Source organism: Trichomycterus rosablanca, chromosome 25 (assembly GCF_030014385.1).
Source record: "Trichomycterus rosablanca isolate fTriRos1 chromosome 25, fTriRos1.hap1, whole genome shotgun sequence".
Classification (NCBI taxonomy): Eukaryota; Metazoa; Chordata; class Actinopteri; order Siluriformes; family Trichomycteridae; genus Trichomycterus; species Trichomycterus rosablanca.
In genome coordinates, this window is record NC_086012.1 from 9675570 (window position 1) to 9737497 (window position 61928).

The 61928-nt window shown below is 40.4% G+C and overlaps 3 protein-coding genes across 6 annotated transcripts; 1 reads left to right on the plus strand and 2 right to left on the minus strand.

Moving 5' to 3' along the window:
- Positions 1-7096: 7096 nt before the first annotated feature.
- On the minus strand, positions 7097-8292 carry LOC134302212 (C-C motif chemokine 20-like). Its single transcript, XM_062987246.1, has 4 exons — positions 8211-8292; positions 7956-8055; positions 7792-7869; positions 7097-7100 (listed from the first exon to the last, which is right to left on the minus strand). Exons 1-4 carry the CDS (start codon positions 8290-8292, stop codon positions 7097-7099), a joined length of 264 nt encoding a protein of 87 aa, XP_062843316.1.
- Positions 8293-17201: 8909 nt separating this feature from the next.
- On the minus strand, positions 17202-19607 carry LOC134302896 (C-C motif chemokine 20-like). The gene is made up of 4 exons (XM_062988148.1): positions 19526-19607; positions 19271-19370; positions 19107-19184; positions 17202-17320 (listed from the first exon to the last, which is right to left on the minus strand). The coding sequence occupies exons 1-4, from the start codon at positions 19605-19607 to the stop codon at positions 17272-17274; spliced, it is 309 nt and encodes a 102-aa protein (XP_062844218.1). The 3' UTR covers positions 17202-17271.
- A 15959-nt stretch (positions 19608-35566) lies between these two features.
- capn10 (calpain 10) lies at positions 35567-58538 on the plus strand. 4 transcript variants are annotated; one of them, XR_010007559.1, is made up of 15 exons: positions 35567-36066; positions 38321-38463; positions 39985-40116; positions 41014-41210; positions 42008-42204; positions 46055-46196; positions 47028-47194; positions 49731-49981; positions 50183-50385; positions 51787-52027; positions 53172-53365; positions 53532-53586; positions 54071-54180; positions 54866-54911; positions 56918-56937. XR_010007559.1 is itself a non-coding variant. In XM_062987810.1 (14 exons), the coding sequence occupies exons 1-14, from the start codon at positions 35785-35787 to the stop codon at positions 56945-56947; spliced, it is 2031 nt and encodes a 676-aa protein (XP_062843880.1). In that variant the 5' UTR covers positions 35567-35784; the 3' UTR covers positions 56948-58538. The 4 variants fall into 4 exon arrangements, 3 of the variants coding, with proteins under 3 accessions (XP_062843880.1, XP_062843879.1, XP_062843881.1); XM_062987810.1 differs by lacking the exons at positions 53532-53586; positions 54071-54180 and having other exon boundaries at positions 35567-35802; positions 35997-36066; positions 56918-58538; XM_062987809.1 differs by lacking the exons at positions 53532-53586; positions 54071-54180 and having other exon boundaries at positions 56918-58538.
- The last annotated feature ends 3390 nt before the right edge of the window (positions 58539-61928 follow it).

Consider the following 61928-nt stretch of genomic DNA (forward strand, 5'->3'; position numbering starts at 1 on the left):
GAAGGAAGGTGGTCATAATGTTATGCCTGATCGGGGTGTACATCAATGCAAGTAATGATTCAAAAAGAACAGCAACACAAATACAATTTTTAGACGGAGATCTATAGCAGTGGCGGCTGCTGGTCTTTCAAAGAGGGGAAGCTCATTGTCGGCTTACATCATAAAATTTGTCCATTTATTTATACATGTCAAGTCAACTTTATTTCTATAGCACTTTTTACAATAGACATTGTCTCAAAGCAACTTTACAAAATCCAGGACCAACAGATACAAAAACCCCTGTTGAGCAAGCCAAGGGTGACTGTGGCAAGGAAAAAGTCCCTGAAAATTACATCCCATCCTTCTTGGGTACATAAATTCTGCCCTCCGTTCCTTTTTAAGAAAATGGCCTGGAATGGGTTGCAGTTTGTCTTTTGACTTCACTCGCAAAATCCGCGATGGGACTGAAGCTCCCAGTGATTAATTGATGGTGTAGATCTCAAAATAGCTGTCAATCAAAACGGGATTCAGCCTTTCGACTGATCCTCCAATCTTGCAGAAGCTCCGCGTCCAGACCCGCCCACTGCTCCATTCACCCCCAGAGACGCTCAGCGTCCGGGGGCGGGACAAAATCGTGGCATTTATCCAATGATCCTTCCATGCAGTCCCGTTGAAGTGAAGAGACGCTCAGCTTCTGCGGGCAAATGCATTGACGCTACGGGAATGTATGAGAAGTTCGAGTCAGTCGATTTGTGATAAGTAGCTGATTCTGAACGAACTCGTCTTTGAGATGAACGTGTTCTAACGCATTTGTAGTCAATGAAATGTTAACACAACTGTACATATTTGACCATTTAATTGTTGACATTTTAGGGGAAGCTGAGCCTCCCTTGCAGTCTTAGAGAAATCGCCACTGACTATAGTCACTAGTGCTATTTCTAGAACATGCCCTGCGGGCGACTCACATGGTCCCTGCAGGTGTTGGTAACCCCTTTTCTAAAGCAACCCATTTTTTTTGCCAACTTGTTAACATTTTTAAAAAGTCTGAAACAAAACTAAATAAAGATTTAAAAAGCTAAATAAAAAAGCATTGACTGCATTTTGGAATAAAGATTGAGAGCAGAATACCATACAAGATACACTAATAAACATGCCTCAGAGTTTAGTTTAAAAAATTTTTGATCAACTGATTATTGGTTTTCCTCTTTTTTCACCCAACCCAGTCATGTCCAGTTGGAACTAATCTCTCTTTTGCTGCTGCCACCTCCCCCACAGCCGATCGAGAAGGGCAGAGCCTGTCAGGGCCTCACAGAGCACAGTATTGTGTGTGAAGAGCCACACACTGTCATCCATGATCAGCCAGACTCCACCCCCCCACAGGTGCCTCAACTGGTCAGCAGATGTCGTAATCTCCCGTGTCAAGAAAGGTGCCCGGCCAGCTGCCAGTTTACAATTTAATGGAGAAATTATGAAGTGGATACAAAAAAAAAAATATAACCAAACTTCATTGGTCATTTAAATAATCTAGAACATCATTCATTGGAATGGCAACAGTAACACCAAGTTGCAAAGATCAGAGGACTGATGATAAAGAATATCCATGTTACACTAAAGGTGGTTCTGAGAGTTGCAAGGAAGTTGTAGGCAGTTGTAGTCTAGTGGTTAAGGTACTGGACTAGTAAAACGTTTAGTAAAACGTGTCTGCTAAATGCTGTAAATATAACAAAGAGGCATTTACTTGGGGGACTTACATTGCTTAGCTAGAAGAATTTATTTATTTATTTTTAGAGTATTTGTGAGGTCAGGCACTAAAGTTGAACAAGCAAATCTAGCTTGCAATTGACATTACACTTCTAATGATCAGAATGTTTTTAGGTTTCAAGGCTTTGTGCAGGCCAACTGTTCTAACACATTAAAATTAAGCCTTTACTAGTGGAGTGCTGCCTGCATGGTTGTTCTTTTGATAGGTTCTTCCATCTCCACAACGATGCGCTGGACCCCTGTCAGTGTGACCCTCTGGTTCCTGCTTACCTCCCTGGCCAAGGCCCGTCTTCTCCGACCGCTCGGTTTGGCCGGGCGGCCAGGTCTAGTTAGACTTTTGGTGGTTTCAAACTTTATCCATTTATGAATGATGGTGGCCACTGTGCTCTTTGGGAGCTGTAAAGCTGCAGCGATTATTCTGTACCCTTCTCCAGATCTATGCCTTGACTCAATCCTGTTTCTGAGGTTTACAGATAATTCCTTTGACCCCATGGCTTGGAGTTTGCTCTGATATGCACTGTCAACTGTGGGACCTTATATAGGCAGCTGTTGGCAATCCCCAACCATTTCCTAATCAATTGAATTTACCACAGGTGGACTCCAATTAAACTGTAGAAACATTTCAAGCAGTATCAGTGAAAACAAAATGCACCTCAGCTCACTTTTGGGTGTCATATCAAAGGGTGTGCACAGTTGTGTACATATTTTGATGATTTTTAATTTGCACATTTTGTTTTTTAATACATTTGCACAAATGTCTAAAAACCTGCTTTCACTTTGTCATTATGGGCTATTTTGTGTAGAATTTTGTGACTCAAAAAAGAACTCAATCTGTTATAGAATGAGTCTGTAATGTAATAAAATGTGGAGAAGGTGAAAGTGGTGTGCAGACTTTTTGACTTGACTGTACTTTTGGTCATAGTGTTAAAATGCTATGATTATGTTGAGCTGTAACTCCATGATTTGACTCCAACCCCAAGATACATGTTTGGATGACATCTAGTGAATCTTCAGGGTACTGCGTCAGATTTTACACTAAGCTGCAGTCATGCTGCTTATAGCCTGACAGGAGGGCAGCACGGTCGCTTCATAGCAAGAAGGTCCTGGGTTCGATTCCCAGGTGTGTAGTTTGCATGCTCTCCCCGTGTCTGCGTGGGTTTCTTCCCATAGTCCAAAGACATGCAAGTGAGATGAATTGAACTGATGAATCTTGTGTAATGAGTAACTACCTGTCCTGTCATGAATGTAACCAAAGTGTAAAACATGACGTTAAAATCTTAATATATAGGCCGCTCAGGTGGCGCAGTGGTAAAGTACGCTAGCGCACCAGAGTTGGGTTTCTAGATACATCGTATCGAAACTCAGCTCTGCCTTTCCGACTGGGTTGGGCGGCAGTATGAACAACGTTTGGCTGTTGTTCAGGGTTAGGGGTAGAGTCGGAGCGTAGGTCCTCATAACTGGTGCGACTGCGGCAACCCTGCTGGTTGACTGACGGCACCTGCACAGGGCTGAGGAATAACATTGAGGGGGGTGTGACCCTCCGTGCGCAGTGTCTCTCGGTGTATGAACTCGGCTCGTGCAGGTGAAAAATGCAGGCTGTACTGATTGCGTGCCGGAGGGGGCGCAAGTCAGTTGAGTGGCGTCCTCAGTCAGCGGCAAAAGGGTCGAATCAGTATACAGTAGAGGACACAATCAGGGTAATTGGACACGATTAGAATAGGGATAAAAATTTAGGGGAAAAAGTGGGAAAAAATAGATAATTAAAAAAAAAAAAATCTTAATATATAAATGTAGTCTGACAATGAAGGCTGTATGTGCGTGCATAGATGCTCTCTGCTTGTCTTTCGTTTTACTTATTAAACCAGTTTGTGGTTTTTGGCAGTTCCACCAGTTCCTCACTCTTTGCATTACTGTGTTTACTTTCTGTTGTTACAGCTGAGGGACAAAGTGTCAGAAAATTCTGTCTGGAAATTTCCAAGCTCTAGTCGCACGTTTCTGCTTATCGGCAACATTTTTATCTTTATAGATTGCGTACACTTGTTAGTCATGTACACTAACAAGATGGACAATGATGATAATACAAAGTGTGTAGAATTATGCAGTGACTGTGTACCTGCATTCAGAATCTTTCTATTTACCACTCCATATCAAAAACAGTTGGGACAGCATGGAAAATGCAAATAATAAAAAAAAACCACATTTTACATTTACTTTGAATTTTATTTGATTGCAGACAGGATGAACCTGAGATATTTCATGTTTCATCTGCTCAACTTCATTTCATTTATTAATAAACATCCATTCCTGCATTTCAGGCCTGCAACACATTCCAAAAAAAGTTGGGGCAGTACAGCATTTACCACTTTGTAATGTTGTCATTCCTTTTCACCACACTTAAAAGACGTTTTGGCACAGAGGAGACCAAGTGATTTAGTGTTGCAGGTTTTATTTTGTCCCGTTCTTCCTGCAAACACGTCTTAAGATGTGCAACAGTACGGGGTCGTCGTCGTCGTCACATTTTTCGATTCAAAATCCTTCACACATTCTCTATTGGGGACAGGTCAGGACTGCAGACAAGCCAGTCCAGTACCCGTACCCTCTTCTTCCACAGCCATGCCTTTGTAATGTGTGCAGCATGTTGGTTTACATTGTTTTTTTGAAAAATGCATGGACGTCCCTGGAAAAGATGACGTCTTGAAGGCAGCACATGTTGCTCTAAGATCTCAATGTACTTTTCTGCATTAATGCTGCCATCCCAGAAGTGTAAATGACCTTTGCCAAGGGAACTGACACACCCCATAAAAAACATAAGTCCCATAAAAAATTGCACACTGTTCCTTCCTTGAACAACTTTTGATAGATATTGACCACTGCAGACCGGGAACACCCCACAAGAGCTGCAGTTTTGGAGATGCCTGACCCAGTCGTTCAGCCATCACAATTTGGTCAAATTGGCTCAAATCCTTATGCTTGTCCAATTTTCCTGCTTCTAACACATCAACTTTGAGGATAAAATGTTCACTTGCTGCCTAATATATCCCACCTACTAACAGGTGCTGTGATGAAGAGATAATCAGTGTTATTCACTTCACCTGTCAGTGGTCATAATGTTATGCCTGGTCCGTGTATATTCTACTCACTTATGCAGCTTTGCATAATTTTGGGATTCATCACCGTTCCTATCAGTTGCTGATATGGCAGGAATGTTTTAAAATGACATAAACCCCAACATACACTATATACTTATTTAAAATGAATTTTGGATTTATAAATACTTGAATACTTCCTTGCCCAACCCTAAGAGTAAAAGACTTATTTCTCAACACGTCTGAAGTATGTCAAAGGTTAAATTAGTACAGCAACCAGCCATACCAGTTTGGACACATCTGATTAAAGTAGATCAAATCTCACCTGTGCAGCCAGTCAGTGCTTAACATAAACCATAGGTCCAAAAGTATGCCATCATATTTAGAGGAACCTATTTTACAAAATCGTTGAGTGTCTGTGTACATTTGCTAATTCAAAAGAGTTCAGAAACTGATGTTGGGTGAATAGGACTGGCTCACAATCACCATATAGAAGCATTTTGTAGTTCTACAATTACTGACTGTAGTCCATCTGTTTCTCTGCATGCTTTGTTAGCCCCCTGTCATGCTGTTCTTAAATGGTCAGGACTCTCCCAGGACCACTGTTTACTGGATCATTCTCAGCACTGCAGTGACACTGACATGGTGGTGGTGTGTTAGTGGGTATTGTGCTGGTATGAGTGGATCAGACACAGCAATGCTGCTGGAGTTTTTAACCACCTGTCACTGCTGGACTGAGAATCGTCCACCAACCAAAAATATCCAGACAACAGCGCCCCGTGGGCAGCGTCCTGTGACCACTGATGAAGGTCTAGAAGATGAGCAACTCAAACAGCAGCAATAGATGAGCGATCGTCTCTGACTTTACATCTACACGGTGGACCAACTAGGTAGGAGTGTCTAATAGAGTGGACAGTAAGTGGACACGGTATTTAAAAACTCCAGCAGCGCTGCTGTGTCTGATCCACTCATACCAGCACAACACACACTAACACACCACCACCATATCAGTGTCACCGCAGTGCTGAGAATGATCCACCACCTAAAAATGGTCCTGACCATTGAAGAACAGGGTGAAAGCAGGTTAAAAAGGTATGTACGTAGAGAAACAGATGGACTACAGTCAGTAATTGTAGAACTACAGAGTGTGTCTATATGGTAAGTTGAGCTGATAAAATGAAAAGTGAGTGTAGAAACAACGAGGTGGTTTTAAAGTTAAAGCTACTATATAGATTTTCTTTTCATTTCATTCGAGCATTGCAGGACCTACATGTGGTACTATATGCCAAAAATATAGGATGTTCTTGCACAATAATGTAGCAGGAGAGACTGTAAATGTGTTGAATGAAAGTTTATTCACTTATAAGTAAAAGTTTTCACAGTTAGAACAAGCACAATGTATTAAAAGCTTAATTCTGTAAAAGCCATGAGGATATTGTCATTTTATAACATGTAGAGGTGGGTTTGTTAGTATTTAATATCTGACAATGCTTAGGAAATTCAGGGTTGATATTCACCAATACTATTGTTTAACTGATACCACTTCCTCTTTACATTTTCTTTCAAAACACATTATTTTTTAAAAAACAAAACTGGTACATAATTTAAATACTGCAAATTTAACATATAATAATACAAATTAAGTATACATGATGTATATACAGCAAAGTTATGCAACTTGCATAATGGAAATGAGCTTCTCCATAAAGCATAGTCTACTAATCAATGGATATATATAATATATAATATGTTTATTTTCCAGTTGGTAGTACATAGTACTACATTAGCCTCTTCGCTGATGTTTTTCATACTTTCCACTTTATCCCTAAAAGGAAAAAAAGAAAGAGTCATTTCTACTGTATAGTACTGGCATAGTTCCTAACATTACAGAACATGAAGTAATTATGCATTCATTCATTGTCAGTTTTACCATGCTTCATCCTATTCAGTTTCGCAGTGGGTACAATTTACTGAGCCACTGTGCCACCCATCACAAATAATCAATAAGTAATAACATGGATTCTTTGTTACCTCAGAGCAATTTATATTACAAATCAACTTTATCAAAGTTAAATCTTACAAACATGCCGTAGCTAGTTTTTTTTTCCTTGCAATTTTACCCCCAATTTTCCCCCCTAATCTAGTCGTATCCAATTACTCTGATTGCATAACGCTTCCCCTCTACCGATACAACCCTCCACTGCAGACTGAGGAGCACCGCAACTGACACACGCCCCCTCCGACACGTATGCAGTACCTACTGCATCTTTTCACCTGCACGAGGTGAGTTCATATCAGTTTTGTGTATGGAGAGCTGCATTATTCCTCGACTTTAGTTGCAGTCAGGTTAATTGGAGACACTGAATTGCCCTATAGGTGAATTGGTGTGTGTATGTGTGTGTGTATGTGTGTCTGCCCTGCGATGGACTGGGGCCCCGTCCAGGGTGTTACTGTGTGCCTTGCGCCCATTGAAAATCTGGGATGGGCTCCAGCACCCCCATCTGCATGCTTGCTTTGTGACCTAATATAGACTTTTATTATGTATCTTATGGATCTGCCAGAATACATTTTGCCATCTAGTACAAACATGTCCTGCCTCCTTGATTATCTGTCCATATTATTATTAATAGTATTATTTAATATTACACTTATTAATATTTTTATTATTAATCTGTTCAGTCTGTAAGAAGGTCCTGGGTTCGATCCCCAGTTGGGGCAGCCCGGGTCCTTTCTGTGTAGAGTTAGCATGTTCTCCCCGTGTCTGGGTTTCCTCCCACAGTCCAAGGCCATGCGAGGACAAGTGAGGTGACTGTGTTTGATATATCCTTGTGAACTGATGAATCTTGTGTAACAAGTAACTACCGTTCCTGTCATGAATGTAACCAAAAGTGTAAAACATGACGTTAAAATCCTAACAAACAAACAAACCAAGGAACCCGATTGTTAAATTGCTTTGCGCACTCACCTTAGTGTGTAGATGCGGTCCATCACCCAAGACTCAGCAGGATCAACACACAGTTGTCTTCCTTTACAGGTGTGGAAACTAAGAAGAAAAAAAACAGGAATTAATCTTGGTATAGTCACTGACCTGAAATAATCATATGTGCATATTGTATATTTTACACTTACATGATAGCATTGATTTCACATGTTGCTGTCATGTTCTGGATTGAAAAGCCACAGATGCGATTAATAGAGATCCTCCCTTTGGAATAATTCCTGCAACATCCTAAATGTAAAGATAAAAGGGAAATGTATTAGCTATTAATATTATGCTACTGTATTGTGATTTACAGCACTTATTCAGGTAGTAAAGGCTGTAAATAATGTAATAAAAGCTATTTTTATGCAAACAGGTGAACAGAAGAACACAGAATCTCTTACCGAAAGCTGCTTCGTCCTGAAAGAACAGACTGACTGTGATGACCAGCAGGAGTGTAAGTGCTGCACCTGAAATCTTGCCCATTGTCACTGAGTCACTCTTAGTGCACTGTGTGTGTACTGCGAACACTCTCTGAACTCGCCTCTAGCTTTATAGTCCATCCTCCATCACTGGAAATTACACACCTGATGAGATCAGTGGGTTTTCCACCTCTGCACGTTCCTACACACTAGCTTTCCTTGACAGTACAATAAGGAAGTTCACGTTAAAAAAGGGATTCTGGAAATTTCCGAGTCCATTCTTTGCTATTAGATTGACAGGGTGTAGGGTGTGCTACTGTTAAAATAAACAATTAAAGAGTTGTTTTTAAAACTAGTGTCGAAAGAAAAAAATGACATACCAGTAACTACATACCAATAATACCTGCTCTGTAGTGCTCCTGTGGGGGTCCTGACCATTGAAGAACAGGGTGAAAGCAGGTTTAAAAGGTATGTAGAGAAACACATGGACTACAGTCAGTAATTGTAGAACTACAAAGTGCTTCTATATGGTAAGTGGAGCTGATAAAATGGATAGTGAGTGTAGAAACAAGGAGGTGGTTTTAATGTTATGGCTACTATATACAGTGCTGCTTGAAAGTTTGTGAACCACCCAAACATGGTCATTGTTTTCTTAAAAAAAAAAAAAAACTTATGAAATGAACATCCAAATCTCAATTTGTAAAGCAGACCTTACAAATAAAGGACACACAGAAAAAAGATATATATTTTCATTATTTATTCAACAAAAGTAATTTATCTCTCAAAAAACTGAAAATCTGCCAAGTGCAAAAGTATGTGAACTCTTTAAGTTAGTAGCTTGTGGCACCTCCTTTTGCAGCCATGACGTCTTCTGTAACCACAAACGAGTGTCTCACATCTGCTTTTTGGGAGTTTTGCCCACTCCTCCTTGCAGAACTCAGAAGCCAGTTGAGAGAGGTTGGAGGGACATCTGGCATGTATTAGATTAGATTAGATTAGATTAGATTCAACTTTATTGTCATTACACATGTACAAGTACAAGGCAACGAAATGCAGTTTAGCATCTAACCAGAAGTGCAATAAGCAGAAAGTGCAGGATATACAGTATTTATGATGTACATTATTTACAGTGGGTAAATAGCAGTGGTATGAACAAGATCTATGAAGTTGAATATATTACTGAATGTACAAGAAGGATGGGCCCTGCTGAGTCTGGTTCCTCTCAAGGTTTCTTCCTGTAATTTTCAGGGAGTTTTTCCTTGCCACAGTCGCCCTCGGCTTGCTCAACAGGGGTTTTTGTATCTGTTGGTCCTGGATTTTGTAAAGTTGCTTTGAGACAATGTCTATTGTAAAAAGTGCTATATAAATAAAGTTGACTATAAACAAGATATACAGCTAAAAACAATATACCTACAGATTAAGGTGCAGATTAGTGAAGTACTTTATACAAGAATATTCTAGTACAGTCTTGCTACTTAAGAATTTCACGTATAATTTCATGCAATGCACATGCGTGTGTAACAGGTGTTATTTATTTATTTTTTTAAGTCTGTGTGAAATGAGGCGCAAAGAAGAAAACAGTTCAAACCAGTCTCTATGATGGTGAATGAAGAATGCAGCACCTCTCGTGGTCAAGCTGGCGCTGATCCTTCTGAAGGATCCGGGTCACGGCACCAATGTAACCGGTCCACTTTACAATGATGATGAGGAACCGGTCACGCCACCTCTGCATTGTGATTTATTTATTTTTAAAAGAGGAAAGAAGACCCACGGACCACTGCTGCCGGTACCAGACATATATTTATTGAATGGATGAGATGAATCTGGATGTGTACAAGAAAAAGAAAAGCAGTGAGAAACCTCGCCTCATGCCCACCTTTACACTAGCCTCTCCTCAGTCGCTCTCCAGCCAGACTGAAGTATTAAGTCCATATAACAAATCAAATACAATATTCTAGTAATAAAAACCCACATAAAATAACATTTTATACACACACACACATACAGTATATACTATATATACTGTATATATATATACAGTGTATCACAAAAGTGAGTACACCCCTCACATTTCTGCAAATATTTCATTATATCTTTTCATGGGACAACACTATAGACATGAAACTTGGATATAACTTAGAGTAGTCAGTGTACAGCTTGTATAGCAGTGTAGATTTACTGTCTTCTGAAAATAACTCAACACACAGCCATTAATGTCTAAATAGCTGGCAACATAAGTGAGTACACCCCACAGTGAACATGTCCAAATTGTGCCCAAATGTGTCGTTGTCCCTCCCTGGTGTCATGTGTCAAGGTCCCAGGTGTAAATGGGGAGCAGGGCTGTTAAATTTGGTGTTTTGGGTACAATTCTCTCATACTGGCCACTGGATATTCAACATGGCACCTCATGGCAAAGAACTCTCCGAGGATGTGAGAAATAGAATTGTTGCTCTCCACAAAGATGGCCTGGGCTATAAGAAGATTGCTAACACCCTGAAACTGAGCTACAGCATGGTGGCCAAGGTCATACAGCGGTTTTCCAGGACAGGTTCCACTCGGAACAGGCTTCGCCAGGGTCGACCAAAGAAGTTGAGTCCACGTGTTCGGCGTCATATCCAGAGGTTGGCTTTAAAAAATAGACACATGAGTGCTGCCAGCATTGCTGCAGAGGTTGAAGACGTGGGAGGTCAGCCTGTCAGTGCTCAGACCATACGCCGCACACTGCATCAACTCGGTCTGCATGGTCGTCATCCCAGAAGGAAGCTGACGCACAAGAAAGCCCGCAAACAGTTTGCTGAAGACAAGCAGTCCAAGAACATGGATTACTGGAATGCCCTGTGGTCTGACGAGACCAAGATAAACTTGTTTGGCTCAGATGGTGTCCAGCATGTGTGGCGGCGCCCTGGTGAGAAGTACCAAGACAACTGTATCTTGCCTACAGTCAAGCATGGTGGTGGTAGCATCATGGTCTTGGGCTGCATGAGTGTTGCTGGCACTGGGGAGCTGCAGTTCATTGAGGGAAACATGAATTCCAACATGTACTGTGACATTCTGAAACAGAGCATGATCCCCTCCCTTCGAAAACTGGGCCTCATGGCAGTTTTCCAACAGGATAACGACCCCAAACACAACCTCCAAGATGACAACTGCCTTGCTGAGGAAGCTGAAGGTAAAGGTGATGGACTAAACCCAATTGAGCACTGCGGGGCATCCTCAAGTGGAAGGTGGAGGAGTTCAAAGTGTCTAACATCCACCAGCTCCGTGATGTCATCATGGAGGAGTGGAAGAGGATTCCAGTAGCAACCTGTGCAGCTCTGGTGAATTCTATGCCCAGGGGGGTTAAGGCAGTGCTGGATAATAATGGTGGTCACACAAAATATTGACACTTTGGGCACAATTTGGACATGTTCACTGTGGGGTGTACTCACTTATGTTGCCAGCCATTTAGACATTAATGGCTGTGTGTTGAGTTATTTTCAGAAGACAGTAAATCTACACTGCTATACAAGCTGTACGCTGACTACTCTAAGTTATATCCAAGTTTTATTTCTATAGTGTTGTCCCATGAAAAGATATAATAAAATATTTGCAGAAATGTGAGGGGTGTACTCACTTTTGTGATACACTGTATATATATATTTTTTTTTTTTATAATATATAATATTATATATATATATATATATATAATAATCTATTTCTATTACCAGCATTTTATAATTTTATACAGAACACTTTATGAAACATAAAACAGAAGCGATTAAAATAATATAACGTACCTGGATGTGTACAAGAAAAAGAAAATCAGTGAGAAACCTCGCCTCGTGCCCACCTTTACTCTAGCCTGTACCCAAAAAAAATAGAAAAAGCGGGAAAAGGGGGGAGGGTTAGCACTGCATGAGGCAGCTATAGCAAGCTAATACATCTCACTCTCTAATTTAACAAAATTATATAACACATATCTTTAACACACATCCATTAAAGAAATAACAAAAACATTTCGCTTCATATTTAATAACTTTTAGAACAGTTTACATAGCATTTATGAGTTTAATCTATTTTTTATAACGGAGCTTAGGTTCAACCAATCTCTCCTCAGTCGCTCTCCAGCCAGACTGAAGAAAGTTGGCCTGTCACAACCAACTACATGGTTGTGGATTTCCGCAGGACTGGTACATCCCCTCCTCCTCTACTCATTGATGGATTAGCTGTGGAGATGGTCCCCTCAGTCAAGTACCTTGGAGTTCACCTGACTGACACGCTCACCTGGCATACCAACACCATGGCTGTCATAAAGAAGGCCAACCAACGCCTGTATTTCCTGAGGAAGCTGAATCCGAGCAAAAACAACAAGACTGAAAAACAGCTTCTTTCCGGATGCAGTCAGACTGCTAAATTGCTCCACCCCTCATGTACTGTCTATGCACCAGTTACCTTAAACACCTGTGAACTGGTGCTGCCCTTTTCTGTTGCTATACTTTGAATCATGCACTTTAGATCCGCATAAAGCTGCTGTAGTTCCTGTGCAATACTTGAATGTAAATGTAAATATTTAAAATTCCTTAGTCATCTTAGTTATTTCTTCTAGTTTTTAAGTCTTAAGTTTTATTTTTACTAAACATAGTTTCTCTTGCTATTTATATTTTTATATTTTATTATGTTTACACACACCGAGACCTAAGTAACTGCATTTCGTTCTAATCATGTACATGGTTTTGAATGACAATAAAGCTGAGTCTGAGTCTGAGTCTACATAACGCCCCCGCCCCCCAGAGGCAACCAAATCGAAATACATACAAAAACCCCACATAAAATACATTACGTAAACACATTTCTGTCTCAACAATTAAAACAATATAAATTACAAGGGGTAGAACATGAAGATTTTGAGTGAAAAAAAAAAATATATATATATATATATAAAATAAATAACACCTGTTACACGTGGAACATAAAGTAATATTTACTAGGAGTTTTCAGTTTTGCTTTGCTTCAATCCAAGAAATAAAAAACATAGTTAATTTTACTTGGTATTTAAAATAAAATTTACTAATGTATTTTATGACAAATAATTACAAAGAAAACTATTTGGCAAGTTCGGACATGTTTCACACACCGAGTGCAAAACGAGCTGCTGATTTTTGAATCTTCTCACCACAAAGTTTTCGGTTGTTGAAGATATTCTTTGGCCAAAGGGGACTAATAAATATTTAAAAAGTTGTTGAACTTTCTACACTATTGACTCCAAATTAGCGTCTGTTAGCATGACAGAATGAATGTTATGTAGTTATATTAATCGTGATAACTTGTTCCGTTTAATGTATGTGGGCTTAAAACGTTGGTTCTAAAATCTTTTGTCTCATGATTATGAAAGCCCATTTTGCCACTTAAAAATAAATCTGTCTGAGGCTGTCTTTCAAATACAAATGTGCATTATTAGGCAACCTGTGAGCAAACCTTGAGAAAGTAAAATTGAATTATAATATGTAACATAACATTCTGAGGTCTACATAATCTTTATAATTACTAACATGTTATTTTTTTAATCTTTGTCTTAAGTGAAAGATGAGTTCAGGAGGATAACTACACCTGGAGCGTGTTTCTCTTGCACTTTTACTTGCATCTATTTTTAAGTTTTCAGAAAAATGTTTGAAAGATTGATATAATTTATTTTGTTACACTGTGACACTTTTATAGTTTGTTTTCCATTTACAGTTTTTACTTTTGTGTAGCGAGTGAGACTTTGAGGCTGTTTGAAAGACATTTAAATAGTTTTTATACTTAGATCACGACAGAAATGTGAAGTCCTAGATCCTAAAACTTGTAAAGTTTTCAGTTTCCTGATTGCATGTAAATCTGTCCTGTTTCTGTCTAATTTTAAGAAATTGTTCTATATTTGTTGTTCTCTCTCATAATTTAGCTAATTTTTAATGAACTGTCTTATGCTGCTCTCTTTGTTTTTATCTTAATTATTCTTGATGTTGATGTACTATTTTGATTTTGTACTATGATTTGTATGGTGTATGTACGTATTTGTTTTGATTATTTGTCTTATGTAAAGCGTCTTTGAGTATCTTGAAAAGCGCTATATAAATAAAATGTATTATTATTATTATTATTATTTTGTCCACTGAACTGTAATTGAAAATGCATTTCCATTAATTGAGCAAAACAAATAAAAAAGTTTGACAAAAAATGTTGGGTGGCTTTTTGTATATGGTAATCATTTATGCTGAATTGAAAAATGTAAAAATTATTTGGCATTTTATAATATAGCATTTTAATAATATATATAATATAACATTTTATAAGCCATGTTTTAATGCTTTTAGTGCTGCAATGTTTAAGTAAAATCTACTAAGATACAGCTATTAAAATATACTTGAAGCGGTGAGTAGCAAAGTAACTTTTACTTAAGAATTTCTAGTAAAATCCAGATAGAATTGTGAGTAACTTTTACTTGAATATATGGTCTGTTAAATTTACTAGCAGTTTGTAAGTGAAAAAACTTTCCTAAGTTTTTTTAAGTAAATCTTACTCCACATTTTTTTAAGTGTATGCAGGTTAAAGTGATACAGATTAAGGTGCTATGGACATCATAGAGGAATGTATACATAAAACATGGTAAATAGATGTATACGGTATATATGGAATTAATGTACAAATGAGGTATGAGGTATGTACCAATGATGTATCGCCCGCTTCAGATCTTGCCACAGCATTTCTATGGGATTGAGGTCCGGACTTTGACTGGGCCAATACAGAGTGCGAATCTTCTTTCTCCTAAGCCATTTCTTGGTAGTTTTGCTGGAATGCTTTGGGTCGTTGTCTTGTTGCATAATCCATTTCTGTCCCAGCTTCAACTCCCTGACTGATGGCGGGAGATTCTGGTCAAGAATTTGTTGATAGGCCTGGGAATTGACGGTTCCCTGGATAATACGGAGTCGTCCAGGTCCGGAGGCAGAAAAACAGACCCAGACCTTCACATTTCCACCACCATGCTTTACTGTTGGGAGGAGGTTCTTCTCTTTATATGCAGTGTTGACTTTTCTCCAAACATGGTGCCTGTAATTTGACTTTGTTCTTTCTTGAGAGCAGAGGCTTCCTTCTAGCAACTCTCCCATGAATGCCATGTCTATTGATTTTTCGCCTGATTGTAGACACATGTACATTTATCCCAGATGCTGCCAGAGAGGACTGCAACTCTCTGGAGGTGATGTGTGGGTTGGCCTTTACCTGAATTATTATTTTTTTGGTGCTTCTTGGTGGAAGTTTTGATGGCCGTCCACTTTCGGGCAGAGTTGCGGTGATGCTGAGTGCCCTCCATTTGTAAATGATTTGTCTTACAGTGGATGGATGGAGCTGGAATCTTTTGGAGATGGTCTTGTAGCTTTCCCCAGACTGATGGGCTGTCACCACCTTCTTCCTGATGTCCTCGGATGTCTCCTTTCCTCTCGGCATTGTTGATCTGTGTGCTTTATGCCTTGGCACGACAGTGGTTTGGTTGGTTTTCTCTCCCTTTTAATCACAGCGGCTCAAAACTTTTCCCAAGGATGTCTGATTTGATTGGTCTGCTTAATTGATTACTTGAGCACCCACATGTGTTTCACCTGAGTCTTTTACCTAATTGACTTTACCAGTGCAGCTGTGGTTCATTTACTTTTGCACATGCTCTGATTCCATGTTTCATGCAGTCTTTTGGCAACTCACACATTTCCCTCAAAACAAGTAAATGGAATTGATGAACAGTAGCAACAGTAGCAACAGTAGCAGGGCAAGCAGTAGCCTAGTGGTTAAGGTACTGGACTAGTAACCAGAAGGTCGCTGGTTCAAGCCTCACCACTGCCAGGTTGCTGCTGTTGGGCCCTTGAGCAAGGCCCTTAACCCTCAATTGCTCAGACTGTATACTGTAACTGTAATGTAAGTCGCTTTGGATAAAAGCATCTGCTAAATTCTGTAAATGTAAACATAAACCTGACATTTTATAAATAAAACCTGGTGATGATAAAATAAGAAAGTCATGGTAAAACAACAGAAAAATCTAAACTACTCATGGAGTTCACAAACTTTCAAGCAGCGCTGTAGATTTTTTTTTCATTTCAGTCAGGCATTGTAGGACCTACATGTTGTACTAGGGTGTCCCAAAATTCATGCAAGAAGTAATTTTGATAGAGAACACAGGTTTTTAATTAAAAATTGTAAATTTTTAATTGATTCATAAAGTATACAGTATAGGGTTATGTATGGAATAGCATATCGGGTAAATGGCCTCCACGGCTTTGCTGGCACATACGCACTCTTTTGTCGAAATGAAGTTACATCACTATTCTGACCATATTTTGTACGAAAATTGCGAACTGTAGCTGCCAAACCTTCATAATTTTTTAAATATTGCTCAACAATGAAAACGCGTTCTTTCGTGTAGCGCTCCATTTTTAATAACCCTAAACTGTGAGCTGTCACGCTGTCTTTTTTTTCGTTGGCAACACTTTACTGCACAAATGGCGCCAAATTCAAATCTTGCGTAAATTTTGGGACACCCTGTATGCCAAAAATATAGGATGTTCTTGCACAATAATGTAGCAGGAGAGACTGTAAATGTGTTGAATGAAAGTTTATTCACTTATAAGTAAAAGTTTTCACAGTTCAACAAGCACAATGTATTAAAAGCTTAATTCTGTAAAAGCCATGAGGATATTGTCATTTTATAACATGTAGAGGTGGGTTTGTTAGTATTTAATATTTAACAATGCTTAGGAAATTCAGGGTTGATATTCACCAATACTATTGTTTAACTGATACCACTTCCTCTTTACATTTTCTTTCAAAACACATTATTTTTTAAAAAACAAAACTGGTACATAATTTAAATAATGCAAATTTAACATACAAAAATAAAAATGAATTATACCTGATGTATATACAGCAAAGTTATGCAACTTGCATAATGGAAATGAGCTTCTCCATAAAGCATAGTCTATTAATCAATGGATATATATAATATATAATATATTTTATTTTCCAGTTGGTAGTACATAGTACTACATTAGCCTCTTCGCTGATGTTTTTCATGCTTCATTCTTTCCACTTTATCCCTAAAAGGAAAAAAAAGAAACAGTCATTTCTACTGTATAGTACTGGCATAGTTCCTAGCATTACAGAACATGAAGTAATTCATTGTCAGTTTTACCATGCTTCATCCTATTCAGTTTCACAGTGGGTACAATTTACTGAGCCACCCATCACAAGTAATTAGTAAGTAATAATATGGATTCTTTGTTACCTCAGTGCAATTTCAATTACACATAGTGTATATCAAAGTAAAATAAATGCCTTTCCCCCCCAATTTTCTCTCTAATCTAGTCGTATCCAATTACTCTGATTGCATTACGCTTCCCCTCTACCAATACAACCCCACCACTGCTGACTGAGGAGCACCGCAACTGACACACACCCCCTCCGACACGTGTGCTGTACCGACTGCATCTTTTCACCTGCACGAGGCGAGTTGTGTACGGAGAGCCGCATTATTCCTTGACTTTGCACAGGCGCCATCAATCAGCCAGCAGAGGTCGTAGCTACATCAGTTATGAGGAGCCCTGGTGTGGCTTTCCCTCAGGTTTTACCGCTGCTCCACCTGAGCGGCCCCTTAGCTAGTTTTAACATTTTAAGCTTTTTAATTAGACGTTTACAAAATATCTACTGTCAAACAATTGTATGGTTTTAGGTAGCTGAGTACATTTGCTGCTTTGATTTAGTTTTTACACTAGAAATTGCTAGCTTTTAAAGGGAAACTATAAATGGCATGATTAGTAAGTTTTATTTACTGTTAAAGTTGCTTTGAAGTTGGGACTTTGCTCATTGTTTAGTCTAGAAATTTCTGGGGTTTTATACATGTAGGTTTTATTCTTGTTTTAAAAAAAGCTGTTGAAAAACATGGGTTTGGTTTTTTAAGTTTTTTTACAGGACAAACATACTCATAGCCTGGACCTTCTTGCTGTGCAACGACAGTGCTACCCACCAAGCCACCAGTGTTGCCTTGATCTCTTATAATTCCCTTGATCTTTTTCTGCACCTGTTTCTCCTCCTGTCTTCATTAGTTCATATTTGAATACTTTCTGTACTGTATATTGAAGGCATTATGGAGCCTAGTTTTGCTAACTTTATTAAAGCTTGCATTTCTTAAATTTGGTTTTCATTCTGGTTGATATTATGAATTCTGCTTGTGAATCTGCGTGCTTGCTTTGTGACCTAATATAGACTTTAATTATGTATCTTATGGATCTGCCTGAATAAATGTTGCCATCTAGTACAAACATGTCCTGCCTCCTTGATTATCTGTCCATATTATTATTAATAGTATTATTTAATATTACACTTATTAATTTTTGTATTATTAATCTGTTCAGTCGGCCTTAATAATTTAACTTAAGAATAAGTTCTCTAACTTCCTATGTCTAAATTCATTATAATTAAAGCTTAATGTTTCACTACTGTTAAACAGTTCCTACATTAGTGCACAATTCTTAATTTCCTACTTACTAAGGAACCCTAGGGTGGCACGGTGGCCTCACAGCAAGAAGGTCCTGGCTTCGATCCCCAGGTGGGGCGGCCCGGGTCCTTTTTGTGTGGAGTTAGCATGTTCTCCCAGTGTCTGTGTGGGTTTCCTCCGGGTGCTCCGGTTTCCTCCCACAGTCCAAAGACATGCACGTGAGATGACTGTGACTGTATTTGATATAACCTTGTGAACTGATGAATCTTGTGTAACAAGTAACTACCGTTCCTGTCATGAATGTAACCAAAAGTGTAAAACATGACGTTAAAATCCTAACAAACAAACAAACCAAGGAACCCGATTGTTAAATTGCTTTGCGCACTCACCTTAGTGTGTAGATGCGGTCCATCACCCAAGACTCAGCAGGATCAACACACAGTTGTCTTCCTTTACAGGTGTGGAAACTAAGAAGAAAAAAAACAGGAATTAATCTTGGTATAGTCACTGACCTGAAATAATCATATGTGCATATTGTATATTTTACACTTACATGATAGCATTGATTTCACAAGTTGCTGTCATGTTCTGGATTGAAAAGCCACAGATGCGATTAATAGAGATCCTTCCTTTGGAATAATTCCTGCAACATCCTAAATGTAAAGATAAAAGGGAAATGTATTAGCTATTAATATTATGCTACTGTATTGTGATTTACAGCACTTATTCAGGTAGTAAAGGCTGTAAATAATGTAATAAAAGCTATTTTTATGCAAACAGGTGAACAGAAAAACACAGAATCTCTTACCGAAAGCTGCCTCGTCCTGAAAGAACAGACTGACTGTGACGACCAGCAGGAGTGTAAGTGCTGCACCTGAAATCTTGCCCATTGTCTCTGAGTCACTCTTAGTGCACTGTGTGTGTACTGCGAACACTCTCTGAACTCGCCTCTAGCTTTATAGTCCATCCTCCATCACTGGAAATTACACACCTGATGAGATCAGTGGGTTTTCCGCCTCTGCACGTTCCTACACACTAGCTTTCCTTGACAGTACAATGAGGAAGTTCACGTTAAAAAAGGGATTCTGGAAATTTCCGAGTCCATTCTTTGCTATTAGATTGACAGGGTGTAGGGTGTGCTACTGTTAAAATAAACAATTAAAGAGTTGTTTTTAAAACTAGTGTTGAAGGAAAAAATGACTTCATAGTAACTCAACCTGTAATCTTTAATAAGGCTTTTAATGCTGTATGGTTTTACAGACCAAGCCCTGTTACTGGTCAACAGTAACAGGGCTGTGCAACACTGGTATGTGAATGTCTAAAGTATATAAATAGTAACTTTTCTCATAGAAATGTGTACCAGTAATTATTAAATATTGCATATGGAATGATTTTCAGATATGCACTTCTTTATTTTATATTTTGTAGGGCATATGTCTTTTTAAATCACAACATCACACCCAGCAAAATGTATGTGGTGGAACCGTATGTGAACAACACAGTGTAAAGAAAGCAAATATTTATTCATTTTTGTTTTAATATCCCTAGTATTATATTCACTTTACATTTATACATAATTTAATTTGACTTAAGCTTTGCAAAAAATAACTGATAGTATGTACACATTTACTACATTACTACATATGTGTGGCAGGACCCAAGGTTTCCCAGCAGAACATTGCCCAAAGCGTCACACTGCCTCCGTCGGCTTGCCTTCTTCCCATAGTGCATCCTAGTTGCATGTGTTCTCCAGGTAAGCGACCCACAAGCACCCGGCCATTCACGTGATCTAAAAGAATTGATTCATCAGACCAGGCAACAACGTGCCCATTGTTGGTGCTTTCGACGGGGGACAGGGGTCAGCATGGGCACCCTGACTGGTCTGTGGCTATGCAGCCCCATACACAACAAACTGTGATGCACTGTGTATTCTGACACCTTTCTATCAGAACCAGCATTAACTTCTTCAGCAGTTTGAGCTACAGTAGCTACAGTCGTCTGTTGGATCGGGACACACTGGCCAGCCTTCACTCCCCACGTGCATCAATGAGCCTTGGTCGCCCATGACCCTGTCGCCGGTTTACCACTGTTCCTTACTTGGACCACTTTTGATAGATACTGACCACTGCAGACCGGGAACACCCCTCAAGAGCTGCAGTTTTGAAGATGCTCTGACCCAGTCGTCTAGCCTTCACAATCTGGCCCTTGTCAAACTCACTCAAATCCTTACGCTTGCCCATTTTTTCTGGTTTTAGCACATCAACTTTGAGGATTAAATTTTCACTTGCTGCCTAATATATCCCACCTACTAACAGGTGCTGTGATGAAGAGATAATCAGTGTTATTCACTTCACCTGTCAGTGGTCATAATGTTATGCCTGGTCCGTGTATATTCTACTCACTTATGCAGCTTTGCATAATTTTGGGATTCATCACCGTTCCTATCAGTTGCTGATATGGCAGGAATGTTTTAAAATGACATAAACCCCAACATACACTATATACTTATTTAAAATGAATTTTGGATTTATAAATACTTAAATACTTCCTTGCCCAACCCTAAGAGTAAAATACTTATTTCTCAACACGTCTAAAATATGTCAAAGGTTAAATTAGTACAGCAATATTATTCTGGCATATAATGTTTCAGTTAAGAATTAGAATAATTTTTATAATGTCCAGATGTGCAGATATTGTACAGAATAAGTTATGTGTGTCAAGTCAATTCAAGTCAAGCGCTTTTTAATGAACATTGTCTCAGATGCACTTTACACAACTGTTCCTGCACGTTACACAACTGCTTTACATATACATATATGTATAGTTAGTTATTTAGCACCGGTCTTGTATAGTTACAGTTGTATAGTTATTATTCACACATCTTTCATTATTATTACTATCATAATAATACATACCTGACTATACTTTTATTATTATTACTGTTACTATTATAATATACTCTAACTAACTGCATTTTATTCATATGCTCATTATTATTATTATTATTGCTATTATATATAGTACTATGTACATACAGTGTATCACAAAAGTGAATACACCCCTCACATTTCTGCAAATATTTTATTATATCTTTTCATGGGACAACACTATAGAAATAAAACTTGGATATAACTTAGAGTAGTCAGTGTACAACTTGTATAGCAGTGTAGAGTTACTGTCTTCTGAAAATAACTCAACACACAGCCATTAATGTCTAAATGGCTGGCAACATAAGTGAGTACACCCCACAGTGAACATGTCCAAATTGTGCCCAAAGTGTCAATATTTTGTGTGACCACCATTATTATCCAGCACTGCCTTAACCCTCCTGGGCATGGAATTCACCAGAGCTGCACAGGTTGCTACTGGAATCCTCTTCCACTCCTCCATGATGACATCACGGAGCTGGTGGATGTTAGACACCTTGAACTTCTCCACCTTCCACTTGAGGATGCGCCACAGGTGCTCAATTGGGTTTAGTCCATCACCTTTACCTTCAGCTTCCTCAGCAAGGCAGTTGTCATCTTGGAGGTTGTGTTTGGGGTCGTTATCCTGTTGGAAAACTGCCATGAGGCCCAGTTTTCGAAGGGAGGGGATCATGCTCTGTTTCAGAATGTCACAGTACATGTTGGAATTCATGTTTCCCTCAATGAACCGCAGCTCCCCAGTGCCAGCAACACTCATGCAGCCCAAGACCATGATGCTACCACCACCATGCTTGACTGTAGGCAAGATACAGTTGTCCTGGTACTTCTCACCAGGGCGCCGCCACACATGCTGGACACCATCTGAGCCAAACAAGTTTATCTTGGTCTCGTCAGACCACAGGGCATTCCAGTAATCCATGTTCTTGGACTGCTTGTCTTCAGCAAACTGTTTGCGGGCTTTCTTGTGCGTCAGCTTCCTTCTGGGATGACGACCATGCAGACCGAGTTGATGCAGTGTGCGGCGTATGGTCTGAGCACTGACAGGCTGACCTCCCACGTCTTCAACCTCTGCAGCAATGCTGGCAGCACTCATGTGTCTATTTTTTAAAGCCAACCTCTGGATATGACGCCGAACACGTGGACTCAACTTCTTTGGTCGACCCTGGCGAAGCCTGTTCCGAGTGGAACCTGTCCTGGAAAACCGCTGTATGACCTTGGCCACCATGCTGTAGCTCAGTTTCAGGGTGTTAGCAATCTTCTTATAGCCCAGGCCATCTTTGTGGAGAGCAACAATTCTATTTCTCACATCCTCAGAGAGTTCTTTGCCATGAGGTGCCATGTTGAATATCCAGTGGCCAGTATGAGAGAATTGTACCCAAAACACCAAATTTAACAGCCCTGCTCCCCATTTACACCTGGGACCTTGACACATGACACCAGGGAGGGACAACGACACATTTGGGCACAATTTGGACATGTTCACTGTGGGGTGTACTCACTTATGTTGCCAGCTATTTAGACATTAATGGCTGTGTGTTGAGTTATTTTCAGAAGACAGTAAATCTACACTGCTATACAAGCTGTACACTGACTACTCTAAGTTATATCCAAGTTTCATGTCTATAGTGTTGTCCCATGAAAAGATATAATGAAATATTTGCAGAAATGTGAGGGGTGTACTCACTTTTGTGATACACTGTAGATATAATTCCATATATGTAAAAAACTATAGTTTAACTATAGTTAAATTTATATATTAATATTATTCATAGATATGTAACTTTACTGATATTCTCTGTTTTCTTGCACAATGCTACTATTTGCACTTCTGGTAAATGCTAACTGCATTTCATTGCCTTGTACTGAGCAATGACAATAAAGTTGAATCTGTCTGTCTGTCTGTCTGTCTATCATCTATCTATCTGTCTATCTATCTTTCTGTCTGTCTGTCTGATTGTCTGTCTGTCTGTCTGTCTGTCTGTCTGTCCGTCCGTCTGTCTATATATCTATCATCTATCTGTCTGTCTGTCTATCCGTCTGTCTGTCTATCTATCTATCTATCTCTAAGGCTGGATACATTTATTTCTAAGACAACTTTTAAAAAACAAATTACAGATATCTTAAGAGATACATGCAGCTGTATGTCAAATTGATTTTTCTTTTATACTATTGCTGGATGATTCGACTATGTGTTGTTGTATTGTATTGTGATCATTGTTGTTTGTTTTCAGTGTCTTATGTAAATTTGTTTGTATGATTGTTCCTCAAGAGGCTTTGCCTTTTGATCTATCTATCTATCTATCGTACAGAATCCAGGACCAACAGACCAAAAGCCCCTTTAAATGTCACAAATGAGCAAAACTAGAAGAAATCAAATGTGGAGAAAATTCCTTTTCACAGCACTTTATGGCCTGAAAGTGCCTTAAATAAAAAAATAAAATAAAAAAAACAATAGTAGTTAAAGACTACTTTGTTCTCACTGTATAGTTACAACTTGTGAAGACAACTTGTGAACATTCTAATAATCGAAAATGTGGCTGCACATTTCTCCAGAATTCACAAGCTATATGGATGACAATGATCTCCAGTGAATCTGTAAATGTGTTGTGAATCTATGTAGAAAGAATCCCAGTGATCTACATTCTTTGAGTTAACAGGGAAACCACCTGACAGCAGTACATCATTAACAAAGTGATTCTATTCAGGGCTTTTCACGTAAACAACTCATTAAAGATTGACTTTTATTAACAGTGCATGTTCAACAGCATAGTTTTAAAAAAAACTCTGATTTATTATTGAAATATTGAACTTACAGTTACTGTTGTGTTAAGTGGGAAATGTGTGTTCATTATAGTATTGAGACTCTAATGTGAATTATAATTTTTTTTTCTTTATTTTATTTAAATGTTTTGTCATTAGGAGACGTTACGCAACTCTGGCCTTTAAACTCTAAGGGGAAAATGTGTCTTTTCACCTGGTAAGTAGGTCATGGTGGAGACAGATGAGTTTAAAATGTTCTTGTTAATTCGTAACAGCTTCCCTTTTGAACCCACAGAATTTCCCATGTCTTCACACACAATGTGTTATAGAACAGAATAGAATAGATGAGAGGAAGCACAATTCTTTTACTAAATTACTAAATACAACGGCAAAAATTAATAAACTAGCAACAGCTTAGGAAATCTCTACTCTTTTCCAGCATGACTGTGCTCTGTGCATGAAGTGAGGTCCAAAAGGTCATAGTTTGTGTTGATTATCCTGCACAAGACTTTTCCAAGTTGGGGCAGTATGGAAAATGCAAATAATAAAAAAAAAACCCACAGAGTTTCTTACTTTTACTTTTATTTAATTGCAGACAGAATGAATCTGAGAAATTTCATGTTGTGTCTATAATAATACACGTTTCCACTGTGTGATGGTCCATCCTAGATGCCTCCAAGCCCAGAGAAGTCGATGCAGCTTCTGGACATGTTTAACATAAGGCTTCTTGTTTGCACAGTAAAGTTTTAAGTAGCATTTGTGCATGTAACTCTGTATTATAGTGCTTGACAAAGGTTTGCCAAAGTAATCCCTCACCCATGTGGTTACATCAGCTATTGTTTTTATTGAGTGCTGGTTCTTGATGCAGTGCCGTCTGAGGGATCGAGGATCACGAGCATTCAGCTTAAGCTTGTGCCCTTGGCCTTTACGCACTGAAATTCCTCCCAATTCCATAAATCGTTTAATGATATTATGCTCTGTAGAGGGAGAAATATGCAAATCCCTTCCAATCTTTTTAGAGGTACATTGTTTTAAAAAAAATTTCTCATTTTCTCACACATTTGTTGACAAACCGGAGATAATCTGATCATCTTTGCTCATCAAAGACTCTTCCAGGGTGCTGCTTTTGTACCAAGCCATGATTATAATCACCTGTTGGAGTCACATCATTATTTAGTTTGTTCATGTCATTACTAGCCCTAAATTGCCCCCGTCCCAACTTTTCTTTGGAATGTGTGCAGGCCTGAAATGCAGGAATGGAGGTATATTAACAAGTAAAATGAAGTTGAGCAGAGAAAACATGAAATATCTTGGGTTCAAACTTTCTGCAATCAAACAAAAGTCAAAGTAAATGTAAGAAACTCTGCATTTTAAATGTTTAAATTATTTTTATATTTGTTTTATTTTTTAAATTAATAAAATAATTCTTGGTAAATCATGGAGGGTCAGTCAGGGTGTAGTGTATGTGGTTGTGGAATTAAAATGAGAAACTGAAAATAACTAGGATATAATGGAAACACCTAACCTCACCAAATAAATGTATACATTTTATAAGTAATAAAATAGACAGATGTGTTTTTGTTCATTTAATATTAACTCAGAAAACAAAGGCTTAGTTTATGCTATACAAATGGTTTAAGCTGGGCGGCATGGTGGACCTCACAGCAAGAAGGTCCTGGGTTCAATCCCCAGGTGAGGTGGCCCGGGTCCTTTCTGTGCAGCGTTTGCATGTTCTCCCTGTGTGTGTGTGGGTTTATTACGGGAGCTCCGGTTTCCTCCCACAGTCCAAAAACATGCAGTCAGTGTGTGCGTGTGTGTGTGTCTGCCCTGCGATGGACTGGCATCCCACCCAGGGTGTTACTGTGTGCCTTGCGCCCATTGAAAAGCTGGGATAGGCTCCGGCACCACGACTCTAATTGGATAAGTGGATAAGACAATGAATGAATGAATGAATAATGTCTTAAGCTAATCTAACTCTTACCACACTGTATAACAGAACCCTAGACTACACTAAATCACTACACTAATCACTAACTTACACAAACACAAATGCTAATGACTACACCTAGCTAATACAGGATTGTAACGACATTAGCGAGGACAAACAGACCAAAGCAAGACATCACCAGCCCCAAAAAGGATAAACTAATAATCACAGATTCTATTTGACTGATATAGATTCTGATACTGATACAATGCAAGTATTATTGGTGCATATTTCTTGGTATATCAGTCATGGAGAGTCAGTCAGGGTTATATGTGTGTATGTGTGTGTTTGTGTGTGTTTGTGTGTGTGTGTGTGTGTGTGTGGGGGGGGGGGGTCTTACAATCAGGAACTTAAAAAAACCAGGGTAAAAAAAGAAACAATAACTTATTAAATGCATACATTTTTTAAATAATAAAAATGGGCAGTTTATACAGATGTATTCATTATAAGGTCAGTACATAGTTAATCTGCTTGCTGGGGAGGACTATTGTGAAGTGTGACTCATTCTTATTGTCCCAGATGGGATACCAGCAGGGACTTTACCAAGTTCTGCTTTATATCTGTCACATGAATAACAAGCTGCCTATTGTGTTACTGACGTATGACTGTGAGATACAACCTGAGTTTAAATACAGAAACATCATTACACCATAACATGATAATACCACTATAGTATATTATACAGTAGGCATGGTGTTCCTCAGCTGTTGTAATTGGTTTAGCACAACACATGTAGGTTAAATCGGAATTGTTCCATTTTAAACTTTCACTTACCAAAGGTTTCACCAAGGGCATTAGGTACACCTATTTGATATGTACGTTTGTGATGAGGTCAGATAGCCTGCCTCATCCCCAAGATTCTGAAGGAACACTATGAGAATAAACCTAGGTTATGTATATATGTATATAAGTGTGCACAGTTACTTACCTACTTAGCTAAGCTACTTACCTTAGATGGTCTACTATACAGCTCCTTGGGGAAAGAGCAGGCACCTTCCAGGGCTTCCTTTATACTGGCCGAGAGAGCCCACGGCCATGGAGTAGAAAGGGGGAGGGTAGCAGCCAGGGGTCTGCAAAGTAGAACCAATTAGAGGTACAGTATGTAATTATAAGTATGGGATATCCAGATCAGAATATATTTACCGGTAAATGGGATGTGGTTATATGGTGAATTGTATATGTATTGTGTTTTTTTAAAAAATGTTTTAACCAGCCTCAGAATGGTTCAATCCAGTGAAGTAGGGGCGGGGTTTAGGAGTTAAATGGAGGGAAAGTGGGACATTTTGAAAATGGTGGATAATACATGCTGTGTGAGAGTGGCCAGGGTGCTACTACATTAAACCTGACTGCTATTGAGTCAGATAACCATAAAAGGGATTGCTAATTGGGGCTAAATAAGCTGTAATAATCCCGGAGTGCATTTGTTGATTTTAATTTGTTTAGTTTTCTTTTTGCACAGTTTTTCTTTTCTTTTTTTGCGTGTATGTTGGTGCTAATAAAACATCCCGTTGGGGTATAAAATCTATTTTGGAGTCCAACCAGATCTTTTCAAGGCGAACTCCACCCTCCATAACACCACGCTACAAACAGAGGAGACAGCTTACATGCCTCAGCATTCCCACAATGTTCATTTGATTATTTTATAAGCTACACCTGCAATACAGACAAACTTTGTCAAACTTTGTACTTTTGTGACACTAAGATGGTAGTGAAGCCTTCACTCTTTCGCAAGGGCTTTCCACAAAATTTTGCAGTGTGCCTGTGGAAATGTGTGCCCATTTACTAAGTTGAGTGTTGATGATGTCAGACGAGAAGGCCTGGCTCACATTTTGTTGTTACAGGTCACTACTGGTTCTGACCAGGCCATTGGAGTTTCTCCACACCAACTCTTTCAACCATGTCTTTACCTTTGGTTTGTAATTAGGAATACAGTTATGCTGAAACATAACAGTTTCTTACATTTACTTTGACTTTTATTTTATTGCAGACAGGATGAACTTGAGATATTTCATGTTTTGTCTGGTTAACTTTATTTCATGTATTAATAAACATCCATTCCTGCATTTCAGGCCATGCGGGAATAGATGTCTGCAATGAAATAAAAGTCAAAGGAAATGTAAGGAACACTATTTTTTTATTTTATTAGCATTTTCCAAACTGTCCCAACTTTTTCTGATTTAGGGTTGTATATTAAGATGTTGTTTTATTGGCAAATGGATGTTGTGTGAAGTATTAAAACCAGAGGTGCCAATTATTGTGGCACATGTGGTCTTGTTAAAAAGACCTATTAAGGGATTTTTTATTGTCTCATAATAAAATTCTCATTTTAAGGCTGAATTTATCAAATGTATATATTGTTTTAGTATGCAATTAATCAAACTGATCAAAGTGTAAATTTCTTTTAACTCTTTTACAAATACAGTACAGTGTAGGACTTAGAATTCTAATAAATAATGTCACAGCATTCATTCATTGTCTTATCCGCTTATCCAATCTGGGTCACGGGGGAGGGGTGCCGGAGCCCATCCCAGCCTTTCAATGGGCGCAAGGCACACAGCAACACCCTGGTCGAGGCGCCAGTCCATCACAGGGCAGACACACACACACACATTCATCTATAGATATCTCTATCTATAGGGAAATTTAGTGTCTCCAATGAACCTGACTGCATGTTTTTGGACTGTGGGAGGAAACCGGAGCTCCCGGAGAAAACCCACACGAACACAGGGAGAACATGCAAACTCCACACTTAAAGGACCTGGACCGCCCCGCCTGGGGATCGAACCCAGGACCCTCTTGCTGTGAGGCGACAGTACTACCCACTTAGCCACTGTGCCGCCCATGTCACAAAATAATTATAATTATTTTTAAAAAGTATCTATAAAACATTATTAATGTTGTAAGACTTTATAAAATGTCATAAAATGTTATTGTCAAATATAATATTGTATTATTATTTTAAATAATTAATTCAGGGCTTTATAGAAAGCATTACTGGGGCAGCCTAGTGGTTAAGATCCTGGTCTAGTATCCAGAAGGTTGCTGGTTCGCCACCCCCCTCTTCCCACTGCCAGGTTGCTGCTGTTGGGCCCCTGAGCCAGGCCCTTAACCCTCAATAGCTCAAACTGTATACTGTAACAGTATTGTAAGTCGCTTTGGACGAACGCGTCTGCTAAATGCCGAAAATGTAAATGTAAATGACCAATAATAGACTATGGGCTGAAGAAAACCACTTTAAAGCACCTTAGAACCAAGTACTAAAAGTCAATCCAGTATGACATTTCTTAATCAAATCTGAAACCCCCTGATATTTTGGTGTCCTAGAAAAGTGTACTTGTAAATGGCACTCGAGGAACAGAAGGTTAACATTACCAACCGAATTACGTTTGACCCAAATGTAACTTCCTGTGCCATTTAGAATTTCCAGCGATCTAAATTTCCCCTCATTTTCCTTGGGTAATAAATAAAAGCAACATCTTCAAATGTAAATGATTACAACTAGTTTGATTACCACTAGTAACAGTACGATCTTATGTTTGTTATTCATCTTTACAATGATGAAACTGTTGTTTGCACGGCCTGTAGCACTGGTGCTGTTGTAGGTGCACTTGTGAGAAACCAGTAAGTAGAGCAGAACTTTCAAATGTAATCATTATTATATTATACATTATACATTATTGATTATAATAAAATGTAGGTTTTCCTTGAAAGAACAAAAATATTCAAGAGTATGTGAAACCTGCCGGCCAACACGGCACCATTTCATTAAATGTTTATGCTTTGTTGTACAGCTGGGGCGGCACGGTGGCTAAGTGGGTAGCACTGTCGCGACACAGCAAGAAGGTCCTGGGTTCGATCCCCAGGTGGGGCAGTCCGGATCCTTTCTGTGTGGAGTTTGCATGTTCTCCCTGTGTCCGCGTGGGTTTACTCTGGGTGCTCCGGTTTCCTCCCACAGTCCAAAAGACATGCAAGTGAGGTAAATTGGAGACACTAAATTGTCCATGACTGTGTTTGATATAACCTTGTGAAGCGATGAACCTTGTGTGATGAGTAACTACCGTTCCTGTCATGAATGTAACCAAAGTGTAAAACATGACGTTAAAATCCTAATAAACAAATAAACAATATACAGCTGAAGTCAAAGGTTTACATACACTTGTAAGGGTTTTCATACAGAACTGTAAGACTCAGTTTCAACTGTCTTGGTCATTTCTTTTATTTTTCTCTGTTTGAATGTTATGGCTTGCTTACCCCTAGACCGGGTCATAACAGTTTTTATTGGGGTGGAGATGAGGGGTCTGTGCAGGCCACTTGAGATGGCTGATTAAATACACTTGTTAGCAATAGGTGTGCCTAAAACACCTTGATTAAATATTTAAGATTGGTGTTTACATACTATTGGCTATGTTATATTGGCTATGTATATAGAAGGGACATTGACCTTGTCCGGCACTACAAAAGTCAACTGGGATTCTTTACAGCCCAGTGCCCTGCTCAATCTTAATCTAATCTTAAATACATTAAAAAATAATGCCTTGGTTAGAAAGGTGAGCAGAAACCCGAGGGACACTCTGACAGAGCTCCAGCGTATCCTTGTGGAGATGAGAGAACCTATCAGAAGATCAACCATCCAGGCATCACTCCACAAATCACGCCTTTATGGTAGAGACAAGATTCTCTGGTCTGATGAAACCAAAATTGAACTTTTTGGCCTGAATACCAAGCGTCACGTCTGGAGGAAACCAGGCACCGCTCATCACCTGGCTAATGCCATCCCTACAGTGAAGCATGGCGGTGGCAGCATCATGAAGTGGGGATGTTTTTTAGCAGCTGGACCCAGGTGACTAGTCCTGGTAGGGCGAAAGATGAATGCAGGTAAGTACACTGAGATCCTTGAAGAAAACCTGCTCCAGAGTGCTCTGGACCTCAGACTGGGGCAAAGGTTTACCTTCCAACATGATAACGACCCAAAGCACACAGCCAAGATAACAAAGCAGTGGCTTCGGGACAACTCTGTGAATGTTCTTGAGTGGCCCAGTCAGAGCCCAGACTTGAACCTGATTAAACATCTCAGGTGGAGAGATCTGAAAATGGCTGTGTGCCGACGCTCCCCATCCAGCCTGACAGAGCTTGAGAGGTTCTGCAAAGAAGAATTGGAGGAACTGCCCAGAAATAGGTGTGCCAAGCTTGTAGCATCATACTTAAAAAGACTTGAGGCTGTAATGGCCGAAAATTGAAGGTGAATACTTATGTACATGTTCTATTTTTGTGTTTTATTTTTTATAAATTTGTCCTTGTTTTAATTTGTCTGTAACGTGTACCAGAGGGCAGCAGAGCGAACATCCGGTACCCTGGGTGCATACTGTCTTTTTAAATTCTGTGTGCCCTCCTGAGACAGCGGGTGCTGTAAAGTTCCTTTAGGGGTGGGAGAGGCTGCCCAATGATTTTCTGGGCGGTATTGATGACCCTCTGTATTGCCTTTTTATTGTGCCGTGGTGCAGCTGGAGAACCACATACAGTAGAGATGCAATAAGTCAGCACACTCTCCACGGAGCAGCAGTAGAAAACGGTCAGCAATTACTTCTTCAGATTGAGCCCTCTGAGGATCCTCAGGAAGTGGAGACACTGCTGGGCCCTCTTCACTACCACAGAGGTGTTAGAGCTTCATTGGAGGTCTGCGTCCATGTGCATCCCCAGGAACTTGAAGTTGGGTACCCTCTCCACACATTCCCCATTGATCAAAATTGGTTGCAGATCAGACTTCCTTCCTCCTGAAGTCTACAATCAGTTCCTTAGTTCAATCATTTGGCATACGACCCCACTAGCCTTTGGACCTCCTCCTGGTATGCCGTTTCGTGGACGTCAGAGATAAGCCCGAACAGAGTGGTGTCGTCTGTGAACTTAATCGTGACGTTGTCTGGGTGACTTCTGACTAACAAAATGTGGAAAAAGTGAAGCGCTGTGAATACTTTCCGGATGCACTGTATTTACTGTGTTAAATTGTACAGATTATATTAGATTTACTGAGTGAGATCTTGAACTAGAAATAAAAAAGCATTGTCGTATGAACACCAATAGTAATGTGGACAGACAGGTTTTGAATGTACGCTACTTCTGTGTGTTTTCCAGTGACGCCTTTTGTTGCAGAAAACAAAGAAAAGCGATCCAGGCTCAATGACGTCATAGTGTGAAATGTGTGTTTCATCATCACCCGGAGCCATCTCTCACAAAAGAAACAATCATATACTGTATGTATACATTAGCTCCTTCTTGGGTTTGGTTATCGTTCGAATCCTTGGACAATAGTCATCAAGACAATATACAATGCTGTGTTGGGTGGGGCGGCATGGTGGCTCGGTGGGTAACACTGTCGCCTCACAGCAAGAAGGTCCTGGGTTTGATCCTCAGGCGGGGCGGTCCGGGTCCTTTCTGTGTGAAGTTTGCAGGTTCTCCCCGTGTCTCCGGTTTCCTCCCACAGTCCAAAAACATGCAGTCAGGTTCGTTAAAGACAGTGAATTGCCCTACAGGTGAATGGGTGTGTGTGTATCTGCTCTGCGATGGACTGGCGCCCCGTCCAGGGTGTTACTGTGTGCCTTGCCCCCACTGAAAAGCTGGGATAGGCTTCAGCACCCCCCTCCCACGCAACCCTAATTGGATAAGCGGTTAAGAAGATGAGTGAGTGAAGTGAATGATAAATGCGTGGTAAGGTAAACAAGGGTCAGTACTAAAATCAACCACTTTAATTGCATCACAGAATAAAATGATCACTCAGATCTCTGGTATGATATGCACAGACTAAAATTACTCACCTGTTTTTGTTTACTTGTTTTCCTGGGTTTGGTTATTTGTTCATCATTCTTTGACATCATAAAGAGTATTATACAGTCCTCAAAAATGTGTGGGATTTTTTGGGGTGGATACTGGGTTGGTTACACAGCCAATTTAGCCATCTATAACTGACTGCAGTATTGTTATACATACTTTTTTATTTCACAATCTCCTTTATACTGTAAAGGTGTATCTAGTGTCAACTGGAAACAATGAGTGTAGGGCTGGACTGTATAGTGTGTCAAACTAATACAGGGCATCAACACCTCACAGTATAATTTATCTTTTCACCTCTGGGAACATTTTACTGCAGTCACATTCAGGACTTTCTTTTAAGGTGGGATTAAAGGAAGATCCAAATCCAGATATGATGAGAACAAATAAAACTCCTTTCAGACAGTGACCAGAGGCGAGACTTGTACCTAGTTTTAGGATTCATGTTGCTATGTGGCGAGTTTGAAGTGTCTATGCCTCTCACTTATCCAAGGACAGCATTTTGATTGTTTTTGTTAACATTAGTCATGCCAATTACACAAGACAAGAGGTTTTTTTTTAATTACATAGCAATCTTTGTAAAATTATTCCATGATCCCAAGAAACACTCATTTACCCACTTTCTTAACCGTTTATCCAATTATGGTCACGTGGGTGCTGGAGCCTATCCCAGCTTTTCAATGGGCGCAGGGCACACAGTAACACCCTGGACGGGGTGCCAGTCCATTGCAGGGCAGACACACATATACACAAACACACACACTCATTCACCTATAGGGCAATTAAGTGTCTCCAATTGACCTGACTGCATGTTTTTGGACTTGTGGGAGGAAACAGGAGCTCCTGGAAGAAACCCACGCAGACACGGGGAGAACATGCAAACTCCACACCCTGCCTGGGGATCGAACCCAGGACCATCTTGCTGTGAGGCAACAGTGCTACCTACTAAGCCACTGTGCTGCCCTCCCAAGAAACAATATTTGTTATTTTGTGATAATATACAGGTTGAAATCACTAGATTATCAAAAATACATTAAAAGGGCCAAAATATGAGAAAATTTGCCATTTGAACCCCTTAATTTTATAGATTTTATAGAGATTTTATATGTTCTTTAAATTTAAGACAATTCTATATTCCTGCAGCCATAACCACTGCAAATATCAAGAGAAACCTGTATACATTTAAATGCATTTTTAATTTCTTGAATGGGTTTCTAAGAACTGAGACACCATGATCTTTTTGGACCCTCTTCATAATACTATACCAACATTTTTCTTAAACTCATATTAAAATAAAAGTGTCTGCTTTGTGAATAAAAGTGCTTTCAAACTGACTGCATTATATTTAAATAACAGTGTAGGACAAACATCTTAGCCCTTATCATTATTTGTGCTTTCATATATGCAGGTGTCCTATTTTATTGGCACTATTACACCCCCATACCATTACAGACGGTGGCTATTGAGCTTTGCTTTGGTACGGAATGGTCCTTTTCATATTTGGTCCAGAAAACTTTTTTTTTTGCATCATATGATCTTGTGCCTAGAGAAGTTGGAACATTTTGTAGATGTTGTTGATTATATATACACACTGCCTGGCCAAAAAAAGGTCACCACATGGATTTAACTGAGCAAATAGGTAAGAGCCTCCCATTGGATAATTACTGCATGAGTGATTATGTTTCAGCTGGCAACAAGTTATTTAACCCTAACTGATGCAGTGAGTAGCTTCTCATTTGTTAAACAACCATGTCGAAAGACACATCCTGTGGTCGTGGAAAATATGTTAATCTGTTTCAGAAGGGTCAAATTATTGGCATGCATCAAGCAGAGAAAACATCTAAGGAGATTGCTGCAACTACAAAAATTTGGGTTAAGAACTGTCCAACGCATTATTAAAAAGTGGAAGGACGGTGGGGAAACATCATCTTCGAGGAAGGAATGTGGTCGGAAAAAAATCTTGAATGATCGTGATCGGCAATCATTTAAACGTTTGGTGAAATCAAATCATAGAAAAACTACAGTAGAACTCAGGGATATGTTTAATAGTGAAAGTAAGAGCATTTCCACACGCACAATGTGAAGGGAACTCAAGGGATTGGGACTAAACAGCTGTGTAGCCTTAAGAAAACCACTCATCAGTGAGGCTAACCGGCAAAAACGGCTTCAATTTGCTAGGGAGCATAAAGATTGGACTCTGGAGCAATGGAAGAAGGTCATGTGGTCTGATGAGTCCAGATTTACCCTGATCCAGAGTGATGGGCGCATCAGGGTAAGAAGAGAGGCGGCTGAAGTGATGCACCCATCATGCCTATGTAGCCGTGATATTTTTGCACTTTAATATTTTTTTATATAATTTTTATTTCATTTCTTTATATGTGAAGAAAAATGTTGGGTTATGTAATGAACTCCCTCAAAGCTTTATACGGAAAAAAAAGTGCGTTCTTAATTCATTTAATTGTAAAGGTTTATTTTTTTTTGGGTTCCCCCTTTTCCTGTTTCACGTGGGGCACTAGTTAGCGCGACACCACGCCTGAAAGCTCCGTGTTTTCCCGGGCATTTCACAGTCTCATGGTGAATGCTGAATGGGTAAGATGCGATTCACTCTCTCTCTTGTAAATATCCCTCTTTTAGAGTATTAAAGCTCTATAACCTGTAGTAATTTGCCAAGTAAGGATGTTATAACATCAGAGTGAAGCTGTATCGCTGTTTTCGCTAAAGTTACAGCTTAGATGGCATTTTTAAACCCAGCATTTATGCTAATGAGTTTCCACTTTGTGCAGGAGAGGGAAAGAGAGGGTGTGTCTACGTGCGTGTGTGCATGTGCTAACTCTGCCCATGTATTGTGTTCAGGTACGTTTTACCAGTGTATTAACTGTTTTAACTGTTTTAAACTGTTAAAAAGAGGTTCAGTTCTATAAATAATAATTCATTGTTGGCCATTGTGATAAATAGCTACCTTATGTGATTATATTAACTTCAGTTTTGGTTATTTGTGTGATGATTTCGTGTAGCGAAGCAAAAAAGAAAGTTTCTACCTAGTCAGTTAATCTTAAAAAAGTACACGGCCGATCATTTTATTTACGGTACAAAGTATTTACATTTTATTTAGACAGTCTCATGGTGAATGCTGAATGGGAGAGGGAAAGAGAGGGTGTGTCTACGTGCGTGTGTGCATGTGCTAACTCTGCCCATGTATTGTGTTCAGCAATAAACATTGAAGACCGACTGTCCTGTCGTGGTGTGGCCATTATTCGACGTGAGACCCGTTCACATGTGCTACACCTAGTGCCTACCGTTCAAGCCTGTGGGAGCAGTGCTATGATCTGGGGTTGCTGCAGTTGGTCAGGTCTAGGTTCAGCAACGTTATGTGCCCAAAGAATGAGGTCAGCTGACGGCACGGGCATATTCCAAGATGTCAATGCCAGGATTCATCTGGCTCAGATTGTGAAAGGGTGGTTATGAACATATCTGGCAACCTTATTTCTGTCATTATAGGAATAGCTGGGGAGTGTGCAGTGAGTGTGTCGTCTTTCCGGTCGTGCATCTTTGTTTAGTCGGAAATATTTCTGCACAGAACCGTTTACAATTCTTAATATTTACTGCATTTATTTCGTAATAAATGGATAGTCAAAGTATATCATAATTACAACTTTATTTTCTTACCTCGCGTTGAGTATGGCACATGAAAACGGTTAGCAAATAAGCCTAGCAAATCTAGCTGCTCGAGCTCCGTGCATGGTAAGTTTGCCATTACAGCTCGTTATAGATGCCAGTTACACCAAAAATCCTCCATATATTACTAATGTGTCTGTCCAATATTTATCTGTGCCATTTAATTATTAATAAACCCTTTGAATATACTATACATGGTATTCATCCCTAGTGTCTCTTGACTCATGGACAGTGCAGCTTCATAATACTAACACTGCATTAAAGCTGCTCAAGTCAATATTTAATTGCCCCAACTATTAAAAAAGTAAGGTGGAAATAAACTGTAAAAAGCTATAAATAGCTTATAAAAATGCGTTTTGCAAGCCTGAGTAAACAACCTAAAAAACACAGGTCAGGGCTGGCTTGTTTACATTAGGGTTGCCAACTAGTGCGATTTCACCCATTAGGCTTGAAAATGTTACCTCGCGGCAAGGGGGTTCATTACTGCTTATGAATGCTTTAGTTTGTGTCCTATACATGCATGCATACATACATACATACATACATACATACATACATATACACCGACTAGGCATAACATTATGACCGCCTTCCTAATATTGTGTTGGTCCCCCTTTTGCTGCCCCATACACAACAAACTGTGATGCACTGTGCATTCTGACACCTTTCTATCAGAACCAGCATTAACTTCTTCAGCAATCTGAGCTACAGTAGCTCGTCTGTTGGATCGTCTGTTGGACCACACGGGCCAGCCTTCGCTCCCCACGTGCATCAATGAGCCTTGGCTGCCCATGACCCTGTCGCCGGTTTACCACTGTTCCTTCCTTGGACCACTTTTGACTGGGAACACCCCACAAGAGCTGCAGTTTTGGAGATGCTCTGACCCAGTCATCTAGCCATCACAATTTGGCCCTTGTCAAACTCGCTCAAATCCTTACACTTGTCCATTTTTCCTTCTTCTAACACATCAAGTTTGAGGATAAAATGTTTACTTGCTGCCTAATATATCCCACCCACTAACAGGTGCCGCGATAAAGAGATAATCAGTGCTATTCACTTTACTTGTCAGTGGTCATAATGTTATGCCTGTCGGTGTATAGTATTTATGGTCCATTACACTTATGACAGTTTGCGTTTATCCAATACCGGTAATCATCTCAGATTAGCATTGCTGTATTCTTGTGTCTGTTGCTTTCAGGGCGGCACGGTGGCTCAGTAGGTAGCACTGTTGCCTCACAGCAAGAAGGTCTTGGGTTTGATCCCCAGGTGGGGCGATCCGGGTCCTTTCTGTATGAAATTTGCATGGTCTCCCAGTTGCTAAAGTCAACTTGTAGCAAATAGAACTAAAATTTGACACCTCATTCTAACCAATAAAATGCAAAACACTTTACACATACAGATTGCCATGATCTTGTCTGTCTGTGATTGGTAGATCTGTTTGCCATGGAGATGACAACTGATGAAGATGCTCTGTTTGAAGATCTGGATTTTGCTGCTGATGACTCCTCCCTATTTTCTGACTACACTACGCCCCTCTCTGGCCTAATCAACAATGTCACTTGGCTCCGCCCACAGGTAACTATTGTTGTCTTCAGCGTACTTGTTTCCAACTCATTTGCTTCTCACACCTTCCCTGTTCTGGTCTTGGAGAGCTGCCGACTTGCACACGGGTTCTACGATCATCAACCTCCAGTGCGTTCCCACATGTACAGAGAGACACACTGTGCTCTTTGTGAATCGCCCACCACGCTGGCAGCTCAACCAGTCCCATGTGAGGGAAAAAACACATCCAGCCTTTACTCTTGTAGACAGCCAATTGTGTATGTATGATGCCCAGCTAAGCAGGTAACCCTGCTGAGATTTGAATGGAAGAACTATCTATCATATTAGACCACTGCACCACACAAGTGCCGTAATGATGAATAAATAATGCAAGCATAACAAATACAATTGTCAAAAGTCAACAGGAAGAACAAACCATTAATTGTATGACAATTTGTTACCTAAAATATTAAAATCATCACAAGACCTGTATTTGTTACATTCATTAATTTATTCATTGTCTGTTTTACCACAGTTTTATCCTGGTCAGGGTTTCCATGTGTCTGATTAATTGGGTGAAAGGCAGAAAACACCCAGACAGGTCACCAGTCCATCACAGGGCAAACACACACACATTCACACTTAGCTCTAATTGGTCTGACTGCATGTCTTTGGACTTGTGGGAGTAAACCAGAGCACTTAGAGAAAACCCACGCAGGCATAGAGAGAACATGCAAACTCCACAAAGAAAGGATAATGGCAAGGGAATTGAACCTAGGTCCTTCTTGCTGTGAGGCAACAGTGCTACCCACTTGCTGCCTAGAATTATTACAATTATTATTAATTATAATTATTCTTATTGCTATTCTTCTTCTGTTATTTATTTTAGTCAAAGCTATTTATACTTAATGAGCACTTTATTAGGTAGCCACATTTGTTAGTTTATAAGCCACACCCACCATACAGATGAACTTTGTGGTTATACAATTGACCCTAAAATATTTGGGAGGTGGATCCATTCCCAGCACTACAATGACACTAACATGGTAATGACATGGTAGTGTGTGTTGTTGCCTTGTCTGTGCTTTGATTATGATACATCCACGAAACTGGGTCGAAGTTCAATCTGCACAACTGCAAGCTGTAAACATGGTGTTAAAGTGAATTGTCCTATGGTCTTTTATCCTTGGATACTTTCTGATCACAGGATGTTTTGGGTTTGAATTTTTGAATGGATCACAGTTCTCCTCCCAGTATTGACACTGAGCTGTTGGAAAATCCCAACAACACTGCTGCACCTTATACACTTGTGTCATTGCCTTCCTCAAAACGTTCCAGCACCTTAACATCATCTTGTCGGTGGATTCCTATGTGTAAAGACAAAGTGTTCAAAGTAACATATGGGCTACATTCAGTAATTGCAACCCCCCCCCCCCCCCCCAGTTCATTTGTATGCCAAAATACAGTACAGTACGTGAAAATGCAATGGGTGTACCGAATAAAGTGCTCGTTGAGTGTATATATCTGTAAAACCTATTCTATATGTTCTCACAGGAAATCTGTAGGAGTCCGTGCCTCTTCCCTGATGACATAACTGAGGCCTACCCAAAGCAAGGCATCCTGGGAGACTGCTGGCTGCTGTGTGCTTGTTCCATGCTGCTGAAGAGCCATCATCTGCTTGATCAGGTAAATACAGCAGACACAAAAAAAAGGTCTTTACAAGATTTTGGGGTGTGTCTGCAGGAATGTTTGTCCATATAGTCAAAAATGCCTTTCTGAGGTTAGGCACTGAGTTAGCATGGACACTGTGATTGGCCTGTGACTAATTATGCATTGTGACTCTGTTGACCAGTTTTAGACACTATAGCCTTCCTGTCCTGATTTTTGACCACCCAACAACCTGTGGGCAGTTTGTGACTTGTCCCACTTCAGACAGCTGTTGGTAGGTTCTCACCACAGCTGCCTGTGAGCATGGGTTGTTGTTTCCGAGATTCTTCAACAGTTTTTTGGCTCTTATAAAATTTAAATTTTCTGCATTTAGGACACGCTTTTATCCAAAACGACTTATAGTACTGTGACAGTATATTGTCTAAGCAATTTAGGGTTAAGGGCAGTGGCAACCTGGTAGTAGTGGGACTTGAAACAGCAACCTTCGATTACTAGTCCAGTTCTTTACCCGCTAGGCTACAACTGCCCTAATCACAAAATCACGTATGCCTAATCATATCTGCTACATTCAGCACTTGTGCTATAAGTAACTCAGCCCAGTATTTATCATATCCCTGACTGTTACATGCACAATAACAAAAAGTACATTGCCAAATTTTGGGGGTGGTCCTAAGTCTTTAAGCCTAATTCTAAAAATGTTGGGACAACAGTAAATGTGAACGGAAATAGACAACAATCTGCAAATTCTTTCGAAGTCGACTTGGCACTCAGGTGGCGCAGCAATTAATTGTTGTAGCCCACTACCACTGAAATCCAGGGTTCATATCCCTAGTGGTTAAATAGGACAACCCTGGTGTTATAATATGCTATTACTCATCAGATTTTTCAATGATCAGTTGTGTGTATATGTTCTAGGTGATGCCTCCAGGTCAGCATGTGTGGGGGGAGAAAGGTTATCGTGGTCAGTTCCGGTTCCAGTTCTGGAGAAATGGGCGTTGGACAGAGGTCCGAGTGGATGATCGTCTGCCCTGTGTCAAAAACACCCTCTGCTTTTCCCGTTGCCACCAACCCTCAGCATTCTGGGTGGCATTGCTGGAGAAAGCATATGCCAAGTGAGTACCGACTGAGCTGTTTGTCAGATTAGGATGAATACCTACATAATGTAAACACTACATATCAGAGATGGGGACAGCGAGTGCACACACAGCGACTTCAGACTCGTTTCAAATGATTCAAAAAATTACTCATAAACAAGTCCCTTTTATTAAAGATAAATAAAATGTTGATTCGACATCATTCTGATTCTTGTCACTTTCTGCTTTCTAATAATGCTCCGGCCGTCTTAACCCTCAGCGCACGCAATGGGTAAATGTTACAGCCAGCTTCCGGCCTAGTGATGAAGCGTCGCCCCCTACTCCCTACACAGTTTGAAGTTCACTTCATTTGAACATTTTTGTTACCTTTGGATTGGAATCTCACTTGGTGAAATGGTGAAATACCCTACGTAGTGCACTTCACAGGAACACCTGGAGTGAATGGAACGCTCCTACAGAATTGGCGCTAATGGTTGAAAGATCGCTTACCGTGATTTATCGCGCGCTTTTGTTTTGCTATGAAAACAAAACGTATCAGTTTAAGCTTTTAACTGGTGCCTTCTTGTTACGGAAATTACATTCATTTGCACAATGACTAGGAAAGTAGGTCAGGTTCACCTCCCAATGGCTGTTTAACCACCGAACTAGACTGTTTAGACTCCCAACCGGCCGATAGCACAGCAGAGATTTAAACCCCAGAGACAAGTGGGCTAGCGTATTTTACCATTTTGTTCTATACTACCTGTTGTATTATACAGTTGTTGTGAAAGCTTGGTAAAATGCATATCCTGTGTGTTTTGTGTGTTTTTCCGAAGGCTGTGCGGTTCGTACGAGCATTTGTGGGCAGGGCAGGTGTGTGAGGCGGTGGTGGACCTGAGTGGGGGTGTGGCTGAACGTTGGAGTTTAACACATGCAGAGGACACACTCAGTGGGAGAAGTTTGTTTCCAGAGCTTTCCAATGAGATGAGGAAGCGAAGTTACATCAGCTGTTGTGTACACAGAGCCCTTTCAGGTGAGAGAGAGAGAAAGCAGCGCATGCTTGCTTTCAGCCAGCCTTCTAGAACAGTCCTATCCATCTTGAATCTGAGCATATAACATAATTCAAAATATATTAGTCTGAAAAGGGTTACATAATCATTATCATTAACAATCATTAATACATAATCACCACATAACCTGGTATGTGTGACCACATGTAATATGAATCAATTGCTCATGCACATAACTAGAAATCACAACAAGTGCCCACTGAGGTCACGTGATTTGATGCTCACAAGAGGGAGTGGTCTGTCTATGTCAGATCTGGTCTTGCTCTTGCTTTGGAACAGTGGTAGCCTAGTGGTTAGAGCTTTGGACTATCAATCGAAGGGTTAAAGGTTTGAATCTTAGCTCTGCCACGCAACCACTGTTGGGCCCCTGTGCAAGGCCCTTAACCCTCTCGGCTCCAGGGGCGCTGTACACCGACTGACCCTATGCTCTGACCCCCACTTTCAAACAAAAGGTATTGTACACCTATATATGTACACAGACCAGGCATAACATTTTGACCACTGACAGTCATAATGTTAAGCCTAATCGATGTATACATGTGTATATGACAAATAAAGGCATTCTTTTATTCTATTCTAATAACTGTATGCCTAATACACAATCATAACAGATTAAGCAAACAAAGCACTGGCCTTTTGTCTTGCATATAATCATCGTCTGTGACAATCCCTTTGTGCCACGCACAGACGCTAAAGACATTGCGCAAAAAAACCCAGCACATTCACATCCAACTTTTGTTTCTGGATGAGGTCACATCCACATATGTAATTGTTGATCTCTCAAACCAATGTAACTGTGGGTCAAATTTTAAAAGGTTTGCTAGTTTGCAGTAAGTGGCACCAGCTCCGGCACCAGCACCAGTACTTTGTTAGTGGAAAAGAGACATGAATGTCCTTGAGTGGCCCAGCCTATTGAAAGTGAGCAAAGCTTGTAGAGATGACTTGCAGCTGTAGTTGCTGCCACAGGGTATACAAAGTATAGAGGATTTTAGCTTTAGATTTATAATAAATTATTGAAAAAAACTTTATATATATTTACTTTTTCATTAGGTGCAGATAAAAAATAGTAATTATATCCATTTAAAATGAAAGCAACAACACACAGGCGGTCTGAGTACCATATTAATTCACTGTATCTCTTTTTTGCTGTTTTTATATAAATAAATGTCTACAAACCACTGCTTTATATTTTTTTATTTGGGTTTGTGCTTCCCAGTTTGTGCTGAAAAAGCCCTTTCTAATTAAAGCACAAAGCAGCTGGTGTTTTAATCTGGTTTATGAGGTGCTTGTGCTGTGTGGAGGTGGGAAATTTTATCTGTAACTTCATACTTTTGCTTACTTTTTTTTTTTTACCTGTGGGAAACTTTGCCTAGCAATGCTTTGCATTTGAAGCATGTGTATTTAGCTATACTCGACTCAGTAAAACAGGAAGTAAACAACTTTAATAATGCACAATAATGCAATACAACGTGTTCTTATCAGACTGTGTTTATATAACACCACCATGTTACACCGATCAGCCATAACATTAAAACCACCTCCTTGTTTCTACACTTACTGTCCATTTTATCAGCTCCACTTACCACACAGAAGCACTTTGTAGTTCTACAATTACTGACTGTAGTTCATTTGTTTCTCTGCATACTTTTTAAACCTGCTTTCACCCTGTTCTTCAATGGTCAGGACCCCCACAGGACCCCTTCCAGGAGTGGATCAGACACAGCAGCGCTGCTGGAGTTTTTAAATACCATGTCCACTCACTGTCCACTCTATTAGATACTCCTACCTAGTTGGTCCACCTTGTAGATATAAAGTCAGAGATGATCGCTCATCTATTGCTGCTGTTTGAGTTGGTCATCTTCTAGACCTTCATCAGTGGTCACATCAGCATCTGATCCACTCATACCAGCACAACACACACTAACACACCACCACCATGCCAGTGTCACTGCAGTGCTGAGAATGATCCACCACCCAAATAATACCTGCTCTGTAGTGGTCCTGGGAGAGTCCTGACCATTAAAATCCAGTTATAAAGTCCAGTTATAAAATCACAGATTTTAATTAATTTCTTAGGCCGTCATTAGGAATTGTCAGCTGATAATAAATAAATTCTCTAAACTTCAGAAGGATGAGGAATGATCCAGAGCCAGTTACCGTTCAGGGAACAGAGGTGGAACTTGTACCCAGCTACAGGTACCTTGGAGTTCAGCTGGACAGCAAGCTAGACTGGTCAAGACATATGGAAACAGTATACAAAAAGGGGCAGAGCAGACTGTAATTTTTAATAAGGCTAAGATCTTTTAACGTCAGCTGATTCCTTTTGTGCACCTATCTGTCTGTCTGTCTGTCTCTTTGTCCGTCCATCCATCCATCCATCTAAATCCAATCTTGTGCTAACACTCAACAACCTGAGGATTTAAAGCTGACAAGTGCTCACAGCTCACAAATTCCATGGTCTTACTTTGACTTTCATTAAGAAGTGATGGTTAAAGAACAGTGTGGACATCAAGACTAGATTTGAAAGATAAGGAAACATATCAGATATAACTGCTTGTATGCTGGCCAAAAAAAACAAAGCAAAACCTGAAGAACCTGACAGCAAAGGTATTTCTTTTGGGGGAATCACCATTCTAGCTGAAATCTAAAATATGCAAACCTTATTTTGGATAGGTTATGCTCTGGTGTTGAGTGGTAGAATTAAGTTCACTAAATACTGTATAAATTCTAGAAGCAAATATGACAAAATTAGTTAAGGAAGTGATGGTTTGCTTTTATAACAGGACAATGATCCAAAACAAACTTAAAGGGTGTGTTGTGTTCAGTGATGGCATAGTTACCTTGAAAAAGTAATCTGATTTCTGATACTGATTACTCTTTTAAAAAGTAACTTAGTTACTTTATTGATTACTTCATTTTAAAAGTAACTAAGTTAGATTACAAGTTACTTTATTAGTTACATTCAGCAGCTGCCGACAACACCCCCCGCCGCCTCAACATAAAAATGACAACCAGTTTTGCCAATACTCACTTTATTGGAAGTGCATTTTTAACAGTAACAATGTATCTCCTGACATTTAAAGTTGAACTGAAAAACTATTTCCTGAAAAAAAGACTTGTTTTTATAAAATATAAAATCTTTAGCTGACACAAACTCAAAATAGTGCCTGTATTTCCAGCTAGAAAACGTGCATCTCTCTCCTCCCTCCATTGTTTACGTTTGTGTCGCTGCGTGGTATTACACGCGAGTTGTCCTCATGCTGAAAATGTGACTTAATTGTCGCATAGGCCAGACATCACTCCCCGAGACGCAAGAAGAAAGCAAATATATCTTTTTACTAAGGAAAATGACAAAAATAGTAACGCACAGTAACTTGGATAAGTAACTTTAATCTGATTACTGGATTGGAAATAGTAACTCGTTAGATTACTTGTTACTGAAAAAATGTGGTCAGATTAGAGTAACGCGTTACTAAGTAACTTACTGACATCAGTGGTTAAATGTTATTTATTTTTTTATCAACCACTGTATTCTGGTCAGGCTCATGGCAGGTTAGGTCTCACCCGGAAACACTGGGCACAAGGCAGGAATCCCCTGGACATGCCACCCTGACATAGCTAATCATGTCTGTGTAGACACTCGGCCGGTCGATAGCACTGCTAAGATTTAAAACCGGATCTCAGTAGTAGGCCAGCTTAATGCATAATGGACTGCTATGCCACTCGAGCGCACTCTCCAAAATATGGATGAAATAAAATGTATCCAATTTTCTGTTGCTTCAGTTTATGTTTGTGTTCTTTTTCTTGTTGCAGGTTCCTCAGAGCAGGGTCAGTTCCATGCTTTGAGTGTTATGGAATGGACAGATGTTAAAACAAGTGCTGGAGACCAAGTGCGACTCCTGCGGATAAGGAACCCCTGGGGGCGAAAGGCTTGGAATGGGGCCTGGACTGAGAGGTTGGTACTATACATATACTATACACATACATGTACATAGAAGGAATAAAATAAGTAGAAGTGGTCTTCGTTATTTACATGCTTTACACTGCTAGCTCTGGTTTGTATCTTCACTGTATGTTGCACATACATGCATGGTTATGCACGTGCACACATGCACGCAAGTGTTTTTCCTGCATCCTCTCACATCCCTTAGGATGTAGCAATAAACCACAGAATAGAGACTGTGCTACTTACTGTGTGTTCGCTTTTGATACACAGGGTTTGATGTCTTATGCCTTATATCCTTGTCGGCAGTCAGTACCTTGTAACTCGGCATTTCCTAAATTCGAAATCTTTGAAACTCTTCACACACTTCATTGAAAAATGTATGCCCCTAAACTCAACATTTCCCTTAAACTTGATGTGTGTGCGACTGCTGCTTTGTTCAGTGCTCGGCTTGAGCGCTGAAGTAAAACGTCATCAAAGTGCGAATATGAGACGAATCTGCATTTGTGTGGAATAACCATCAAATTCACTCTGAAAGCGTATACATGTAATCTGTGTTTAGCTGGATTTTCCTCTCTGTTTCACTTTTAAACTTGTGTTAGAGCTCAGGGTGCTGAGAATTGTAAAAAAAAAAAAAAAAATGCTTCCTGTGACTTAATGTATTAAAAGAAAAACATAGGAACCACCCTTTTATAGTTATTTATCATTTTTAATATAATCTCTATCTCTCCATCTATTTATCTCTCACTTGTTTTGTCTTATTGTCCCTCTGTCTGTTTATCTGTCTGTCTGTCTCTCTTTGGCTGGCTGTCTATCTTTCTCTGTCTCTTTTTCTCTCTGCAGTGGATCAGGGTGGAATTGCCTGGACCCCTCATGCTCTGCAGATCTGTTGGGCCGCACACAGGAAGGGGAATTCTGGGTAGATGAAATGGAATTTCGGCAGGAATTTGACGAGGTTACTGTAGGATATCCAATCAGTGAGGATTGGCATCTTCAGAGCATTTACACAGGTAACAATCAGCATATCTTGCCTTTTTTTATATCCATTATTAGCAATGTATTGTTTCCCATAGGTCTGTAATGCTTCATTAAAATTAAATATGGGGAAAATGTAACTGTATGAAATTTCACACTACACGACTGATCGGCGATAGGAGGTCACACACTACTCAAGTCCGTCTGGTCTCCCAAACTATGTTTTGTCATGAAAACAAGTGACGAGGAGTTTAATGAAACCGTGTCCAAACATGCACGTGAACAGTAATCGAGCGATCAAAGTTGTTTGTGCGCTGATGTGCAGCGTAAAAGAAAAGAGGAAAAATAAATGAATCTGAGTGGATTTGGCAACACGACCAGCAGGGATTGTCTGTTCTGTAGTGAGTTGGAGGTAAATAAATATTTTTTTGCAATGTAAAACTTGAGTGTATGCTGATGTATTCTGATAGAAACTGTATTTTGCCCCTGTCTCGCGTTTTTACACTCCTCCCCCGGGTTTCCAAACCCAGTATCTTGCGTTCTCATTGGCAGTTCGATACCGCACTCACTGCAAGTCGGCTGACTGATCCAGATATCTAGCACGCTAGATATTGTTCTTCAGCCACTCGGATCGAGTTGTTGAACAGTTCACACACATAGTGATCGAGAGCCAAGTTTTGATCCCCGAGTGAACGCGGAGTTGCTCCCGAGCTGCCACATCCAGTCGGCGAGCGAAAATCAGGGCAGAAATTGTGCACTAGTCGTGATTTGGTAGCAAATTAAGTTGCTGGCTTTGCAGATTTTTCTGACTTAGATTCAGATTTGGCACTAAATGGTGAGTTTCTCTTGGATCCTGACTTGGACTTCTTGGATCTTTGGGCCTACTTAATCTTCTTTCTCAACCTTACTGTAAAGTTAAAGCAGGCCAATCAATGATTACTTTGTCAGAAAAATATACATAGCATGTACTGCACGCTACACTTTTCATAAGAAACATTATAACAAGTAATAAGCATACAAGTATTTAGAGCTTATCATTCTTTAGTTCAGTCTGTGGGAGAATAAAGTCTGATAGTGAATTTCTGGACATTGTGAGTGTGGTCACTGGAGATTTCTGCAATTTCCCTCTGGGATCAATAAAGTATTCTGATTTTGATTATCACATCCATCATGTTGGTGGCACGACGGCCTCAAACCTGGGCTCATGGTAAAAATCAGATGGTTTAGTTCAAATTTGATGCAAACAGATTCATTAATAAAAAATTTAGTTTAGCATTAGTATAGCATTAGACTAGCTTTTGTAGTTATTACATCATATCTAAAATAGAGAAGTTGAAGGTATTGCAGTCATGTGGACTCTCGCCAACCTCCATAAAGCGTCACATGTGGTTTCCCTTATAAAAGCGTCTTATGTCTTGTTCCACGTAAGACTCTTGGTTTTTTTTTTCCAGTTGCCCCAGATTTTACTTTGCAGAGCAATATTTGCACCATGGTACACCACAGTATCTTTCTCAAGTTGACCCCATTTTTGTCCTACATATCTACATTTGCGCTAATGTTTTTTACTTAATGTCTCTCATGCGGAGTAGTTGTTAGGCCTATGTGATCAACTGTATAGCCAAGAGTGTATGGCAGAGATGTTCACAAGTCACAAAATACAAGTCCGAGTCAAGTCACGAGTCTTTAGGCTAGAGTCCGAGTCAAGTCACGAGTCTTTAGGCTGGAGTCCGAGTCAAGTCACGAGTCTTTAGGCTAGAGTCTAAGTCGAGTCACAAGTCTTTAGGCTAGAGTCTAAGTCATGTCACAAGTCTTTAGGCTAGAGTCCAAGTCAAGTCACAAGTCTTTAGGCTAGAGTCCAAGTTAAGTCACGAGTCTTTAGGCTAGAGTCCGAGTCAAGTCACGAGTCTTTAGGCTAGAGTCTAAGTCGAGTCACAAGTCTTTAGGTTAGAGTCTAAGTCAAGTCACAAGTCTTTAGGCTAGAGTCCGAGTCAAGTCACAAGTCTTTAGACTAGAGTCCAAGTCATGTCACAAGTCTTTAGGCTAGAGTCCGAGTCAAGTCACAAGTCTTTAGGCTACAGGCTGAGCCAAGTCACGAGTCTTTAGACTAGAGTCTGAGTCAAGTCACATATATATATATATAATTGTCACACGTAACTAATGTTAACACATGCTGTAGCTAGGGACTCTTGTTGTTTACTAGTAATTTTTTTTGCGAGTCATGAGTCGAGTCCGAGTCATTTGAAACGAGTCAGAGTCGAGTCTGAAGTCGCTTACGTGAGATTTGAGTCCCCATCTCTGGTGTATGGACACCTCTTCTAATTACCGAGTTCAGGTGTTTTAGCCACACCCACTGCTAACAGGTGTACAAAGTCAGTAATATAAAATAAAGTGGTCCCAAGTTTGTGGCAAGTTTGGTGAAGTCAGGTCTTTAAAGACATGGTTTGGTACAAAGAACACCACCAATCTGCACAGAGCTCGCTTATACACCTGCATATGTGAATAAGTTATGGTTCCAAATCCTGCTTTATTGTCTATTAAACATCAATTCTCTGTGTGTTTCATCTCTTCCAGGGTCGTTGTTGACCCACAGCCAGCAGATTAGTGGTGCCTGGGTCAAAGGTCAGTCAGCAGGGGGCTGCCGTAACAACAGCAGCTACAGCAGCAATCCGAAATTTTGGTTGAAGGTTCGGGAGGGAGGTGAGGTGCTGCTGTCACTCCTGCAGCACAGATCAGTGAGCACCATGTGTAATTCCAAACAGCGACCAACAGATGGCAGCACTAAACAGCACTTGTGTCAGGCCATAGCACTGCATGTTTGGAAGGTAAGTGGAGAAATAAATGCGTTCAGTTCTTTGCATTTTGTCATATTTTAAGGTCCAGTGATGCCTTGACATCATTGACAGTGTATGTAAACGTTTTATCTCAATTGCACCACTTCTGAGCTACTCATAGAGACCAAACATAGATATTTGGAAAGCGACCAGCTTTTTAATATGCTAATTCTGACATTATTGGTTCTACAGGTGGACAAAAAACACTATAACTTGATGCAGACTCTGAACTCTACACCCTGCGCCTCCACACGCACACACGTGTACGAGCGTGAGGTGGTGGTGCACACACACTTAAGCTCTGGGTTCTACCTGCTGGTACCAAGCACCTTCCTACAGGGTGCAGAGGGGCAGTTTCTTCTCCGAGTGCACTCTACCCACCCAGCCTACCTCAGGTACACACACAAACACACTATTATTAAAACTGGTTCAGTTTTAAACAACATCTAAGCCGTACGACGCGTGTGTGGTCCAGCAGTTTATTACGCTAGCCCACCATTGCTGAAGTATGGATTTGAACCTCAGTGGTGCTATCGACCGGCCAGGTATCTACCTGGACATGCTATTCCTGGGTGTGTGATGGCTGAAGCCCTTTGATAAACTGGTGTTTTGTCCAGGGTATTCTGTTTTGCACCCTGTGTTTCACAGTGAATGAGTGGATCAAATAAAATACAGTGGTACCTTAAAACTCGACGTCAGTTGGTTCTGGAAGTTCCGTCGAGTTTAGAAGGTGTTGAGTTTCAAGGTATTTTTTCCCATAAGGATGTATGGAAAACCTGTTAATGCGTTCTGTGGTCTTGTGGAACTGCATATATTTTGAGCTAATGTAAAATAATGGGGTTGTTTTTGACACTTATACACTGAAAATAACACAAATATAATAAAAAACATTGAAATACAATAAAAAATCTGTTAAATACAGTAAAATCTGCACTTTACCTTTACTTCTTTATCGTTTCCTTATGCTTCTTAATCGTGGCGACGCTTGATCTTGGAATACCATATTCCGTTCACTAAAGGCGCATTCACATGAGAAGTAGCACAATAGCTTTGGCGCTGGCTGTGCCGTTATTTCCTATGGAGTGTGGTGGTGCACAAAGATTAACGTGACTTATTGTACTAACACAACGAGCGAGGGATTTCATTAGTAGAGAGAACTTATGAGCAGCAATAATTTAGGTTTAGTGTTTCTTTGTCGGTCTTTTAATACATTAAGTCACATTAAGCTTTTTTTTTAACTCTCTCGGAAAAGCTGATTCTTACAATTTCTTAGCATCCCGAGCTATAACACAAGTTTAAAAGTGAAACGGGAGGAAAATCCAGCTTAACACAGATACACGTGGAAGCTTTCAGAGTGAATTTGACGGTTATTCCACACAATTGCAGATTCGTCTCATATTCGCACTTTGATGACGTTTTACTGCACCACTCAAGCTAAGCGCCGAACAAAGCGGCAGTCGCACACACGTCGAGTTTAAGATTTTGAGTTGGGCCATTCAGGTGGCGCAGCGGTAAAATAGGCTAGCAGTTGTTCACAAAGGGTGGGAAGCCAGACCAGGGCTCCTCATAACTGATGCAGTTGCGACCTCTGCTGGCTGACTGATGGCCTGCGCAGAGTCGAGGAATAATGCTGATCAGATTTTGAGTTTAGGGGACATCGAGTTACTCAAGAAATGAAAATGAGTTGCCCTTGTTTGCATTTTATTGTAAAAACCTCAAGATAATCTAATGGTTGGGGTAGATGCCTTTTGAAGACACTTCACCCTATTTCCATCTCTTTCTCTCATTCTCTGTAGTGCAGTAAAGGTGTGTACCCAGCAGGAGTGTACGGGTGGAGAGTGGGAGGCAGTCACAGTGTGCGGCCGCTGGACAGCCGGTTCCACAGCTGGAGGAAGTCGAAACTTCAGCTCACATGGACAAAACCCTCGTGTTCCTCTCAATATCACGTATGACCCTGGGGGCACCAATGTTAAGATCACGCTTCGCCAGCACAGTCCGGAGAATGCTCTTCATGCCATCGGGTTTCATGTTTATAAGGTAAAAAGTACTGATGTGAATGTACACTGTAAGGACAAAAGTATATGGATACCCCTCCTAATGATTTAGTTCTGATGCTTCAGCCACAACAATTGCTAACCGGTATATAAAATCAGTGATATATTGATATGTATTCCATGCGGCAGTGGTGGCTCAGTCTTAAGGTACTGGACTGGGTTGCAGGTTCAAGCCCCACAGCCAAGCTTCCTCTGTTGGACCCATGAGCAGAGCCCTATAGTGTCAATTGCTTGCCTTGTAACGTATTCAGTTACAATATACAGTATAAAGACTGCATTTGGGTCCTCGGGGTCTACACATCATTCGCAGTGAATACCTTTGGGATGAATTAGAATGTCAGTTGTATGCCAGGCGATTTTTCCAGCATTAGTACCTGACCTCACAAATTCTGTCACTGTCATTCTGTTGAATGTCTTTACTAAAGAACAGGGAATTATAAAGCCGCGTCCACATAATTTTAACCATTTAATGTATTTAGTGTATATTCTGCAGCAGGCCTACCTGCCATGTAGATTGACAGGGGGTAATGGATTACAGTGTCATGCCCACCAGCCATGCCAAATATGGCTGGCATGGGGTCATGGACGTACAGATGACTCAGTGTGTCTGAGGTTTCCTCCCCACAGAGTTGCTGGCTACATTGTTGGCAACCTGCTCTTTCTTCCTCAAAACCGTGATGTCGGGCACAGTCTGGTCCAGTTTTCTACCGACACTAATGTTGGCCTCCTTTATCTTTTTTCCTGGGAGCTCAGCTGGTATTGCAGTGACTTATTGCACCAGATGGGACAGGCGAGCTGCCTCCAAAGGAGGAGTGAATGCCTTATTATAAGCACATAGATTCTTCACACATAGATCCATGCTGCCTCGCTATTTTTATGGTCACTACCAATTTGTACTTTTGATAGTGAACCTATTAGGTGGCCCAATTGTGATCCTTGCTACAGGCTGCAGATGTTTTTCTGTTCATTTTCTTTTGATGCTTTTGATAGTTTCCGTTTTTTTGGCCACCCCTTACTTTTGTCATTACTCTTGATCTTTAGCCACGGTGTTCTACCATGTTAAGCCTCCTGAATATGCTGGTACAGGGTTGACCCACTTTGGTACATATTCTTTGTGATGTGTGCAGATCCCCGATGGCAAAGCAGACTCCGTGGTGATCTCTACTCTGTGCCCCGTGGTGAGCTGTGTTCCTCATGCCCACTCTCAGGAGGTCTGTGTGCAGTGTAGACTGCCCCCTGCTGGTTACATCATCCTGCCCTCTACATACCAGCCTGATTGCAGTGCGGAGTACACCATTACCATCTCACGGAGAATACACAGGTGAACTATCACACTCTGTTAGGTGCAAGATAGCCATAACATTAAAACCACCTACTTGTTTCTACACGCACTGTCCATTTTATTAGCTCAACTTACCATATAGAAGCACTTTGTAGTTCTACAATTACTGACTGTAGTCCATCTGTTTCTCTGCATGCTTTGTTAGCCCCCTTTCATGCTGTTCTTAATGGTCAGGACCCCACAGGACCACTACAGAGCAGGTATTATTGGGGTGGTGGATCATTCTCAGCACTGCAGTGACATTGACATGGTGGTGGTGTGTTAGTGTGTGTTGTGCTGGTATGAGTGGATAAGACACAGCAATGCTGATTGAGTTTTTAAACACCTCACTGTCACTGCTGGACTGAGAACAGTCCACCAATGAAAAATAACTAGCCAACAGCGCCCCATGGGCAGCGTCCTGTGACCACTGATGAAGGTCTAGAAGATGACCGACTCAAACAGCAGCAATAGATGAGCGATCGTCTCTGACTTTACATCTACAAGGTGGACCAACTAGGTAGGAGTGTCTAATAGAGTGGACAGTGAGTGGACACTGTATATAAAAACTCCAGCAGCGCTGCTGTGTCTGATCCACTCATATCAGCACAACACACACTAACACACCACCACCATGTCATTGTCACTGCAGTGCTGAGTATGATCCACCACCTAAATAATACCTACTCTGTGGTGGTCCTGTAGGGGTCCTGACCATTGAAGAACAACATGAAAGGGGGCTAACAAAGCATGCAGAGAAACAGCTGGACTACAGTCAGTAAATGTAGAACTACAAAGTACTTCTACAGTATATGGTAAGTGGAGCAGATAAAATAGACAGTGAGTGTAGATCACTGAGTGATCAAACCCAAGAGCCAATTTAGAGTAGCCAGGTCATTTTCTCTATGTTTGTGGAAGAAACCTGGATAAAATTCACACAGATTGCCACAAAAGACCTGCGACGGATTGGTGCCCGGCCCAGGGGCCTGGTGAAACCTGATCCGCCTCAACTGTCTGTGTGAATACAATCATGCAGTGATTCCCCACAAAGGTTTTGTCCATAATAATGAAATTAAGTAAATTAAACTACAACCTCAACCTTACTGCCTATGTCAGGACTGCTTTTTAAACCAGGGTTTTTCAAACCCTGTCGTGAGCCAAAAAAATGGGTCACAGAAAAAATAATAAGAAATTAACTAATTTTAACAGATACATAAAAATGAAATAAACTTGTACACGAACGCCCCCTTGTGGAGGATTTACGTTCCATTTTGTGAATCGTGCTACATAAAAATCCTAAATGTTCCTCATATAAGCTCAGGATCAATTGTATGTTTCTATAAATGTGTAAATGAATATTAATGTATGAGCATGGTCCAAAATATAAAAAAAAAAAAGATTTACTGCGGGATGATGTGATTACTACAGGTGAATATTTTTTGGTAATGGTTTAAAAATATGACAAAAATGTATTTATTATTTGCTCTTGTGTGTGTGCAGGAAAGCAATAAACAGTCAGGAGTGTTTGGGACGCACTGTTCAGGAGGTAAATGCTAAATGTTTTGCTTATTTTGAATTATCATGTATGACAATATTTTAATTCTTTAATCCCTTTACTGTATATTATCAGTTTCTTTCCTTTGAACTGGTGAATCAGTGATTATGCAATAAGTAGGTTGTTGTTGCATAGACTTGGTACTGATTTTTACTAGCTGGAGCCTATCCCAGCTTTTCAATGGGCGGAAGGCAGACAGTAACACCCTGGACGGGACCCCAGTCCATCGCAGGGCAGACACACATACACACACACACACACACACACACACACACACACACATTCACTTATAGGGCAATTCAGTGTCTCCAATTAACCTGACTGCATGTTTTTGGACTGTGGGAGGAAACCGGAGCTCCCAGAGGAAACCCACGCAGACACGGGGAGAACATGCAAACTCGGTAATGAGAGAGTCCCTATCAGGCTTAATATCCCACCCCTATATGAACAACAGGCCAATCATTGTTCATGTGGCCGCTCAGCCCAGCCGGCAGACAGAGCTGAGACTTGATACGATGTACACGAGATCCCAGCTCTGGTGTTCCAGTGTGTGTTTTTACCACTGCGCCACCTGAGCGGCAATTGTATAACACTTAAATATTATATCAATAATAAACATCGTATATATTGCACCTGCTTCATGCATACTGATTCCATCATATTGTGGCGCCGGCGAGTAGGAAGAGCGTCGGGGCTGCGAGTGAGCTGCCCTTGGCAGTTCACTCAGTGGATTAGGACAGACACTCATTCATACACACAGACATTCATTCAACAGACAAACATAAAGGCTACTTACCCAATCCTCACCGCAGCCACCCCACTCCCAACAACGGGATACACGGCTACGGTGAGCTTAGACACCACTGCCGCAAGGCTTTCTGGGTAAAGCCCGTGGCGGCCCCCTAGCGGTGACGCTACAATATATTGAGTTTTGTAGGGCCAAGCAAACCTTATAGTACTCAAAACCTTCACTATAAACAGAGGTGGAAAGTAACGAATTACATTTACTCGCGTTACTGTAATTGAGTAGTTTTTTGGCGTACTTGTACTTTTAAAGTAGATTTTACAACCAGTAATTTTACTTTTACTTAAGTATGTTTTGTATTTAGAATTGTAATTCGCTACATTTTAAATAACATCCATTACTGAGTAAAATAAACGCAAAAATCTTTTGGCTCGGTTCCTTTTAAAGAGCCGTTCAGAAAAATGGCTCTTCATTTTTTTGTTCAGGCAGCGAGGCAACGACTCCCAAAGGCACGACTCGGTTCCTTTCGTTCATTTTAAAGAGCCGTTCAATAGAATTGAGTCGTTCACGAACGACCCATCACTAGTGGTTATACAGTTTTAAAAAGTTTTATGGGATGGTCTGTACTAAAATGACACATTACACATTCCTGAATGTTTTAAATGTTGTATCAACATGTTTTTTCTATTATAATTGAATAAAAAACAACTATTGTGAGATTTATATCCACTTGTCACCCTCTCCTGTTAAAAAAAGTAACTAAGTAACGTTTACTCTGAGTACATTTTAAATTAGTTACTTTTTACTTGAGTAGATTTTTAGACTAGTAACTTTACTCGTACTTAAGTAAAAATTCATTAAAGTAATAGTACTTTTACTTGAGTACAATATTTTAGTACTCTTTCCACCTCTGACTATAAACATGGTAAAATGAAAATGTTTTATATTCTATGTTCTAATGACAGTAAAATCAGCCACAGACATATAAAATGTCCCAGTCATACACAAAATAAAACATACCGTGAAACTGTCAGAATCTTAAAAAATTCCCTGATACACATTTTTGGTCATACCGCCAAGCCCTAATTTTAGCCAATAATCAGCAACATTCTGATCACTAGTCCAGTACTTTAAGTGCTTAGCTAGAACTGCACCAGTTGTGTTGGGATGCTGGAGGGACATAAATAATACCACTCAGTAACTACACAATTCATTGGCATATAAACATTTACTCTCTCTTTTTATCATCCAGATTTCTCACGTCTCTGTGATGGGGCTGTAGTTTGGAGGGTGTGCTCCTCTTCTTTCACGCTTCCTGCTGACGTGCCTCGCTCTGATCCTGGCCATAGATAAAAGCTAAAGGAGTCGCACGTCCTGTCTATCGGCCCGACTCTAATGGAAGCCGACGGCACTCGGCCCGGACGCGTAACGGGAGCTATTGAAGCTGCCGCCCCTGGCATGGTCGGTACCGTGGACTTCACAAGCGCAGTGCTGTTGCACAATGATCAGTTGAGAGCAAAGAACATCGAGAACAAAGACATCTCACAGAGAGCTAGCGTTAGCGGCTGACCTATACAGCCCCGGTGTGCCTGCCAAGTCCTGGCACAGTTAAACCAGGTTTAGGAGAGGGAAGGACGATGCTGAACAAGTGGGAACCCGCTTCTTTTGAAGTCACCGACGGCTGTGTTTTTGAAGGGCCACAGACAGGCTGCATGCTGCTGTGTTTCGGGATGGGCAAATACCTGCATGGTCTTGTGTACAGTGTATGCTGTGACCTGTTCTTTTTTCCAGTGTGTTTTAGAAAGAGAACATATAAAACTACGCACAGTGAGTGACCAGAAGCAAGGTACAAAAGCAGTTCCTAAGGATCCATGTTGCTGTGTGGCATCCATACTATCAGCCCGCATTTATTGCATCTTCTCCCTTTTTCTCCCCATTTTTAGTGCGTCCAATTTTTACCCGATTGCGTCATGCTTCCTCTCTACTGGTACTAACCCCGCCCCTAACTAAGGAGAGCGAACTGACACACGTGAGCAGTAACCGACTGCATCTTTTCACCTGCACGAGGCGAGTTATCATGCCAATCAGCCTTTTGCACGGCGTGCCACACCCTGATCAGCATTATTCCTCTACTCTGTGCAGACGGCATCAATCAGCCATCAGAGGTCGTAATTGCATCAGTTATGAGCTCCCTACCTGGATGAACAACAGCCAAACGACGTTCATATAGCCGCCCAGCCGGATGACAGAGCCGAGATTTGATACGATGTATTCGAAATCCCAGCTCTGGTGTGCTAGTGTATTTTACAGCTGCACCACCTGAGCGGCCTACAGGTATTTTAATACGTATAATATTGGTAGTTTTTGTGCCACACGGGTGATGCATCTGTAAGATATGCTTGCCCACTACTCCTGGGATCTAGGGCTTAATACCCCAGCTGTGTTATCAGTCATACAGACATGATTGGCTATCTCTTGATGCCCTATGGTGATGGAATGGCATCTTATCCAGGATGTGCATTGGGCTTTACTGCATTGGGTCCAGTGATTCCAGGGAAATCGAACCCCCAACATAAATAATATGGTGCCACAAAGCTCCAGAGTCCAGAGGACCCAAGTTTGTACCTTGACCCAGTCAAAATCTGTAACAAGGTCGGTACGCAAGTCTGGTTTCCCCGCTTACATGTGGGGGAGTTGTCTTGGCTATTTGTGTAAATGATTCAGTAAACTAGCTAGTGTGTGATGAATTGACACCATGTTCAAGTTTGCTCTTTGCACTTAGTGTTTCTTAGTGTTTTAACCACAGGACCCACCACAACCCTGATCAGAAGGAACTACTGTATAACTGTAGATGATAAATGAGAGTGAAAGTCTACTGTAGTTTTACTCAATAACTCTTGCATAAATATCTGCACACGTCTGGTTGTTCTTTTAAAACATACACTGATCAGCCATAACATTAACCTCCTTGTTACTACACTCACTGTCTATTTTATCAGCTCCACTTACCATATAGAAGCACTTTGTAGTTCTACAATTACTGACTGTAGTCCATCTGTTTCTCTACATACCTTTTTAGCCTAGCTTTTTAGTCTAACTTTCTCCCTGTTCTTCAATAGTCAGGACCACCACAGAGCAGATATTATTTGGGTGGTGGATCATTCTGGTATGAGTGGATCAGACACAGCAGCGCTGCTGGAGTTTTTAAATATCTTGTCCACCCACTGTCCACTCTATTAGACGCTCCTACCTAGTTGATCCACCTTGTAGATATAAATTCAGAGACGATCGCTCATCTGTTGCTGCTGTTTGAGTTGGTCATCTTCTAGACCTTTATCAGTGGTCACAGGACGCTGCCCACGGGGAGCTGTTGGCTGGATATTTTTGGTTGGTGGACTGTTCTCAGTCCAGCAGTGACAGTGTGGTGTTTAAAAACTCCATCAGCATTGCTGTGTCTGATCCACTCATACCAGCACAACACACACTAACACACCACCACCATGACATTGTCACTGCAGTGCTGAGAATGATCCACCACCCAAATAATACCTGCTCTCTAGTGGTCCTGTGGGGGTCCTGACCATTGAAGAACAGCATGAAAGGGGCTAACAAAGCATGCAGAGAAACAGATGGACTACAGTCAGTAATTGTAGAACTATAAAGTGCTCCTATATGGTAAGTGGAGCTTATTAAATGGACAGTGCGTGTAGAAACAAGGAGGTGGTTTTAATGTTATGGTTGATCGGTGTAGATTCCCTCTCGTTTTAGCTGATAATGTTGATCAATCACTGAAGTAATGCTTGGTGACCAGCTTGCTCAAGCTGGTCAAGCTCACCAAAGAATTATCTTCCACGCAGTCCTAATGTATTTGGAATGTATTTTGAATTTGAACCTATGATTTAGGTTTAACCAAATATGCTGGCAGACCATCTTAGACCTGGTAGCTCAAGCTGCTGTTTGAGCTATTCAAGCAACTGAAGCCACCTCAGCTAGCCAAAGCGTGTTTTTAAGAATGGTGAACCTTCCAGCCAATATATCCCCTAAGTGTGTACATTAATCAGCCGGAAAGAAATCCACATTCAGGGCTTGGTTATAAACAAACAAGCTGCTTCAGCATCTAACACTGCATCAGGGCCAGTGATAGCTCAGTGGTTAAGGTACTGAACTAGTAAACAGAAGGTTGCCGGTTCAAGCCCAGCCACCACCAAGTTGCCACTGTTGGGTCCCTGAGCAAGGCCCTTAACCCTCAATTGTTCATTGTGTAAGTCGCTTTGGATAAAAGCGTCTGCTAAATGCTGAAAATGTAAATCTAACAGGCAACAATTGATAGGGATTTATTTACACAAGCATACAGAGACACCACCATGAAGGATCAAATTTAAAGTTAATACATCATGTATGCAGTGCAGCATTCAAGTGGCACAGTGGTAACTTTCCAATCCTCAGCAGTGCTACCAGCCAGTCGGGTATCTACATACAATCATGATATATATTGTGAGGGTAGGTTGGCTGAGCCTTGTGACTGATTGGTGTCCTGTCTGTGGTGTGTTACTGCATTGCACCCAGTGATTCTAGGACAACTGGACCCACCATGCAGGTAACAGGTATATAATAATGAAGTAGAAATGTTCTGTGGCAAATTCAGTACATATTTAAGCATTTCTGCTTGATTTAAGTTTTTGTTTTGTCAACTTAAATATTAACTATTCAGTGCACTACTTTTTAGTGTATGACACTATTTTTGATGCATAAAAGAAAGTGCTGTTTCGACTAGGTTTGTTTGATTGTTTATTGGGATGTTAACGTCATGTTTTACACTTTGATTACATTCATGACAGGAACGGTAGTTACTCATTACGCAAGGTTCATCAGTTCACAAGGTTATATTGAACACAATCTTGGACAATATAGTAAGTAAGTAAGTAAGTAAGTAAGTAAAGTTTATTTATATAGCGCTTTTCTAGGACCAAGCCACAAAGTGCTTTACAATGCGGTCAAGTATAATACAATAAAAACACAAAAATTAATAATCATAAAAGCTACACAGTGACATAAAAACATTAATACAATAGCACAAATAAAATTTTTAAATGCACTTTAACTACACATACATACATATATATACACACATATACATACACAAACACTTTACCAAAGAACGTCAGCCCCATTGCTTAAGATCACTACTCTGAAATGCTAATGAATAAAAATGTGTCTTAAGACATTTCTTGAAGGTTAATGTAGACTCAGAGAGTCTGATATCGAGTGGGAGACTATTCCATAATTTAGGAGCCTGGACAGAAAAAGCACAGTCCCCTTTCCGCCTCTGTTTGGTACGGGGCACAACCAGAAGCTCTTTATTAGATGACCTCAAAGACCTACAACTTTTGTGAGGAACCAGCAATTCACAAATATAATCAGGTGCTTCCCCATGTAGAGCCTTAAAGGTAAGAACTAAAATTTTAAAATCTATCCTAAATTTTACTGGCAACCAATGAAGTGAGGCCAGCATAGTGTTTCCAATTCACCTCACTTGCATGTCCTTGGACTGTGGGAGGAAACCGGAGCTGCCGGAGGAAACCCACTCGGACACGGGGAGAACATGCAAACTCCACACAGAAAGGACCCGGACCGCCCCACCTGGGAATCGAACCCAGGACCTTCTTGCTGTGAGGCGACAGTGCTACCCACTTAGCCACCGTTCTGCCCCTGTTTCGACTAGGTAGGTATTTTTGATACATAATAGGTAATGTGTCATTACTACTATTATTTAATCACTATTATGTATTTATGTCATAAACTCAAGTTTATGTAATACATATCAAGTAAACGTTTTATTTCATCTCAAACCAAAAATTGGTGTAATACACTGATCAGCCATAAAATTAAAACCACCCCCTTGTTTCTACACTGACTGTCCATTTTATCAGCTCCACTTACCATATAGAAGCACTTTGTAGTTCTACAATTACTGACTGTAGTCCATCTATTTCTCTACATACCTTTTTAGCCTGCTTTCACCCTGTTCTTCAATGGTCAGGATCACCACAGAGCAGGTATTATTTAGGTGGTGGATCATTCTCAGCACTGCAGTGACGATGACATGGTGGTGTGTTAGTGACGAGGAGGAGGTGGTTTAATGTTATAGCTGATTGGTGTATATGCTACTGGAACAATAAAGTAAATTTAAGACTAATATCCTATAAACTTGACATTAATGTTTGAAAACATTTCACATTGGGGCAATTTAGGGCTGGTAATGA

Bases quoted from the DNA above. Each gene is read 5' to 3' on its own strand.
- LOC134302212 (XM_062987246.1), bottom strand. From the start codon at position 8,292: ATGGGCAAGATTTCAGGTGCAGCACTTACACTCCTGCTGGTCATCACA. The intron at 8,056-8,210 runs GTAAGAGATTCT...CTTTACATTTAG, and splicing joins TCAGGACGAAGCAGCTTTCG to GATGTTGCAGGAATTATTCC. The intron at 7,870-7,955 runs GTAAGTGTAAAA...TTTTCTTCTTAG, and splicing joins TGTGAAATCAATGCTATCAT to TTTCCACACCTGTAAAGGAA.
- LOC134302896 (XM_062988148.1), bottom strand. From the start codon at position 19,607: ATGGGCAAGATTTCAGGTGCAGCACTTACACTCCTGCTGGTCGTCACA. The intron at 19,185-19,270 runs GTAAGTGTAAAA...TTTTCTTCTTAG, and splicing joins TGTGAAATCAATGCTATCAT to TTTCCACACCTGTAAAGGAA. The intron at 17,321-19,106 runs GTGAGTGCGCAA...TTTTCCTTTTAG, and splicing joins GACCGCATCTACACACTAAG to GGATAAAGTGGAAAGAATGA.
- capn10 (XM_062987809.1), top strand. From the start codon at position 35,946: ATGGCATTTTTAAACCCAGCATTTATGCTAATGAGTTTCCACTTTGTG. The intron at 41,211-42,007 runs GTGAGTACCGAC...GTTTTTCCGAAG, and splicing joins CTGGAGAAAGCATATGCCAA to GCTGTGCGGTTCGTACGAGC. The intron at 52,028-53,171 runs GTAAAAAGTACT...TGATGTGTGCAG, and splicing joins TCGGGTTTCATGTTTATAAG to ATCCCCGATGGCAAAGCAGA.